We start from the raw sequence: 72,089 nt of genomic DNA, 5'->3' as shown, positions 1-72,089 counted from the left end.
CATCACCAACATGGGTGACCGGTGTTCCACACTGGAGGTCAACCCCTCGCTGGTTAGATCTGACCATAAACAATTCAGTTTGGATATCCAGATTCCATTCCCACCCCCGGACAAGGAAACCACCATGAAAAACTTTTCAAAAGTAAACTTCACGTTACTTAAGACGGAGGTGGAAAGTTTTAAAGCTCGCATGTTAAAGGAAAACGCTGTCCAAGCTGCAAAATCCTTTACTGATGCATTCTACGGGCACCTACAAGAATGCATGGATGATGCTATCCCAAGCAAAACTTAGACTCACTCCTCCAAGCAAAGGAAACCAGTCTGGTGGACCCCTGCCATAAACAAGCCTTACAACAGAAAGAGGAAACTAGCACAGAAAAGAGTAAAATCCCAAGAAGGGAAGCCATTCCTCATCAGTATCAGCAAGAAACTACGATCCCGCATAAAATTGTCCAAGGTGAGCTTTGAAAGAAAACTTGCCAAGGACTCCAATGATAACCACAAGGCATTCTTTAGCTATATCAAGAATCTATGTAGCAATGCTCATATCTAATCGGAGTTAGTGCAGAATGGCACAAAATACACTGAACTGACCGATATAGCCAACATCCTGGCAGACAGGTTCAGTGCAAACTTCACCCCCGTCTCACCCCCAAAAATGGCCCATAACCATACCATAAGAATGTAGAACCCCTGAAATCACAGACCCTCAGGTTAAAACAGCCCTCTCCAAAGCCAAAAACACAGCATCAATGGGATCGGACAATGTCTCAGGCTGCATCCTACACGAGCTCAAAGATGAACTAACCCCTCACCTAAACACTCTGTTCAAACAGCCTCTCCACAGGCTATGTACCCATAGAGTGTTGCACAGCAATGGTTATTCCACTCCACAAAGGAGGAGCCACAACAGACCCTGGGAACTATTGCCCTATAAGCCTGACTAGCTTGGTCTGCAAGGCTATGGATTGCATCATCATGGAACTCATTAACAGAGACAATGGGAACCTCCAAACACTGGACTCTACCCAGTTCGGCTTTGTTAAGGGCAGATCATGCCTCCTAAACCTGGTGGACTTCTTTGAGACAGTTACCAGGGCTATAGATGAGGGAAAGGTGGTACACACAGCCTACCTAGACCTCTCAAAGGCCTTCGACACCATTCCCCATTCTGGTATTATAGACAAGCTCACCAGCCTGAACATAAACCCCTATGTCACAATATGGGTTGCCAATTGGCTCATGGCCAGAACCCACATAGTGAGAGTTGCAGGAGCTAGGTCTGACTCTAAACTGGTTACAAGTGGCATTCCCCAGGGCTCAGTCCTAGGACCCCTCCTGTTTGGCATATACTTCTCAGAGGTACAGACAAGCACAGCAGGACAATGGCTGACCAAGTTCACAGAAGACTGCAAACCAGGGGCTATAATTGACTCGCCGGCTGACACAGACATTCTCCAAAAGGGTCTCACTGAGATGGATACCTGGTGTCAAAATCATGGCCTCAAGCTAAATGCCAAAAAGTGCATAGTTATTCCCTTTGGAAATAACAAAGTACCCACAAACTACCACATAGGTGGTAGTCCCCTAAATACAGAAAATGTAATAAAGGATCTGGGGACCCAAGTAGATAGTAATCTCTCCTTTGATAATCACATTGCCAAAGTGGTTAGAAAATCTTTCTATGTGGCCCACCTAATCACAAAAGGGTTTGCATCCAGATCAAAAGAGGTCATTGTGCCCCTCTACTCATCACTCATCAGACCCATCAAAGAGTACAATGCTCCATTTGGGATGTACCTTACAAGACATCTGCAACAGCTGGAAAGACCACAGAAGTACCTCACCAAGAGGATCACAGGCCTCAAACAGATGCCCTATGCAGCTCGACTGAGAAACTCCAGCTGTACTCGGTTGCATACCGCCTGCTCAGAGGTGATCTCTGCCTGACATATAAGGCCATGTCCAACCCAGAATTAATGGACATGCTCCACCTAAAGAAAATCTTATCCCCTCAAGCCACATGCTCTAGGGATCTAAATCTCACCACAACAACAAATAGGACATGCTGGAGGGATAGATTCCTGTCACAGAGGCTTCCCATGCTTTGGAACAAGATTCCAGTCTACATTAGGCAGAGCTCCTCGCTAGCACTCTTCAAGAGAAACCTTGATGAGTGGATGGGAAACAGAAAGTTTACCCCAGGGATCACTTCAGTGGCTCTGCTGGACAGAGGCATAGGGAACTAATCTAAGGGGGCAGCGAAAGCCAGCACATTCTGGCTAGGCTTATAAATGCCTTCAGGCAGATAGCCCAGTACCTACCTATGAACCTATGAACCTATGTTCAAACAAATATCATGCTGCCTGCCTCAGATGTTTGTCATATGGCTCGTCTGTTGTCCACAATATTGTCAGATCACTTTCTCCTCATTTTACCAATGACACATTGTGTCTGCTCATATAAATTATTGAAAGCAGACAGTACAATATAGGTTTATAGGTTCATCGGTAGGTACTAGGCTATCGGCCCAAGGGCCTAAGTAAGCCTAGCCAACAAGGTTCCCTGGCTTACGCCACCCAAGAAAGTTAATTTCCTGTGCCCCTGTTGAGCAGAGCCTCAGAAGTGATCCCTGGGGTGTATTTCCTATTTCTCATCCACTCATTAAGATTTTTCTTGAAGAGTGCTAATGAGGAACTTTGCATGACATAGATGGGTAGCTTGTTCCAAAGAATAGGAAGTCTCTGGAACAGGAATCTATACCTTCAGCATGTCCTATTTTTGTGGTGACAAGGTTTAGGTCCCTGGTTTTTACCAAAGGGGATGGCAATGCACGTTTTGGCATTGAGCTTGAGGCCATGCCTCTGACATCAGGCATCTGTCTCAGTGATGTCCTACTGTGGGATGTCCACATCATTTGGGGACTCGATTATGGCTCCTAGTTTGCAGTCATCTGCAAACTTCATTAGCCAGAGGCCTTCTGTGTTAGCCTGTACTTCACAGAAGTAGCTACCAAACAGGAGAAGTCCCAGGACTGAACCCTGTGGTACTCCACTTGTCACTGGTTTTAAGTCAGATTTGGAGTCTGCAACGTCTACAGTGTGCATTCTGTAAGTGAGCTAGTTGACAACCCATCGTGTGATGTAGGGATTTATACCTAGTTAGTGAGTTTAGCTATAATTCCAGAATGGGGGATGGTGTTAAAAGCCTTAGCAATGTCAAGGTATGAACCACATTACCCTCGTCTACGGCTTTGGTGACTGCCTCAAAGAAGTTGATCAGGTTCAGAAGGCATGATCTGCCTTTCACAAACCTGAACTGGGTGAGGTCCAGAGTTTGGAGGTTACCAATGTCTTTGTTTATGAGTTCCATGATGATACGTTCCATGGCCTTGCAGACCAGGCTTGTCAGGCTAATAGGACGATAATTCCCAGGATCAATGATGGCTCCCCCTTTGTGGAGTGGGATAACTGTTGCTGTGCACTATTCAGTGGGCACAAAGCCTGTTGTTGATTTGAACATTCATGCATTTTTACGAAGCTAATGACCCATGTGTGTGTGTGTGTGTGTGTGTGTGTGTGTGCGTGTGCGTGTGCGTGTGTGTGTGTGTGTGTGTGTGTGTGTGTGTGTGTGTGTGTGTGTGTGTGTGTGTGTCTGTGTCTGTGTCTAAGCATATAGAATTGTTCAGAAAAGAATACTGTTTTTCTGTTTTGGAGTATGACATATTGTTGCCACAGGTAAATCTGTCCATAATGGATGTGTCTCAGTCCCTGTGTAAATTGTGATCATACTGATATTTTGTTGTGCTATAATATTCATGGGACTGTTCTGCACATTAGACATTTGCTTTTCTTTTCAGTTGTCTGTTTTGCAATTAATCTTTATAATTAATTAACCTTTACAGAGTATGGTACCTATGGATGTTCTCCCATCTGCAGATGATGATATGCACATGCAAGAATGTCAGTGATAATGATGATGACGATGATGCTGAGGAACCTGGACACGCCCCTACCTGACCCATCCTGCCTGCACCCCAGATGAGATGTTGACACGATTGGAATAGAGATGATTTTCAGGAGAAGATCATGGGGACCTTCTCTAAAGATACAGTATGGACTATGCAGGATTCATTCAGGGTGATAGCTTGTGAGATCTTTCCATAGTCTGATCCCCATCAGCCGGGTCCATCCAGTTAGTAAGCTTGTTTGTGTGCTATACTTGTTTTATGCTGTCAACATGGTGATTGCCATTTCATTGACTGGACTGTATATGCACTCTTGTGCATGTATACCATGCATCTGTCATGCTTACATGTTACTACTGTATGACATTTACTGTGGTTTCATTGTGTGCATGACACACATAAATACATTTGATTGTTCAAACACATTCAACTTTCCATGTATTGTGGCAGTTAACCTGTTGATAGTGCTGCAACAGGCAACCTGTAATCCTTTGTCTTACTGTGACAACTGACAGACAACTAACAGTGTCATATGCTTTGGATGTCTGTTTTGCCATAACAGGTATGTGCAACATACAGACATGTCACCCACATGGCTTTGGATAACAGATGTCATGATGTCCCACTCTCATGATGAGGTTTTGTCTCATGACATGGCCAAGCTGATGCGATGTGGGATCAGCTACAGGTATATCCCATGTATGTGTAGTCCTCCTTATCTGACTGCATCAAAGGCAAGGTAACATTAATCTGTATACATTGTTACAGATTACACATTATTTCACAGTATATTACATTATGCTTGTTGTGTGTTGCGTTTCTACAACCATGATTTAGTGACATTGTGCGTATGTGTGCACATGGACACATTCTGACAAGTGAGCACTCAGTAATCTACTACAAATGTGCTGTAATGATGCTCACAGAGGGGTCCTGTGCTCTGTAATGAGCAGTGGATTGACATTTGCATGACACTACTGTATATGTGCATGAGATTAAAATTTTTAACTTGCTTACCTATGCATGTTGGTGTGACATGACTGCACATTACTGTGTATGTGTATTTTATACATGTCCAGTTCTGTGGACATCAGTAATCCATTTTTTCTGCATTTCACCATGGCTGGTATACATCCCCACCCTGTTTGTCAATTTTCCATTCTCCATGTTGTGCAATGGGTTGTCTGTGTAACTTAACTGTCCTTACCATATTTTTAAAACCTTTGTCTGTCTTGTGCGATTTGTTCTATCAACATACCTCCTTTGACGAGCTTCACATTCTCTTTCCCTATGTTTACCTTTCCTTCTATTCTTAAAAAAAAAAAAAAATTGGAGCCTATTCCCACCAAAAACAAACAAAAAATTGCCCATGCCTCTCTGACTTTCCTTCATATTTTCCATTTCCAACATCTCTCTTGTGTGTCCCTTTTCTTCAGCTATACTCCACATCTTCTTTTCTATTTCCCACTTTCCATGGGTGTGTGCATTCCTTGTGTTCCCCACACAATACCCAAACTCACTGTTAGCAACTGTTAGCTGTGGTGATATGGTGATATGGCCATGACTGCCCTTCACCTTTAATTATTTTTATTAAAAAATGTATGGATTCTGTCAGAATCCATAAGCCCAAGCCAATATATTTTAATGGTACATGTGTTAGGTAGATATCTGTAGTTGTCTCTGAGTTTACTGTAAAGAGTGATATGTGTGTGTGTGTGTGTGTGTGTGTGTGTGTGTGTGTGTGTGTGTGTGTGTGTATGTGTATATATATATATATATATATATATATATATATATATATATATATATATATATATATTATAAATAGCATTGTAGCCTTGTCTGAGATGTTTCTGTGTCTACTGCTGAAATCTTATATTTTGAATGGTATGTGGCTTACATTGGGATAGTTGGCATTTTTAATCCTTTATTTTTTATCATAATGGAATCAGTTACATTCTGTAGTTAGTGTACATATTTAGTTATATGTGTATATAACTATCAGGATTCTTGAATTGTAATTATCTTTCCATAACTTTGGTACTGTACAACGTGATTGGACAGCCATTATTAATTATAGATTACTTGGCCATTGCTGTAGTGCACTGTTGTAGCAGCAATACTCCATTGTGTGCTGAGATATTCTGGATTTCTTGTCATACATTAATATATTACAGTGTTATCCAAAGGTTTTGTGCTGATATTAGCGTAATGCTTCAGATTCCACAACCTTTAAGGAATATGACCCATTGTTTTTTACATATACCCTGACATCCATGGAATATAATTTTATTTAATGACTTCTTGGCAATAGGGTAGATTGGCAAACCAGGTCCTTGTGGACCTTGGGTACCTCATATAAAATGGATATAGAAGGATGCTCTACATTAATATATTTAAACAACTTCTCTGAAAGTATCTCTGTGATTAAGAGATCAAACACTAGAAAAACAATCCCATCAATAATCCCTGTAACTTGCTGTTTAAAAATTTGCAAATATGTAGTTGAATCCTTCATTAGATCCTCCATTCTCTTGCAATAAAAGTATGTGTCCAACACGACCACACCTCCCCTTGATCAACTGGTCATATCTCAATAGAAGAAAGATCCTTCAGTTCTTGTAATGCATTCTGTTCTGCTACACTCAAGTTGAAAAAGGAGGAAGCATGTCCCTCCAAAAAAGCATATCTTATCTCATGGTCACATACCTCTAAAAAAGTCTGAACACAAGGATAAAGTTTCAGAATAAATGTACTCATCTTCCTGAAATCATACACATCTGTAGTCCATTACAGGAACATGGCAGCAAGGGTGATGCTCCTAGCAAACATTCTCAAATCCATTACGGCATCTATCATATCCAGTCTTTTAGCTGGTACAGAAGATAACCCCTTTTTGAGAAGACTCTTTTGTATAGGGAAGACTAATCGCTCCTTTAAGGAGCAGATACTTGAACATGTAAGGGACATCAAGAAAAGTAAAAATGAGAATGCTTTAGCATGACTCATTAAAACAGAAGGTGTTCATCATGATTTAAATTCCTTGTTTTAGAAGTTGTAGAAGTTAGTATTGGGGGGGGGGGGTGACCTCAGGAATAAAACAGGTTAGAGAACAAGCCTGGATCCTCTACTTACTAGTGGATAGGTTTTCAGGCTTAAATGAAACTATGTTTTTAAAACTGGCTTTGAAAGCTCAGCCACTCTGTCATTGATTTCTTTATTTTGTGGTTTTAATGGTGGTTGCAGCATTATATATTGTGCTGATGTGTTTTTGTAGGTGTGTTTAAGTTTATTTTCAGGATTTGTTCGTTTGGATGCATTTAGGAGAAAATGATGTCAGAGTTTAATTAATATATTATCATCGTGGTTTGTGCTGGTAAATTGTCTAATGAAGTGATCTGTGCATCACAAAAGCACTTACCATTTTATTTCTTTTCTTTAAATATCATTAAATCAGTTATTCCCACCCGTGGTGGTTGTGCACTTTTTATTTTTCTACATGTTGTTTCTGAGTGCGATACCTCTGCCATAGTAGTTCTCTCCTTTGAGTTTGGTTAGCTGTGAAATTGTCACCTAACAGGGATCACTGCCACTGTGGTGCTTGCTTGAGCGATCTTGGATGCCTATGTCACCGGACATTGAACACATATTGTGACACTGCAGCTCTGCTCTGACTCACCATCCACTCATTACCCTACTGAAATCCTAAGAACTCTGGAATACAAGGCATAGTACATGCCAAACTGAAATTATTGCTCTGATTGCTACTCAAGGTATCTACCTGGAAAAGGGTATGTCAAGCCTACACAGCCTTGCATGATGTGGGACAACTATGTGGATGAGCAAACAGGCTGTGGGGTGCTCCTCAAGTGGGGTTTGGTACTAATGTTTTGCTTTTGGTGAGAGACAAAGTGTAGGAGCATGGTATCCCAGAAGAGAGTGGTTGTGGTGAGACCAGCAGTTGTAGTAGGCAGGCACCAGCAATTCTGGGAACTCCCCTCTTGTCAGCATTCTTCAGAAGGTAATTGTGTCATTGCAGTACACGCTGCTTTTGTGGTGTGCAGCTGTAGAATAACTGTGTAAACACACCCTCCTTACCTTTACCAGGGTGTATGTATGACCCCCCCCAAACACTTCTTGCCTATGCTCTGTACAGACACAGACATGTTGGATGACTACCTTCTTGGAAACCATGAGGAAATTAACTTCAATACTTTGTTGCACACAGGGCAAGTAGCATGCAGTAACAAGCAGCGTCCCCCAGATATCTCAGTAGTGTTACATTTAAAGCCATGAAAAGACTTATCATGGGAATGATCATTAACAGTGTAGTACACCTGCAGACACTGGCCCAATGCAGTGTGTCTTATTCAAGGTCAGATCATGCCTACTCCAAGCATTGCACCTCATTGATTGTTACCGTATGTGATGGATGAGAGGAAAATGACTCTCCCCACCTACCATGGCCTAAGAAGGCATTTGACATGATTAGGCCATCAGACATTGTGGACACACTATAGAGGTTATTTACCAACTTGTATGTCAGCCGTTGGATAGCCAAGTGTCTGACACTCATTATCTGGGAAGATAGGATTGTGTGGGTCAGCTCTACAATGAGGCCTGTCACCAGTGGACTACCCACACACATCATTCCTGGGACTACCCCTCCTAGCCATTCCCTTCCCTGCAGTCATGGCCACTGTCAGTGACCTCAGACTGACTACATTTGCAGATGATTGCAAATAAGGAGCTGTAACTGTATCCTACACAGAACCAACAGTTATTCAGGATGGGCTGACACATACATTCAGGTGTTGTCAGTGCTATTGACAAATACTACATGCCAAAAAATGCACAATACTATACTTTTGACAGTCATCCATCCCTTGGAAAATATTGTATTGTCCACATACCTCCAACAGTTGACCCATTAGTCGGGGCCTTCTGGACACAGAGAGTGATTTCACTTTCACTGGTCGGTAAGATGTGAGGCTTCATGCACTGTTGCATAATCTATAGAGACAGGTATGGCATGTAAATCCCAGAATGTTATTGATACACTGTTTGTGGCACTCCTATCAGTGAGTGCAATGCCACCTTTTGTATGTAAGTACACAGGCATATCTAACACCTGTAACAGCCAGAGAGGTACCACAGTAACCCAATACACAGTGTACATAACATGGCCAATGCAGACCATGTCAAGGTCATAGCTGTATATTCTGTCTTTCTACTTACTTTGGAGGGGAGGTGTCAGATTCCACTGTGTACCACCTGCACAGCCAAGAAAGGGCTAGCACAAGAAGTACCTGTTCTACACAGCTGGACCTTGACTGTGGTATAAATAGGACATACTGGAGAGACAGGTGTGTAACCATGACACTACACACTATACATAACATGCTCCCCATCCATATGAAACACACTTTAGCTGTAACACACATCATGTGCCAGTTACTCAATGGAATGCGGAACAAGGCAATCATAACTGGTTTAGGATAAATGTCTGTAATGGACACAGGGAAATTGCAGATGGCTCATCTCCAACCCAGATGTGTCAGCTCCCAGAACCCTGGTTACACCTGTCAAGAGTAGCACACTGTGTCAAACTTTATGGATGCAGGAGTAGGCTGCCTGAAGCCATTGTCCCTGTTAGCCTGTAATACACATATGAACCTTTGGAGCCATGCACCTATACTGCTTTACCTTTGTGAAGACTTTTGCTTCTGTGCTGACATTCCATCCTGTGCTCTGACATTTATGGGTTTATTGTAGCTGTGTGCCCATAGGTGTGACCCACACAGTCCTTAACCTGAAACATAAACAGTTCTATGAGACACCATTCATTGTGTAAGTATGCAGCCATTACATCATCCAACTTAATGTACACACAACAATGTGGTTTACTCATTACATCTGGCAGCCCACAGTATCTATCAGTGACCATTACAAGTGGCATGTCAAAGGCAACAGTGGTTTAAACAAACACATAGTAATTTAGGTAGTCAGTTACATCACTCAGAGAGATTGGCGAACAGGAATTTAGAGAACAAATACAGCTTACCCAGTTATGCAATGCAGGTACAGATGGGCTACTTTGCACAGGGAAGGGGGTGAGCAGGTACTCGTGGACCCCCCAGACAATATTATATGTTGCTATCAAGGTTTGAAAATTTACAACTTTACCTTCAAGGAAATAATTAAAAACCTTTTTTTCATTATTTTCCAAGGGGTTCAAATATGTACCTACTAATTTACCTGACATAGCTGATATTCTTATTGATATCAAAATGTACGCTAGAAAGTTAAACTTCGAATTATTATTTTCTCAGAGTAATGAAGAGCTAAGCCACAACAGGCAACATAGGATAAATTAAAGACAAAACTCTTTAACCCTCTGCTTCATTCCCTAATCAGTGTCTTTGAAAGAGCGGTAACAGAAGACATTTATAAGTTCCTGGCAGAAAGAAAGAAATTTTACAGCAATCTTACCAAAGTAGAACTGCTAGTACACCAGCTTAGGGAGGATCAGAACATATGCATTATGATACCTGACAAAGGTGGGAGTATTGTTGTGTTTAATGCAGAGGTCTATTCCAGCACTATGCAAAATCTTTTGTTAAATGAGGACAATTATGCTCACGTTTCTAAGAACTAAATTAATATTGCTTACAGCCATATTGACTCCTACTTAGAAGAGTACGTCATCGAGAAACACATCAGTTTGCAAATTTTTGAATACCTTAGAAACCAACATCCCATTGTTTCCACAATTTTTGACATTCCCAAGATTTACAAGAGTATTAGGGACCCACTTTTCAGACCTATAGTTGCTGCCAGGGGTTCTAAATCCCATCCACTGCTTATACTGGTTGACAATATGGTTAAACATGTGTTAGAATCCTCACCTCATCTTGCGAAAGACTCATGGGAATTTCTAGGGCAGTTAAAGAAGGAGCTCTGGTCAGAGGACCTTATTTTCCTTACTATTGATGTTAAAGACCTTTTTAACTGTATTCCAAAATTGGAAGGGTTAGAATATTTTGAGGATATTTTACACTCTCATTCTGCTTTACCATGACCAAATCAATCTTGTTTGTGAATTAATGCCCCTGATTTTGGAAAACAATTACATTTTTTTTTGAGGGCCAATATTTCCAACAAGTTAAAGGCATAGCTATGGGGACAGCTTATTCCCCCATATATGCCAATATAGTACTTCTGGGGTGGGAATTGAAATATGTGTTTTATTTTGAGTTTTGGAATATACATTTATATATTAGGTATTTGGATGACATTTTTTATTTTATGGAAGGGTAAAATAGACATTATACCCCAATTTATTGAATATTTGAATCATACAACTAATTTTCTGGAGTTCACACATGAATTCAACACCAACAAGGTATATTATCTGGACACTGCCATAACACATCATCACGATGGTTTCAAGTCTAATATTTATTGTAAAAGTACATTCTGCAACTGATACTTACATTTTTCCACCTGCCACCCCTTAACACAAAAAAAGGAGTTTAGTCAAGGGGCAGGCAATAAGGATTGCTGGAATGACCTCCAATTTTGATGATTTTAGAGGGGAACTTTGGAAACTCAGAGAGATGTTTCTTGAGAGAGAATACCCTGAAAATATGGTGAATGACATTCTTGAGAATGTATATAGGGAATGGGGAACAAATATAAACCTTTGTTAGGTATAGGCCTATACCATGCCAGTGACTTTATACCCCCCAGTTACCAGTTTTGAAAAGGCTTGTATTGTCCAACATAGCCCCTTTTTGGAGGAAATAAGAAACATTATGCATAGAAATTGGAACATATTCAGAGTGAATAATGAGGTAAAGGTGTTAGTAGGTGACAAGCTGGTTTTTAAAAGTAAAGTTGGCAGCAACCTTAAAAAATGTTTTGAAAATAAGAGGTGTTGTAGAACGTCACCTTTGGGGGTTGGTACCCAAATCATGTGGGAGATGTAGTCAATGTTTCTATATACACCTAAGTCAGATAATTACCTTAACCAATTTTATGAATACTGAAATTAATTTCAAGAGAGGGAACTGTCTTACTAAAAGGATAGTATATTTGGCTGTGTGTGACTCCTGCAGTAGTTTTTATGTGAGCATAATGGAAAGATCTCTTAAAATTAGAATTTATGAATACCTGTATGATATTCAAAATAAAAAAGACAATGCCATTTTGAGGTGACATCAATTGTATATAGTGTATATAGTTAGTACAAGATGCAATTTAAGTTAGGTAGGCTAGAATGTCTTGATGCAACTGTTTTTTTATGTCAAGTTCTATTATGATTAATATCTCAAAGTAGTTTTTATCTTACAACTTAAATGTAAATAATGTGAATGTTAGTTAATTCTGCATATTGATAACTGAACACTGATGGTATATGTTCTGTTTATCTTATTATGTTTATTATGAACTGATATTCTATGTATCTTGTCTTTATATAGTTCAGTTTTATTTTCTTTTTGTAGTAAAAAAAGAGGAAAATGCAATAAAAATATATTTGAAAAAAGGCACAAATGCCTTGTACAAACATTCCCTAGTTTGTCAAGGGTTCATGAAATTTAGCTTTGGTATACTTGAAACTTTATACACAGATTTCAGAGGGGGAGATTGGAAAAACACACTTCGTAAAAAGGGGTTACAATGGCAACTCATATTAGCTTCTTACCTCCCTCCAAGCTTGAACAATTCTGTTTCCTTAATGCCAATTCTAAGGGAAAGAGCTGATAGACTATAGGGTATTTAAACTTGGTTGGTTGGGGTTTTAAAATTCTTTTCATGCTCTACACCTTCCCTCCCCAGTTTCTTGTTTGCCCACTTCATTCCATACTTTTAGACAGACTGGGTCATATTTTAGATTTTAGATTTATTACTGTTATGTGCATTTACTTATGTATTTATAATATATTAAAGTTTTTAGGATGGTTATGTTTTTATACTAATTAAATATGCATTACTGTATAGTTCCACTTGACCTAAACTATTTAAAGTTTTGAGAGTTGTGGAAAGAGAGAAGTCATATGACTAATTTGTAGATTTTCATTGGTTATTCTTATACCAATGACATAGCCTTGCTGGTTATTTAAACAATGTGACCATGTTTTAGTTGTTATTCTGATGAAGTCCCCTGTCAGAGGGATGAAAGTGCTCAATTTTTATAATAAACAAGTGTTGTTGCTGTCCTTCCGCTGATACATGTTTTGCTTTTGGTGTTGTGTTTGCTGGGCATGTACTGCACCTTTGTTGGTTCCTAATTTAAGTAGTCAACCTGTGCAACAGGCACATAGCTTTATTTCCCTGCACCGATGACAAGGATGAAAGGGATGTGGCACAGGTATCATCACTTGCACAGGGTGTTTTGCGGTGGTGTAGGAGGCCTAGGCTGACCCAGTAGGTTGGCAAGCATGTGCGTGAGTCAGGAAGGGAAGCAAGCAAGATGAACCATGAAATTGGTTGTGTGTGTCTGCAGGTGACCTGACTATGACAGTGGTGCATAAGTCTGCATGAACACAGTCAAACTGAGTGCTAGTCCTACGTGACTTTATTTTGAATAGCTTTGAACCATGCATGGCAGAGCTGACAGTTAACTGTCTCCACCCCCACACATGGGAACTGGCTCTGCCAGGAGTTGCACTGCCACCTCCATGCTCATGGTCAGAAGCAGAGCTACTATCTGAGGGTGAATGCTGTCTGCTGGGACCATGCCCTCCATAGGAACACCCAGGACCACGAGCCCATGGCCTGCCACATCTTGGTGTGGACAGCACACTTGTCTCTGGGACACTGGATGTGCTGTCACTATGGGAGTGTGATTGAGCACAGTCATGTGGACTCTCAGCAGATGTAGTTGCTGACCTACATCCATGAGTCTATCGCTCAACTACAACCAGAGATTTTATCATAGACAATGACAATTCCAAGACAGATATTCTGTGATCTGTCTCAGACCAACATCTTTCCACTGCATCCGTCATCCAATGTAGGGTATCAGCAATGCAGTGGAGGAAGTCATGGATGTCAGACTGTGCTGTATCCATAACCCTGAACATTCATCTGGAGTTCCTTTCAGAATGTGCCTGTGCCTCCATGACATCCCTAAACATACGCAGAGTGACACGTCATGGGACACCTGTAAACAGGTGGTGGAAGGACAGCAGGCCTCCTACGGGCACCTCTATCAATCTGCCTGTGTGGAACCTCGCCATCTCTTTGACTATGGCCAGTATCAACAGTCACTGCAGCCATAGTATCCACACTTTCCAGTTCAATGTCCCCACCCTCTGACTGTCCAATATCTGTGGCCTCACGGGACAGGATATATGTATGCATACTGACTGTGTATGATGATAATGAGGGCAGAAGAGGGATGTCAACAGCCCCTGCAACCCCCACCTGTGCCTCACTTTGGCTACCATCATCATTATCAGATTCTAAAGAGACATTGACATCAGGTTGTGAAGAGGACAGAGACCAACCCCCCCAGTCACCTGTGATAAAAAGGGAAAAGCGGTACATTAATACATGTACTACTATGCTCTGCAGTACTATCTTGCAGTATATGTTAAGTTGTATACAATGCTGTCAGTATTACAGACTTGTTTAATCCCCCAACCTCATATACCAGGACCTGAGGACACTATTTTCTAAGAAACTTCTATATTTACTTGTAAAGAATAAGCTTCTTAATCAAGAATATTATGAGCAACAATGATATAAACTGCTGGCATTTGTCAGAACTCTGCACAGTTGACACATATGGCAATCTGTAATGTCATGGAAATACTGCAGATCTATCAGTGTGGTCACAGCTACAAGGCATAAGTATGACTCTAAACCGTGTTCCACTAGAAAAAAATCTTTGAGGTTGGCAATCATGCAGACAGTATAACAATCCAGCCGGCAGGCCTGGGATGACACTTTAGTGAATACAATACACTAAATCTAAATCTGTAACACAACAGTGTTATGCTTACCAGGAGCAGGAGCATGGCCCATCCAATTCCTGACAGTCCTGTGAAAATTTTAGGGAGTTGTAATATAAACAGCAACCCATGTTGCACAATAACAGACTAAAATGTCGAAATATCTCACATTTACAGTACACACTATGTTAATTAGTATGCTGGTCACAATCTGAGCATGAGATTCAAACCATACCTTTCAAGTGTAAATATTTTCGCAGAATGTCCAGATTTTTGCATTATATTTTTGGTCCATTTTTCCTAAAATTTTGATTTACTGACAAATTAGTGCAAATCATTAAAGTCTGAAGTTAGAAAATAATGAGGCATTTGAGTTTCATACTTCCTACACTTCAACCAAATTCGAAGCAAAGTTTTAGTGCTGTACACAAAACCAGGACACAATATATGTAGATAAGCTCTTTTGATCCCTTTATTCAATCAACGGAACTTCATCAGATACTATTCATTTAAATCCTTCTTTTATATACATTTCCATTGCCAACAACCAATAAATATAATTCCATAATTAAAAATGCTAATATTGCACAAATACTATTTAAAGTCCCTATCCACTATTAATAAAATAATATAATACAACACAATTCAACATTTTCAAACATTCAAAAATAGTTAAGTCATTAATAACCATCATGAAACACATAGTACTCCATTGTTGAAACCCGAAAAATACCTACAATGTTTAAATATGCTTAAGTACATCTAAATGCAATAATGTAATATAACAAATTCATAAATAATTGCTCAGTCTAAAATATAAAATTGTTTCAAAGATGACAAAATGTGATAAACAACTTCTTGACTCAGATGTTGGTCCACCAGACATTTTAGGCCCAAACTATTTTTAAACTCTATCTGCTTTTAAAGACAACAAACTACTAATTGATATCCTATCATTAAGTCCTGGGAAGTGGGTGATGTTAAGTAAAATCTGCCATTGTGTTTCCTTATATTCTAGGAAACTAGACAAATTCTCCTCACGTGCTTGTCTAGCAACCTTTTCCAAAACACAAAAATAAATTTCTTGAAATTCAAACGTTACACTATGCGTATACAAGGCATTAGACTTATCATGCTTTTTTACTGCATTGGTGTGCTGGTATATCCTTCTTAGTTGGTTCTCCATTTTCCGTATGTAAAAAGCAGTACATGTCAGACATAAAGCAACATACCCCCTCGGTGTTACAATTGTATTTCCCTTGTACCGGTAATATACTATCAAACTCACTGATGACAATATTACTAGTTTTATAAATATATATCTACATTCTTTACAGGTTTTACATTTACTCGTCATCCCCTTTTGAACAAATATGTTGTTGGTATATCTCTCAAAAATGTTTTTCATATTCACACCCCTTCTAAAAACTATCTTTGGTGAGTCACCCAATTTTTTAGTTAAACCAAATCCTCCAAATACTCCACACCAATTCTTTTCAACAATCTTTCTAATGCTGGAGGAGTAATAATCATATATAAGAACACAGCAGGTGGCATGATCTTCCTTCTTGTTGTTGACTATATTCCTGTCAGGATTCCTCAAAAGAGGGGCATATAAGTCCAACCTCTTTTGTAATACATATGCCACGTGTCTGTCTTTTAAGGGCATCGGATAACCCCTCACCCTAAACATTTCTTTCAATCTAGCTATTTCAATTTGTAACTGTTCTTTGTCTGTTATTAACCTTGATAGACTTACCAACTGTCCTTTCACCAAATTACTTTTTTGCCAAAAGGGTGATTACTTTCAAAGTGTAGGAAACTATTCGAGTACATTGGTTTCCTATAAATGGATGACTCAAAACGGTTCTCCTTTCTATTCTTATAAATGTGGACATCTAAGTAATTACAACCTTCATCTTCCACCTTACTAGTACATGTTAAAAATTCAGTGGTATTATTAATATAGTTAACAAACTGTGGAATTTCACTAATTCCACCCTCCCATAGAATTAAAATGTCATCCAAAAATCTGTAATACCTGAAGATGTACTTCTTGAAAAAAGAATCAAAAATAAATCTAGTCTCCTAGGACCATAACATCATATTTGCAAATACTGGGGCCACTGCTGCTCCCATTGCCACCCCTTGAGTTTGTTTGAAATATTCTCGCTGGAACCAAATAATCATGTGGGATAGTCATGAATAAGTCCTTTACGTCTATGCTAAGGAAAACAATGCTTTCCCTGAAGTCACTTCTAGACAAATAATTCAGTAAATGCCATGAGTCTTTCAACACATGATCCTTTCCGTTAAAAACCCTTATAGGTAATGGTCCACCAATTTGTCTCTAGGCTCTGACTTCGAACCTCCTGCCACAACTAATATTCTCATTGGTGGATTCTCCACTGATTTGTGGATTTTCAGAATCCCGAAAAAGGAAGGAATCAGGGTTTTTTTCACATTTAAATAGTTCATTTCTGCTTCTCCGAAATTATACTCTTGAAAAAGTTATTCTAACACCAAATCTATCCTATGGTTAAATATATTAATCTCATTAAGTGAAGCTGTTGTAAAAAAATCACTGTTGTTCAAAAGCTCAAACATCCTAGCATTATAGTTGTGATATTCCATAATAATGAACCCTCCCCCCTTTATCAGGTTTCATAATCCAAATGGCATTATTATTAGTGAGTTCAAACAACACCTCTGATTCTTCTTTACTAAGATTATTACACAAGATTACCTTTATTTATTTTATTTTATTTATTATTTTATTTTAGATTTGTTGACCGGGATAGTCTAACTGGATTTATGTCCATTTTCAGTAGAGTCCCGGGGAGATAAGCTCCAGGAGATTACTAGACTACTAACATACAGGTACTAGTTGATATACAGTTAAATACTACAAATTTTAAACAGTTCAGGAATCTTCACAGTTTATATAAAAAACATGTTACAAGCATTAGATAAGATATTTTAGACTTTATGTGCAAGACTTCATTAGTAACTGGAAAGTAATTGTTAAACAAATGCATACTTCAAATTTCAACAGTTCAGCAATGCTCACAATTTAAACAATACTTGTTGCCTGCCTTAGGTAGGATGCTTTAGAATTATATGCAGAAGAATTTAACTAGGTATTTTAAATTATCTCTATTAAGACTGTGGTGGTGGTGCTGCTGTGGCGTTGTTGCCTCACCGTAAGATGCTGTCTGGTTCGATTCTCAGCTAGAGCGTCTTCTGCGTGGAGACATGCGTGAATGGGCGTACCTTCGTTGAAGGTTCTGCATCAGGGCTGGTAACTCGGCATGTAAAAATCAACTACCAATCATTAGCGGACCGGAGTTCCGCTGTGGCGACCCCTAACCGGGAAAAGCCGAAAGACACAATATTTTAAATTATCTCTATTAGGATAAGATATGTTTTTGCCAAGGATAGGCCTTGATCTAAAAAGACACAGATAGAGCAGGAATTAGGTCTTAAGAGAGGGTATTTGGGATATAGTATGAGATTAGTCTGGATTTGTACAGGGACATAACCAATGGGTTTTAAGATAAAGTTTCAGATTGTGTTAAAAAAGTGTAAATGAAGACAGTGATGTAAGTTCATGGGGGAGTTGATTCCAATACTTTCCAACTGCATTTGAGAACAGAGCATCTCCTGCCATGTTATTAATTTACATGTTGATACAAGTATTTTATTAGATGAGCATAAAGTTGAAAGGTCCTTATATTGGGTTATGAGACTAGCAAGTATTGGGGTATTGTTAGGTTGGAAATGGGTTTTGTGTGCAATGGTGAGTTGTTTAAAGTGAATCTGATTCAGAAGCTCTAGCCAGCCTAATTGTTTCAGGTTATGGCTGATAGGTCCTAAAGGAGGATTTTTTTTTATTATTATTATATAATGGCCTAATATCAAGTTCACTCAATTTTTCGAATAAGGCTACTGGAGGTAATAATGGGGGATTATAGGTACTTTTCCTATAAAGCTGCATGCAGTCTTCCCCATTGTCCTTCCCATTATCAAGCAACAACTTCAGATTAATATTTCTTGCAAAAACGTTTAAGTCAAAAATACAATTAACCATGTTAATTCTCTTACATGGTACAAAACTGAAACCTTTTGAATACAGTTTCCCATGCCTTTCATCAATAATCAGATTACTAAAATTATAAATTTTAAGTCCTTCATATTCAAATGCCACATTAGGATAGTCATTATTAGAAGAGACTCTATTATGTTGTCTTACCACTGATAGTGTGACAGTGGTCTCCCCCTTTCTCTTCATCTCACCTGTGCCCTGTCATCGGAAACCTTGTCTCTTCTGCCCATTGTTCTGGTGTGTCCATGGACTATTCTTGTTCCTCAGTCTCACTGATCATCTTGGAAGGGGAAAAATTCCTGACAGTTGTTCTCCACTGGTTCATCAAACACCGCAGACTCTTCTGTTGCTCCAGGTTCCTGTTCCACTACTATCTCATCTGTTTCCACAAAGAATACCCTCTCGTTGTTGTTACCTTTTGGTAGGGTGTAAGCCTTCATCTATTCATATTCTTCCTGATCCCATTTCAGTTTTTTTCTCGTTCCTTTTCTTAATATTGCCCACATGTTGCTGCATACGAGGGTAAATGCTCTTATAAAATCCCTCTGGGTACTAAAAAAGGTATCAGTGACAACATCTTTCTGTATCAAAATTATTTCTTCCTTTAATGTTGCCATAATTTGGTTGTTGTCCCTAATTAACAACTTCATATAATCAAGACCTGTAGGGCCAAACAGTTCTAACAACTGCTGATGTAACAAAGATCTGTTCTAGATGTTATTAGGAAATTAACAAATTCTTAGTCCTTTTGCAACACGTTCTAGCCTTATACAATCTTCAAAAAATAGATTGCCCAGCTGTAGTCCCCTATATTTTTTCAATAACTTCTCTAATTTGTACATTTTCTGCTTAAATTTAATTAATAGTTTTTCCCTAACCTCACTTGTCCCTTAGAATTGTTGTTCATTGGGGCCATTTCCTTAATTAGCCATAGTGCAAACTCTCTGTAACTAACAGGAGGTGGGACACCATCCACTGCATGTTCCACCCTTACCTCTGTTTGCAGTCCAATCAGGGGACTTCCTCTGGTCAATACCTCTGAATACGGAGCTTGGGAGAAGTTCTATTCTCCATTCAAAAAGAATTTGTGTAAACATTTAAATTCGTATCAGTAGGCTTTTTTCTTCCCATTCTCATTTCTCCAGTGTTCTCTCCAGTATTTTGAGAAAACGTTAAATCAACTTTATTGTTTATTTGGGTCAACAATGCTATTAATTGTGTCAAAATAACACTATCATCTTCTGGTTTGGTGTAAACCAGATGCCAAACCGTTATCTCCTTCACAATCCATGACCAGAAAATTACTACTACTACAACAGTTCAACACTTCAACAGTGCAAACAAAATCAAAGGTGTCTCACATCTTCTAAATGTAGCAAGAAAACACTGCTACAAAGTTCAATTAAATACAAAACCATGTCACAAAAAAAAACTCAACCACATTCAAAGCAAGGTCTTACTACTGCACACAAAACTGGGACACAATGTATGTAGACAAGCGCTTTCGTCCATTAATTTTTATAAGTGCTTTTCCAGGTTCAGCAATGAGGTACTATGTGTTCTATGACTGGTTATTAATGACTTATTAACTATTTATTTTTGCATGTGTGAAAATGTTGAATTGTGTTGTATTATATTATTTTATTAATAGTGGATAGGGAGTTTAAATAGTATTTGTGCAATATTAAATAGCATTTGTGCAATATTAGCATTTTTAATTATAGAATTATATTTGTGTGATACAGCAGCCCTCCACAGACCAGTCTACCCCTTCCCCCTTCTAATTTCTCCCCTACTTTGAAATTACTTCTAACTCTCCCTAACCTAGAACTTACTTAAACCCACTACGGGTTTGGTCTTTCCCTGCTACTTATTATGTTTTCCATCACTAGGTGGCAGTCTCTGCCTATACAACCCCCAGTTTCTCAGGACATTCACAACTGGTTTTCAGTTTTTCCACAAAGACCTGGCTGAGATCTAACATCATTAAAATGTAAATATCTTCTTTCAACTTGCACAATCCCTCTTGAAAAGCTAACCTACTCTACCTTGCCTGACAGTTGTTGTACAAATCTTTCTACTTTAGCAAGCAAACTACACTCTGCTGACTGATACTTTTTTTGCTGCACTCACCTTATTTGGCTCTTCCCGCTCCTTTCGCCCTCCGGGCTCACTCCGCTCCCCTACCCTACCCCCAAATCTCACCCACCCCCTGTACTCTTAGCTATATTGTCCCCTTACCACACCCCCTCAGCTTAATCAGCCAATCCTCATCCTCTCCTCATTACCCCTCCCTCACATAATGCTTCCACATACACTCCTACAGTTGCACCCCTCCTTCATACTTATACTTTCCCCCTCTCTTCTCTAATTCCCAATATAACTCCAAACTTTATTACACACTTCCTTAATTCCCATACTACCTCTATTCCTTTACAACACATTAGCCCCAGTCATAACAATCAGTTTCCTTTATAATCCATACTTATCTGTCTTTCTCCTCTCTGACATGTTCTGCTTACAATGTCAAATCCTCCATACCCCCTACCTCCTACTTCTGCTACTAATTCCCTTATACCAAGTCACTTCTTATACCTCCCATGCCTGTCCAATTCTTCCAACAAAAACAACCTCTAAACATACTCTCCTGTACTCTCTCTCATTCTTTCATTTCCACTTTATCTCCACTTCCCTCATTCAATCCAACCCTCTGCACCTTTTCCATCCTAAAATCTTCTCCATCAAAGCCAAAATAGTGTCACCAAGTCCAATCTATAATCCTCCCAAATCTACTCCTTGCAAGCCAAAATGGCTAAAGGATGTCTCCTTTAACAAACTATTCCTACCAGGTGACATCCACCTCAACCCTGGTCCTTTAACCTGTAACAACAACTCCAACCCCATAACTATTTCCACCTCTGATAATACCTTAAAGATCTTCACAATAAACGCTCAGAGTCTTAGCAATAAATCTCACTAATACCACACCTGTCCAAGCCTTAACCAACCTGACATCTTAGCCATCCCTGGAACCTGGCTCAAACCCTCCATCTCTGATTCAGAAATTCTGCCCCCTGGATTTCATATTCTCAAACATGACCATGTAAGTAAAAAAACCCTCCAAATTCCTATCCACCAATTCAAGAATACTGAACTATCCACTGGACTACTAAAACTAAACAAGCACAAAAACATTTGCTTCATTGCCCTCTATTTCCCTCCTGGTAATAATATATCAATATTTGAAGAAATTCTCCTATGGGCTTCCACAATCTTAACTATGAGACTTACATCTTAGAGATGTAAATATTGATTGGAACAAACTCAATATCCCCTCTCCTTCCCTATCTATCAACCTCTATAATTTCACTCAGACTATCCTCTCTATTACCTGACCTAACAAAATTAATCCCCCTGGATCCATCTTATACTGGATCCTAGTCTCTAACCCTAATAAAATAACCAAACCCGGCACAATTCCTGATACAATTAGTGACCATCTACCAGCCTTCATTCATCACTCCACTAGCTCTTCTCCACAACAACATCAATATATCCTTACTCGCAATCTTTGTAATTTCAACCCTACTACTTTCTCAAATATATTCAAACAAGTAAACTGGCATATTCTTAACACCCTTCCCCTTGATAAATTATAGACCACTTCAACTCTGTCTTCCTTGAAACTTTAAATTCCATAGCACCCCTTAGAAATAAAAGAATCAAAACTAAAACAGTTCCCTGGCTCTCCAAAGAGACCAAACAAATAATGCACCAAAGGGGCAAACTGTGGAAACTTCACCAAAAAACAATTTACCCAGTACCTTGCTTCAATATAAACAGCTCCGTAACCTCTCAAAAAAGCTAATCAACAAGGACAAAAAAACTACTACACTAAGTTCCAGTCTAATAACTATAATAATCCAAAACAATTCTGGAAGACAATAAACTCACTTCTCCATCCAGGCTCAAAAACTAATCCATGTCCCAACCCAAGTAAAACTGACCATCAACTAGGTTTTGAAATCAATTCCTTTTTCATCGAAACAATTTCTTCCCTCACAAAATCTTTTCCCAACAATAACCCGGCTACCCTTTACACTCCCCCCCTCAAACCCTCCAACTACCCTTCCTCCTCTATTCGAGCTTAAATCCATCTCCACAACTCATATAAAAAAACTCCTATCCAAACTTAAGCCCTGCTCTAACGCACCTGACAACATTTCCTCATCCTACCTAAAATATGCCACAGATGACATTGCTCTCCCAATCAGTATCATTATGAACAAATTGATAAAAGAATCCTATGTCCCCAAGCTCTAGTGCTCGGCCTGCATTCTCCCACTCAATAAAGGAGGAAAAAATACCAACATCTCAAATTTCCACCCTATTGCCTTACTCTCCCCTATTTTTAAAATCCTTGAAAAGTGCATCCACCTCCAATTTATGCCATTCCTGACCCAAAACAATCTCCTCACACCTACTCAGCATGGCTTCCATCCTGGCCACAGCACCATAACCACCTTAATTTCTTTCTTAGATACTGTCAACCAAGCCCGCGATTCAGGACAGCTAATGTCTACTGTTCTTCTTCATCTGTCCAAGGCCTTTGACACTATCTCCCATAACCATCTGCTTTGTCATCTCTCATACCTTCACATCTCCCATAAAACTCTATCCTGGTTCTCCAGCTATCTATCAGACAGATCACAAGTTGTCAAATGGAAAAACTCCATCTCTTCCTTCTTACCCACCCCCACTGGTGTCCCACAGGGATCCATCCTCGGACCTATGCTATTCAACATCTTCATCAATAACTTTCACACTGCTATTCCTGACACCAAAATCATTCAATACGCTGATGACTCAACCCTAGTCTGCTCTGCCTCTAACCTCTCTGAATTGCTGCCTAAAACCCAAACTGCCTTCTCAAAAATTGAAAACTGGATGCACCAAAACCACCTCTCTCTTAATGCAAGCAAATCCAAAATTCTACTATTTCCACCCACTAAGAACTGTTCCTTCAATAAAAATGACTTCAAAATCCTTAGCCAAACCAACACACCTATAGAAGTCATCCCCTTCACTAAACTACTCGGCATAATTGTTGATGAACACCTAAAGTTCGATATAAATGTACAGCAAAACATTAAAAAGACCCACCAAAAGCTAGGTATGTTATATAGGAACAATCACTTTCTCTCCAACATAACTAGGCACACCCTGGCCTCTACTTTTCTTCTTCCTTCCTTACTATATGGTGCTCCTCTCCTAACCAACCTGTCTTCCTCTACTACCTCAAATCCTTCTTTACTATATGGTGCTCCTCTCCTAACCAACCTGTCTTTCTCTACTACCTCAAATCCTTCCTTACTATATGGTGCTCCTCTCCTAACCAACCTGTCTTCCTCTACTACCTCAAATCCTTCCTTACTATATGGTGCTCCTCTCCTAACCAACCTGTCTTCCTCTACTACCTCAAATCCTTCTTTCCTATATGGTGCTCCTCTCCTAACCAACCTGTCTTTCTCTACTACCTCAAATCCTTCCTTACCATATGGTGCTCCTCTCCTAACCAACCTGTCTTCCTCTACTACCTCAAATCCTTCCTTACTATATGGTGCTCCTCTCCTAACCAACCTGTCTTCCTCTACTACCTCAAATCCTTCCTTACTATATGGTGCTCCTCTCCTAACCAACCTGTCTTCCTCTACTACCTCAAATCCTTCCTTACCATATGGTGCTCCTCTCCTAACCAACCTGTCTTCCTCTACTACCTCAAATCCTTCCTTACTATATGGTGCTCCTCTCCTAACCAACCTGTCTTCCTCTACTACCTCAAATCCTTCCTTACTATGTGGTGCTCCTCTCCTAAACAACCTGTCTTCCTCTACTACTTCAAATCCTTCCTTATGATATGGCGCTCCTCTCTTAACCAACCTGTCTTCCGCTACTACCTCAAATCATTCCATACTATATGGTGCTCCGCTCCTAACCAACCTGTCTTCCTCTACTACCTCAAATCCTTCTTTACTATATGGTGTTCCTCTCCTAACCAACCTGTCTTCCTCTACTACCTCAAATCCTTCCTTACTATATGGTGCTCTTCTCCTAAGCAACATGTCTTCCTTTACTACCTTAAATCCTTCTTTACTATATGGTGCTCCTCTCCTAACCAACCTGCCCTCCTCTACTACCTCAAATCCTTAGTTACTATATGGTGCTCCTCTCCTAACCAACCTGTCTTCCTCTACTACCTCAAATACTTCCTTACTATATGGTGCTCCTCTCCTAACCAACCTGTCCTCCTCTACTACCTCAAATCCTTCCTTATTATATAGTGCTCCTCTCTTAACCAACCTGTCCTCCTCCATTACCTCCAAACTAAAAAGCTGCTACAGTAAAATCTCTAAATTTGCCTCCAAATCCAAAAATTCCACTCACCACTGCCTCTCCCTGCAATCTCTGAACTGGCTAGAACTACCAAACCACCTAGATTACCTACAACCCTCTATAGCACATGCACTCGTATTTCAGCCTACAAAATGTCCTCCACTAAATAATATCCTCCCCCCCTATATTTCCAACAGAACCCTTAGATCTGAACATCAGAACTTAATAGCTATCCATAAACCCAAACATTTTGCTAGCCAACTGCTCCTCTCCTATGCTCTAGGCAAAAAATGTAATTCCCTTCCTCAATCACTAAGAAGCACCCCAAACTATGAAAAATTTAAAGCCCAGCTTTTCATACACCTGTCTACTAAAGGGAAATGCCCCTGCCTCCTCCCTAGTTAAGCTCTGATTACCTTAAGCCTTAAGAGTCTCCCCCTTCCCGCACATAATCCCTCCTTACTTAAGCTTCAATCACTTCAAGCCATAAGAGTCTCCCCTACTGGCACATAATACCTATATAGCTCCCTCATACATATTCTTTCATCTCTATCAAATCTCCCTGCACTCTCCTGTGGCTTTATTCCTCTCCTTACTTCTTCCACTCCTACAGCTATATTTGCTCAACAAAACTTGTAAATATTGTAAATATAGAGTACTCCTTTCTAATCTAATATATGCATGTAAAGCATATCCACAATTTCTCAAATTCCTGTAATTTCTCAATACATATCAAATATTTATACAACCTTAACACTCATTTTCAATATACAACCTTAACACTCAGTTTCAATAAATTTCTACTAATGTATACGCAATGAAAAAGCTTAATTTAATCAGTTAGACAGAATTGTTTCTAGTACTAGGTTGTACCGCTTGTAATCATATTTGTAAACTGCTAATGCATTCTCAGACCTTGCTTGTATTTCTTGTAAATCCTGTATGTAAACTATTTTTTTTTAATGCATTCTCGGAGCTTTTCTCCCCGGGCCTCCACTGAAAATGGGCCATGTTGACCCAGTGGACTTCCCCGGTAATCAAACTGGAAATAAAATAAAATAAATAAATACATATTTATTGATTGTTGGCAATGGAATTGGATATAAAAGAATGATGTACATAATGAATAGTATCTGATGAAATTCCTTTGACTGAATAAAGTGAACAAAGGTGCTTATCTACACATATTGTGTCCCAGTCTTGTGTGTAGCAATAAGCCTTTGCATCGAATTTGGTTGAGTTTTTTTTTTTGTGATATGGTTTTTGAAATCCTACCCTCCAAAAAATTCATACTAATGCAAAACTTGCTATTCTATCAATTTTCTAAGTTTGTAACAGCAATATTTAAAAATTGTTCCTATTTTTGAGCCTTTGTCCCACTTTTTTTATGGTTTTGTCCAGATTTCTTGATCTAGGAGATTGAGAGGTATGAAAACTGCAACCAACCTCCTCCTCCCCATAAAAATACCTGACACCCACATAAAACTATGTATTCCTTGACACACTGAATTCTACAGTATTACAATGCTAATCCAACTAAGCATACCTGGATACTCTTCTTGCATAGAAACGGTTGCACCCACATCCACAACATACAGTGTGATGGATGCCTGGGACCTTTCCTGTGTTCCTAGGTTAACCAGAAATTCCTCAGTGGCTGACAGTGGTTGTTCTGCTGTAGGCCCTCCACTGGTGACACCATGATCAACGGTTACATCTGCTGCTCTTCTGCATGCAGTGTTGATCATATCAGTGGCACAGTGTCACACCTGCCCATATGTCCTGCTCAAGTGACTGATAGCATTGACACTGCAAACCTGGTCAGCCCACAATGCTGTCTGCTCTTCCCTGTTTGTCCTCCCCCTGGACAGCAGGAGTTGGTGGTGTTGATGCAAGGCATCCAGGATAGTGTCATTCTCTGCCTCTGTAAAAGGACCCCATAGTCAGGGATACATATTTCCTGAAAGACAAAAAAATGGGAACACATATCAGGATCACATATGTGGGAGTATAGTATGTAGAGATACAGTGATAACAAATTGTAGCAGCAGTCACTGCTTGGTTACACATCTCATATTCATCACCATGTAAACATAGTAAGGGTGTGGATGTGAATACAATAGTAGCAGTTCATAGGTTCATAGGTGTGTACTAAGCTAATGGCCCTGGGGCCTTTACAAGCATAGCCCATAGGATTACCCTGGCATCATGCCACCTGACCTCAATTCCCAGTGCCTCTGTCAAGTAAAGCTACTGGAGTGATTCCTGGGGTGAATTTTCTATTTCCCACCACTCATCAAGATTTCTCTTGAAGAGGGCCAGTAAGGTACTCGGCTTGACATGCATGTGAAGTCTATTCCATAGTATGGGCAGTCTCTGGGTTATGAAACTGTCCCTCCAGCATGTTCTGTTGATTGTGGTAATGAGGTTGAGGTCTCTGTAGCATGTTGTGTAGTGGGATTGGGATTTCTTTAGATGTAGCATTTCTAACAGAGCTGGGTCACACATGGCTTTGTAGGTGATATGAGACAAAGAATAGGTGGAGTTTTTCTAGTCTGTCCATATAGGACAAAAGTTTAAGGTCTAGGATCCTCTTTGTGAGGTACATTCGCAGCCTCTCCAGTTGTTGCAGGTGTTTAGTGAGGTACATGCCAAATGGGGCATTGTATTCAATGATTGACCTAATGAGGGAAGAGTAGAGGACGACAATGACCTCATTCTTCCTGGATGCAAAACCCTTAGTAATGAAATGCGCCACATAGAAGGACTTTCTGACCACAGTGGCAATGTGGTGGTCAAAAGAGAGGTTGCTGTCAACCTGTGTTCCCAGATCTCTTATAATGCCTTCTGTGTTCAGTGGACTACCATCGATGTGGTACTTCATGGGAACTGGGTTTTTCCCAAAGAGGATGACGACACATTATTTGGCATAGAGCTTAAGGCCATGGTTCTGACACCAGTCATTGGTCTCAGTGAGGCCTTTCTGTAGGATGTCAACATCACTCAGGGAGTTAATAATAGCTTCCAACTTGCAATCATCCCCGAACTTTGTCAGCCAGAGTCCCTTCATGTTAGCTTGGACTTCAGAGAAGTAGATACCAAACAGGAGAGGACCCAGGACCGAACCCTGTGGGACTCCACTCATGATTGGTCAGCAGTCTTACTTGGAGTCAGCTACTTTCACACTATGGGTTCTACCTGTGAGCCAGTTTGCAACCCACCTAGTGATATAGGGGTTAATGCCTAGCTTAGTGAGTTTTTCGGTTTACTATTAAAATGTCGAACGGCACTACGTCGACTGTACTATAGTCGAACACGGAAGTTCGAAAATAGTAATGTCGATGTCAAAAAAACAATCTAGGAATGGTTTTAACATGGGTCGAGGTAGGTTTTCAGTATTATTCAGAACTACAAACATCTCCCCTACCTCGACCCAAGTTAAAACACAGTCCTAGATTGTTTTTTTGTCATCGACATTACTATTTTTGAACTTCCGTGTTCGACTATAGTACAGTCGATGTAGTGCTGTTCGACATTTCAATAGTAAACTGAATTTTTCTATGATTTCTGAGTGGGAAATGGTATCAAAGACCTTGGCCAGATCAAGATAACCATCTATTCCTGCTTGTGCCATGACAGATATTATTGTATGATTACACAACCAACACAGCAGTCCATTAACTTGTGGCCCCTAGGTGTAAACCCCCCTTATAAAATTTAAAACCAGCAGTGCCACACAAATGTCAGTGCAGTATTACCACTGCTATTAATGGGAAATTTCCAGGAGAGGGGTATACCTAATTAACAACAAGGATTCTACCCCTGCTGTACTCTAGTTCCTCTGTTGGTGTAACACATGCACAGATCACTGGCATGTCATCAGTACAGCTCCTAGAAAGGCTTACTGCTATAACCCTCATTCCCTCTAAGTATATTGAAACATATGTATCATGTTGTAAACAAAATGGTTGCATACCTAATGGAGTACAGTACTCCTCTGTTGAATGGTTCACCTTGCAAAGCAACTCTCATACACAATGTTTCCCCTAGCTAGCTGTTTGCCTTTTAGCATGGTTCTCTGTTAGCAAGTGATTGCCTCTGAACCAATCTATGTTTCTGAAATGCTAACTGTAGCCAACTCAGTTGATTTGCAGTATAATCAACCAATCTCATGAAACCACTGAACAAGATATAAGGCCTCAATGTAGATTACAACCGCTTCCTCATATATTGGGTTGAAAAATAGTGGAGACCAGATACTACATCATGGCAGAGAGAATGTCTGTAGCAGCTACTATTTCCATACAAATGCGTGTGCTACAGGCTAGATCTGAAGGCAATGCTGCAGGCAATAGGCAGAGGCAGAAGGTGTGAACACTTTACCGGACAACAAGCTTTAATAGTAAGTGTGGGATCTGTGGCAGCCTTGTTGTATAGGCAGAGCCAGACTTGAGAGTACCCAACCCACTGGGAAGTAAGGTATGTGTGTCAGGTAAGTCTGTCAGGCAATGGTATGAGTAACACAATGCAAGGCAAAATGCTTGGTGTGTCCTAGAAAAAAGGTAGGTATACATTAACCATGATGTCACACAGCTGGACAACTGCCAAGTCACATGTTATGTCAGGGTAGTACCCTCTTGAGTGTGTGTGCTGGCACCCCTTGTATCTAGCTGAACCTCCATATATGTATGTTACTTGTGCAGTTGTGGTTCTTTGTGATATCACCAGCAAAACATCATGGGCTGCAGTGTGATATTACTGGGCCACTATTACAGTTCTGACTTCAACAGCCTCTGGAAATTCAAGCTACTGCATTACCTGACATTTTCTACACTTTATAGTGTTGTACTAGGAGTAGGTGAGAGTAGTCCTACCTGTAGGCCTTTGCCCTCTATTTTATAGATGAAGACATTCCAACTGTACTGCTTTGGGTGGCTAAATAGTTGATAAGAGAGATGTCCAATCACACTTTAATATTGATGGCCACATACATGTATTCTCATTGGTAGACAGAGCTGTACTTGAACCCAGGACCATGTGTACAAAAAAGTAATGTTTTCAATGAATTTTACAGACTGAGCTACAGAGTCACTATTACAGTGGGTGAATTTTTACATGTTGTAGTTATCATTCCACAGTTATCTGCTGTTAAATAATGCACTCACTTCTATTATTATGTGTATGGCTTTAGAGTGTTGTATTTGTATATCAGGGTCTGAGTTAAAATCATATTTTCCATTAATGTTTTATCAAGTGTGTTCTGACATGTTGTAGACATAAGCGCAGGGTTACCTGTGTGTGCCTTTGTAGTAATATATGTGTGTACTAGAGTGCCAGTTGCAGTGCTACTTCTCTAGTAATCTCTTAGCTGATTTGCATGCTGCGGCATGATGTGCAGCACTATTTAAACACACTCAATGATGTTTTGCTCAAAACACCTGTGTTCATTAACAGCTGTGTGGCTTGGCGGGATGACTCATTGTGTGGCAGGTGTGATGGTCATGGGTTTGAAATAGTGTGCAGGTGTACTTTCTGAATGAGATTAATATTGTTCCAAAACCATATATAAATACAGTGCTATTTAGCTTTGCTAAGTGTTGCAGCACCTTGTACCGTGTCATGCAAAAATAAATGCTTAAAGAAAAGAAAAATGGGGAGAAAGGGTAATGGTGAAAAGGGGTGCAAGCAGGGGGAAAACATAATGACAGGCACGTAGGGATGTGCAGGACAAGTGTAGGAAGGAACCATAGCTATCCATTTCTTCAACAGCAACAACTGTGCACTTTGACAGATTTTTAAGCTGAGTTTGGACTGTCATCCCAGAAAGGGGTGATAACAACATACTTGTTTTGTCAAGCCAATTGGACCAAATTATGTGTGTCAGTGGACACATGCGAAACAGAGAGTTATGTATGGGACAATATATATATATATATATATATTTCTTTTTTGGCACAGGTGTCCATTTTTTTTAAGGTGAGAGTGGAATTTTGTAGAAAGGACATAGGTACATGTGAGGGAGGAAGTTGGGAAGGTGAGGAAGCTTTTGCAGACAGAGAAAAACAGACAAGACAGCAGACAGGACTAGTGTGTGACACAAGAGGGGGTGAACACCTTGCACGGGAGGGTTTTCTGGAATCCCAGTTCCATGAGCATCCACACAGTAGTACTGCGACTCAAGTCTTCACCCACAGGACTGTCAGCACTGCTCCTTTACTGCAGCTGTGGTGGCAGTGGTGGAGGCTGGCATCCGGGGTGAGGCTGCTCCACCAGGATGGTGAGCATGCTCTCCATCTGGTGCAGGCATGCACAGACAGTTTGGTGGAGCACCCTGGGCAACATACCTGGCAATTCTTGATGGGTGACAAAATCACTCCCTCCATCTCTGCATAGGGGGGCCTAGCCCAAGCCTGTGGGGCAGAACTACCTGATGCCACAGGTGGTGCAGGGGCAGCAGAGGGGGCACCACCAGGCTGCAGCCCAGAGGTGCTGAGTACTGGTGCCACAGCTAAGGGAGCCAGGGTATGTGGATAGCCTGGAACCAGTATACCTTATCACACTATAGTAAATTAAATATAACCATAAGGTAAGATAAGTAATAACCAAACAAGTGTTAGTATTAACATAATGGAAGATAATATTGATTAATCAAAGTACATATTAAGGAATATTATGAGGAACACAATAAATATCATAGCAGTAAGTATTTTAATAACAGTCCAGTATGAAATAACCCATAAGGCCAACATAACAGTTAGTTTAAAATAATATTTTAATATCAAATCATAACAACAAATAACATTAATATATTAAAGAAGATAAGGGGTGGGGAGAGAGAGTAAAACATACCATTAGTGACCTTGCAGGTGATATTACTACACAGACTAATAATACATACTTCTGTAGCTGTGTAGTGTCAGTTGTGAGTACAGTGACTCCAATTCTTGTACAGATGATATTGCACGTACATACCTCTCAACCTGTTAGCATGGAACAGCATGGACCAAGCACTAATAAATGCAGGCACACAACTACAGGGAACTGTTTTACAAACTGTACTCATACATTACTACCAAGGTGTTCTGTAAATGAATTTGCCAATAAATTGCATTCCAAGTAATATCATTTATCTGCTAATCAAGGACCAGACATATGGGGCATTAGTCATTAGATTCTGAAAAACTGTGACAGTTGAGAGGTATTTTCATGTACATTGAGTAATCACTCTGCAGCAGGCAAGATTCAGAGTTTTTCACCGGGAGTCCAACAAACACTCTAGATTCATACACACCCCACCTTTACACCCAAAAGCCTGCTCTCTCTCCAACACCACCAGGCATACTGACAGCCAAGTGAGACTCCAATGAATCATGTGAAATTTCCACCTATTGGCCTTAATATAAGCTGCATTCCTGCCCTTACATGTCATACTTTAACTTTCAAAAAAAGTGCCACATTGCTTAGCATCATGCAAACCAATTTAGTAGAGCTGAGCATTAACCAAACTTGCAAAATCATGTTTAAGCAGAGCTTAGCAATGCACAAACATTGTAGACCATTGACCATGTTTAAGCAGTGATTAGCATCGCCAGCTTTTGTAAATGTAACAATTTTTTTTATTTTGAATTACACCACCATTTCAGTCACCTGACACATTTTCACAGCAAGAAATGTAAAAGGTATGACTGCTCAGGACTAAGAAAGACAGTATATATTCACATGTATAACTAAGGTTCCTGTTAGGTTTGTTAAGCACCGCGTGGCACTGTGTAATCAGGCAGAATAGAGAAAAAAATAAAACAAACAAAAATTATTGTACAATTGATTATATCTGCTTTCTATTTTTAGATATATGCTAAGTGTCTACTATGTACGTATAAGTGCAACTCAGCAACACTAAGTACCACACCACAGCATACAAACAGGCACAATAAAAAATACTGTACAATTAATTACATCCAGTTTCTATTTTTTGATATATGGTAGGTGTTTGCTAAGTATGTATAAGCACATCTCAGCATTGCTAAGCACCATGCCATGCCACGCTTTGCCGTGCAAACAGGCAGATTAAAAAAAAAAAAAACAAAACAAAAAAAATATTTATACAATAGCAGAGTACATTACAATTATTATTGTCCTGTGCTTAGCATCTGTCCAGGATTTTCTTGGACAGACCACAAGTATGGGACAGCCTCTACTCTGCTGCTTGCATTATTCAATATCCATGCTACTGTGATCATCATTGGCAGTGTGCCATGATTAATAAGCATGATGTGCTGCTGAGGGGGAGCAGTGGCCATGTACATGGGTACATTCTGTGTAGGCTCTACATAGATCCGACATGGATTTTATTGAATCCTGAGGTAAATCTAGTATATATTTTCATTCAATTAATAAGTGTAGAACACTTACATAATAATATTAATAATCATACATAATAATAATCCCACCTCTGTAAAATCTTAAACTGTATATGTATAAATGTAAATAGAAATGTAACTGCTGTGTTTTATCAGAACATAGTATAATGCAATATAAGTAAATGGAGTTTTTCTCCACGGACCTCCACTGAAAATGGGTATTACCCCATCAGTACACAAAGACAAATAAATAAATTAGCAATGGATATTAATTTTAATGAAAGACAAAATGATCTATTTCCTATTTATTCAAAAAGAGACTGATGTCAACAGAAAGTAAAGGTTTCTCTATCGTTACTGAGTAATACTTGATGCAATTCTGGGAACACCTTGGGAGCCTTTTGTTCTACATGTGAATACTGGTTTCATGCAAAGATGAAAATAAGCAAATGACAAAAACTCGACAAAAAATTATACTTCCGTTGATGACAGCTGTCAAGAACAGGAAAGAACCATGAGAATGAGCCAAAGTCCTCACATGAGTTGTGATGATTTTTTGATGCAGCCATCACATTGTCCCTGCTGAATATATTAGATTCATCCCACTAGGAATGGAAAACTCTGTGCCTTGTTGACCTACATGTTAACTCTTATGACCATTACCTGTTGGGATAGAGAGAATACTCATATAGTCTACAGTCTCAGAGTGAGTATACATTTCCCTATCTGTGATGGATTCTGTAGCTCCAAGGATGTTTGTGTGTGTGTGTGTGTGTGTGTGTGTGTGTGTGTGTGTGTGTGTGTGTGTGTGTGTGTGTGTGTGTGTGTGTGTGTGTGTGTGTGTGTGTGTGTGTGTGTGTGTGTATGTGTGAACTTATTTATATTGACTACTTGAACTATTTCTGTACATATGTAGGTTATCATAAATGTATATTTGACATTCACTATTACTCCAATTCTGATTATTGTTCAGCTAATAATATTTTGGTTGCTCTTCAGAAAATATCATACATTATTAGCATAGCTTTCAGCTATCCCTAATTTGCAGGGGAACCTCTAATGTGCCTCAAGTATTTGTCTCACGTCTATAATATCTGTAGTCATGAGGTAGTAATACAAGGATTGCTGTCACTGCCTAATGCCAGACTGACAGACATTAGAGTTGTAGACTTACTATGGTTTAAAAATGCATGTTAATTCAAATCCTGTTACTCTAAATGTTATGGAGACAGCAGTCTGGGTTTTTAAAACCTACATGATCTGAGCTTTTGTACCTGATTATTTTTGGATTTTTTCCTGATTTATGATTAGAGAGGTTGAGAACAATGCTTTTATTTTCAACTGCCACTTATCGTGTCTACAGAACTCATAATGCATGTGGGAACAAAATTAGAGTTCTGTAATAACTGGTTGATTATTCCTAAGGTTACAACATGTTGCTTAGGGATTGACTCACTCATATGTAGTACCAGACGTGTTATGTCAAAACATTTGTTTATACATGTATATTTATATACATATGATTAAGCACTACATTTTTACTTTACATACTGTTCAAATATGTAGAAAATGCCAGAAAAATAAATATTTTTAGAATAATTCCACAGCTGGAGAGTTACTCCATGCATAGCAACTGCAGCATTTTTTTTCAAATGCAAAAGAATAAAGAGATTATTTCACATCTTCATGACCTTCTAGAATCTTTCCTACTGAACATAGAGTAAAGTGAGAAAAAGCCAAATATAATAGAATTAATTTAAGTATATCTGCACATTCAAACCAATTTTAATCTTTTGAAGGATAACTCAGCATTATCTATGCTGCTCGGTACTTCAGACATTGAAAAGAATTTATGTTTCTCAGTATGGTAGTATAAAACTAAGTATGGATCTACCCCAATTAACTTGTTCTCTTTTATTGTTTCATTTTCCATTCAGAAGGAGTCAAAGCTGCTTCAGTGCTGTCATCTTACTCACTGGTGGACATTTTACTGACACACACTTTCTTGCTATGTTAGACACTGGCTTTACTTTATTACCCTTAGCACTGTGTTGCAGTCATTTCTTCTGAGAAGTGCTTCAGAGCGTAAAACACAGATAACAAAACAATAGTTGAGACGTTAAAGCTTCCTATACCATACATCATACCTTTATTTATTTTGACATTGTTATACTACTGTGTTATATATACTATGATTTAATCAAAGACATGCAGGATACTCGATCCAGCACTGAACGTACAGAGCACAAACGCAATTCATCTTCCTCTGCATCTACCAGCAGTTTTTTGTTTTTTTGTTTTTTTGTAGCAGAAGCTGCAAATGTGCAAATATTCAACATTACTAGTGGTATATATATTTTAAAGAATTCAATACTGAAATAAAAATGAAAGAATAGATAATTTGTGCTTAGAGAAAGCTAAAAAATTATAAGCAGTGTGACTGGGCATTAAATGACTGTCTTTATGTTTCTGACAGGCAGCTATGTCTTAAGCAGGGATTGAGCTAACTGTAATCAATAGACATCCTACATGGGGTACTGAGAAATCGGCTCACTGCACAACTGCAAATTAAGACATTCCTAACAGTTGACGGATGGTGTACAAGACGAAACCTTTGGCAGCATGACTTTTCATGCTGAAAGGAAGAACTTGAATGTATTGCCAAATTATCTCATGGCTATGTGAAGAAATTCACAGCTGAAAGGATGCATTTTCACTGCTTTTTGAGTTAAGATGCTCTGCTGTTTCTACATCACCAAAATGGCAAGGAAAGATAAGTTAATAAACATATAGGTGTTTTATCTGGAATAATGAATAGATCAGTTTTGCATATTTTGAGAGGTAATTTATATCTATGGAATAAAATGGCTAAGATATTAATAAGTTGTACTATATTTAGATTTCCTGTGGGTTACGCATATTAGTTGGAGACATCCGCATTTCCACAAGTAGAATTCAAGTTAACCTTATTAAATATATCAAAGATGATATTCGTTTAATAAGCATTAGAAGTTTGAAAAGTAAAGTTACATTTGGATTTATTTGACTACAGTTATTTTACTGAAATTGATGGGTTAACAACATTTGTAATATATATATATATATATATATATATATATATATATATATAGTAAGTATGGGCTTTATGTACATATGTGCACATGTTTACATATATGAAAACACACAGATACAAGCATACACATACACACATATATACATATGTTTATATATGGGTACACTTACTGTGATTAAAATTACTGAATGTTGACCTGTTTTGTCGATCCACTGTGGTTGACAAAACAGATGGTGAACAAGCTTGTGAAGCTGACAGTTCCCAAGGTTGGCCCAGTGACTGTGTAATCTCAGAGTTAGATTAAATAATTAGCAAGTGGCATGGAAGGTACAGGAGGGGCTTGCCCCCTGAAAAACAAAAGGCATTTTAATAGTTGCACGCTCTGAAGTTTTTTCCTGGAGCATGTGGAAAAGAGCACCAGCATTATGTTGTCAAGCATACAACGCTTTCTGGGACATTTGATATTTACAAATAAAAAAAAAAAAAAAATATATATATATATATATATATATATATATATATATATATATACACATTCACACAGACACACACACACACACACACACACACACACACACACACACACACACACACACACACTCACACACACATTCAGATATTAGAATCTCAAATAAAATGAGGAATCTGCCTTTAGTACTGTTGCCTCAGAAATGTTGGGGGTTGAACTTTTCAAATCTAGAAATATTTCAGCCTTTAACTCTTGGCATCTTTCAAAAACTGATAGTATATAGTAGGGGGAATGCTTTGGAGAAAAGTGGCTCTGCATATGTAGTAATAGTTAAGTTATATTGGACACATTTCAATTGTCATATAGTAGCTAATGATTTAACTTTCATATTTTTTTCTGTAGTACAGTACTGAGTTTAGGTAACAAAAATATTGGTAGGTAGCCCTTTTAGGTCACAGAAATGTGAGTAGCAGAGCAAGGTATTTCTGCATATCTTCCTTAAACACTAAAGCTGAAGTCACCTCCATGGTGAGGATATACTGGGTTTTAGTTCAAGGTTGATGCCTGGAAGGTTGTGGCCAATTTTGTCACTCTTGCTACTGGCATCCTGCACATGGGGGAACAGAGACATCATCACTATAGTGACATGAATCACAGAATCCCCAAACTCCTTGGCCAATAGCTGCAACAAGTTCAAGACCAGTCACCACTTCCATAATATAAGCATTACATAATGTACCCATACTTATACTCTGACAGTACATGGCACCATACACTTCTTTTTATTCTCTATCTCTTTATTCATTCAACAGAACAAAAGGAATCTGGAAATGCATAGAGAATGAATGGACATGTAAGGGAGCCCAGGCATGTACAGGTTTATTTGCAAAACATGTGCATGTTTCAGTAGTAACAGATAATAATCGAAGTACAAGTAAAGTACATTTATACAGCACTGCAGCATCTGCCATTACTGACTGTCCATACTGGAATTAGTATGAGCATGTAAAAGGAGAATGTTGATATTCTATCTTACCGTCATCTTAACTGGAAAACTGGCTCATCATGTTAAGTGTAGGTGTACCAAAATTGTTATGATGCTTGTGGGTTCAATCCCCACCTCCACTTAAAAAAGTTTTCATGGGCTAGTTTTAAATATAATAATACTGGAACTGATAGAAGTGCATATTTAAATAAACAGGTATGCCCCATGATAAAAATGTTTTCCCTTCACTGAATTTTATGATTAAGATATAAATAATAAGAATGCCATGACAACATTTTTGTATGTCTATTCCCTCACACTACTTGTGTACAATTTCATATCATTTGTACTTTTCAAAATATTATACATTAAAATACTGTTAATTACAGTGAAACAGCAAAATGGAATCAGCCATTGTTGACATTTGATACAGTAAATTGTTCAACATTGCAAAAAAGATACACAATATGGATTCTGCATGCCATCAACTGCATAGCGTGAGGAGTATCTCATCTAATTAAGTGTTATGTGTACTGATAATTGTTATGATGGATGCTGCATAAAACTGATGCTTTCTGTCCTAAATGTATTATTTCTATTTAAAGTAATGCAATTATAAACAGCATAAAAACTTAATATGTTATAATAAATTTGTGATTATATAATAACTACTTAGGAACACCAAGGTCTCTAATTTTGTAAGTCACCTTCCCATCCTCTTTTGTCATTTTTTAAATTTTTTTCTCCAATTGTGCTCTATTACATGTAGCAACACAGAGACATGTGCCAACCACTTCAGCATGGCCTACTGCCTCAATGGGTGGCATCAGCAATAGCAGCTGTGCCATCACCACCACAAGAGGCACTCAGTACTTCAGGGTCATAACTCCACACCTCCTGCCCTACCTGCACCACCTGTTGCACGTAGCACTGCCCAGGTGATTGTGCATTAGTATCCACTGAGGACTGTGCCAGTGGAGATGGCAATTTTGTCAGCCATCAGATAGAGCTGGGAGTAGATTATAAACAGGAGGTTTGATGCCCACGTCGGTTCTGTTTGAGAATATGCTCCAATGACTCATTGAGGTGCTTCACTTCCCAGACCTGTCTGCATTTACTGAGGCAGGACCCAGTGGTAACAACTGCCAGTTGAGGAGTGATTTTCTACTATCTTGAATCTGACAGCGTATGCATTCTGATCTCCCCAGCCTATCCACATATCAAATGTACCCCTTCCCCTTGTATCTATAACCAATAATGTCATGTTATGCAAGCCACACATTATTATTGTCTGCCCTCTGTTTGTCTTTTCTCTTTCACCAATGGGTTTCCCTTTCCTAATTGTGTTGCCCCATACTATCTCAGTCATGTCTCTCATTTCCTGCTACCTAACCTTCCAGTCTTACCCACCCTTGAAATCCCTGATTTCCTTCTCCAGTTTTCACTCTCAAAGATAAAAAATAAGGGCTCCTGTCCCACAAAATATGTCATCCCATGCATAACTCTCAACTTTACCTGTGCAGGTGAGTTACTCAATTGATTATCTGCAGTTGGTCAGCCACCACCGTGGGTTAGTTTGGCACAGAATATTTACAATGTCATTATCAAAAATATTTAAAATTATAAAGATAATTACTTTATGAAGAAATTGAGTGATATTTCCCTGTTCCACATTTATCCTCATCATTCCCAAATGAATCACCTAGTGTTCTTACTTCTGCTTGCTTCCCAGTTTCATTTCTGTCCTTTAATCTGGTACAGAAATAGATAAACACATTCATGGTCATTAATGGCTTATCTCATTAGAACTGAGTGATGCCTCCAGGTGCATCTGCAGTTACATCCTAGTGACACGTCTAGGCATCAAATATTGCTAGTTCAGATTTGCATCAACAGTTTCAAAACATGCTGCATTTAAAGTATTTAAAGATTTCATATTAAAGCTTACACAATGGTAAACTCAGCTGTATCAATATTTTTTTCTCTTTGTAGTGCACATAAAAAATATTAATTGTTGTCCTTATAATATTTATTTATAGTGTAATAAGTTTTATGCATTTCTAAATATCTCAACCACCAAGTAACACAGACAGAACTACTTAGCCTCATATGAAATTTCTTAGCTGGATGAACCTAATGCTGCTGATAGTATGTGTGTAACTTGAGTAGTTGCTGAGATAATGTAAGTTATTTACAAAATATTACAAATGTAGTAGTTACTGTGTTTACTGTGACTTATGAAATTCAGTTTAAGGCCTAGAACCTAAAGAATACTACCACTGTAAAAATAGTTTGTGCTGAAGAGTTTGCCATTTACGCTTCCTTAGTAACCCTTATGGTCCCAGAGATATGAACATATGTTTGAAATGTGGGGGCATAATTTGATTCTATCAAAAACCTTAGGCTTTGCCCATTGGAAGTTACAGTGCAAATTTCCTCAGCTCTGTTGGGGTTTTAAGTATGTTACGGACAAATTCAGACACATTTGTCTATAACAGACTTAAAAAGAAAAAAGTCGTAGGCATTCAGAACTGCCATAGAGCTGAAATGCATGATGTCCTTAAAGGGTTCATTTGCATATATCCCATGTGCCTCTAACAAAAGAGGTTTAAGAAATCACACAGTGGAAACTCTAGCTTGGCTAGATTTTCCTTGTTGTTTTTACTGATTGGTTTGTCTGTGTGACCTTTTTACTCATTGTTTGAGCTCCATTGTGGGGAATGACTTATAAACCGAAACAATTATTTCTGTACTAACCCCTTGTGTGACAGTTGGCAGCAAGCATCATCACTGTTCATCAATGAGCAAATGGTAATGCTAGATCTCATGTTATGGCAAAAAAAGAAGAAAAGTGCTATGCATGTCCTAAGACTTTGCCATCAAGCATGCACTTGGGCTGAGGTCAATACGCTTCAGTAAGCAATGTTGGTATAATTAAAATAAGGTAATCTGATTCTTTTTCAGCAACTGCTTTCAGGCTATACATGTGAGTGATATGACAACTCCATTCCAGTGCACTTGGTACAGGGTACTAATCCACCGAGGGTAAGATGTTGTTTTGCATTTTTCTCCTCAAGTCTATAACTGTCTTCATTGCTACAGGTATACTTACAACATTTGCAGACTGATATCAAGACATGTCATATTGAAATGTTTGGCATGTTTTGCTTGATATGATTTACAGTTGTCTGATATGTCTCACTGATGACTCCATATAGATAAACATGCCTACAACAATGGATAATGCACTGATATGGAGAATATAACTATAAGAGGCATGAGTTACAATCCCTTATGTTATAGTCCTCATCAACCACCTCACTCCTGCCCATTCCCCATTTCACTACATTTGCACTTTTCCCTTTTTAACATTCCCTTCATCTGTCAGTTGTTAGACACATGCAACATAATTCCATTTGAGGCTTTGCATAATTCTGCATCAATCTGGAGCATATGACATACTCATGAATGGTTTCCATTCCACTGCTATATAAATTACATCTCTGTTAGGCACATATGTGTGTGTGTGTGTGTGTATATATATATATATATATATATATATATATATATATATATATATATATATAAAATTCCTGGATCTGTGGTTAACTGTTGAACAGCATGTTCATCGAACTACTGTTTGCCAAATACTAATTGTTAAAACCTCTATTAATTGAACGGTCATATCATCGTAACGATTTTCATTGAATGGTGATAGTTGGCCACCATAAAGGAATCATTATCAAATACTTATGGTAACGTACCTATAAGGAAACCTGCCCATTCCCCACAGAAGTATGACCTCAGAGTTGGTATATATAATTAGCAGGAGGTATGGGGGCTGCAGCCCATTGCACATGCATGGTACTGTATGGATTCACAACTATCACCTCTGCTGTTGCATGGTATGATGTGGGTTGTTACTTCCCATTACTGCATCATTTTATTTTTCACAAAACATCAGCATGCAAGGGGACATAAAAGGACATGACAGTGAATTGTATCACATGTGCACATGTGAAGGGGGATTGCAAAAAAAAAGAACAAATGATGGTTCTCAGGGGAACCAAGCCCAGCTCTCTCCTACTACAATGTTTCACTTTCTTAAAACAGCTGTATTGTCAAAAACATTATGGTCTACACTTCCATGCAATCTTATATTATGCAACTCACTTTGCACTTTAATGTTCACCTTATCCATGATGTCTGTTAGTGACCTCATCTCCAGCTACAGTGGTGTATGCATTTGCTGCTATCATGTCAACATTAAATATCTGTGTGCACACTCACATCAGCTGTTTGGGTTTCTCATCAATAGTCATTGTTTACTTCTTGAATTAAATGTGTCACTAAGGTAGCTTACCCTGACCTAGCAGTGAGCCTATGCCATGGCCATGAGGGAAGGCCCATCATCATGCAAACTGTCTTGGTCACGTGCATATCTGATTAACAATGCTGTGCATAGAGCTAAGAAGGTAGGTAGTATTGACCTGGCTGTGATATGGCCATGCTGTTAATGAATCGTTGAGATTCTATTCATCACACTTTTAAAGCTCAGTTTATTTTATTATCTAAAATTTGCTAATAATGTGCCATAGAAGTCTAAAATGCAGTTAACATGATAATGGTCAATGAATTTTGCATCTGTAAATATATTTAGTATGCTAATTTGTTGGTGAAACACTTTTCCATAATTTCTAATGCTAAGTTCTATCTTTGTTTTAACTGGACATTAATAGTGAATTCAAAAATATAAGTACAATACATTAATAATATCACTTAGTTTCTAAGTAAATATTACTTGCTTATGTGGCATGATTTATAGACTGTGCATAGTTTGACATTTTTGCTTCAGTTTTTGTTTATTAGTAGTACTTTAATAAGACAGTTTTTGTCATAGGAGGATATGGACATGACTGGTAAGGTTCGGGGAATGAACTCAGCTGTAGGAGATGAGACAGTACTCAAGTAATGAAAATGATTTTAATTATTTGAAGCAACATACAATCTCTTTAAGTGCATAGGTTGGTCGTTAGTGCATACTGTCTGCAACCTGGCATGGTTTCTATCCTGCACAGATGGGCAATGATAAACCTTAACATAGACATCTATTGTGTAAATGATGTAAATCATGCTAACAGCTTTTTATGAATGTGAAGGTGTCCTTCTTTAAGGGATATAAACTGAAATTATCAGTTCTTTTCCTGTCACCCCCAAACTCTGTGTAGATTTGTTTTAGTGTTTTGCTTTGCTAGTACCGGAATGTAGTGCTAACAAAGTACTACTTACAGCGTGCTTTTAACAGCAAAAGTAAACTGTAGTGCCTTTGCAGACTTAAGTATTCTCTGGGGTCTAAAAAGAGAAGCTGCTAGGAAAAATATTTCTTTGCCAGTGCATTTTGTAAATGGTTTCCAGTAGTGCCTATTACACAGGTTTGGGCTTTAGCTTACTCTTTTGTGAACTTCTAAGATGACGTAAAACATCTCATACCTAACAAAGCATTTAAGCCAATAAACACTGATGGCAATAGGCTAGCCATAGCAATTTCATTTATGGGCATGTGCACTCATAGCATCACTTCTTATTTATCTTACCCTTATTAAGTTGCTAAGTCATGGACTTATGGATCCCCCTCTCCCCCTAAAAATAGACATTACAATTTCAGAAAACTTTTGTTAAAACAAGCCAAACCAATGGAAATTACCAGTCAGATAAGATTAATCTTTAATGCAAAAAGTAAAACTCTGTTCACTTGTATGGATTTACTGTGCAGAAAATCTGTAAAGCAAACTGAAAAGAAATATTAATGTGTGAACACGTTTAGTCTATGAGCTAGTAAATTAATCAAAAGATTACCAACAAATGAGGCCATATAATTTCTTTGCAAAATGCAGGAGATGTGTGCCACCTAATTTAGATGGAAATGCTGTATAAAACACTTCACTGGTAAAATTATTGCATTGTATAATATAGAAACAAAAGAATAATCCCGTTAACCAGGTTTCCATAACAGTATGTTTTATTTTAATGCATTTCCTAAAACAATTAATGACAGATCACACCCTAATGCGGCTTCACTTCTTGATTATGCTACATTTGTAACAATTAGGTTGCTATATCTTACCCCACAGAAACTGCTCATATACTGAACTCTCTTTCTGTACTGCATTCAGAAATGCCAGTACAGAAAGAATTATGCAGTAACTGCTCTTTACAATCATGCCCCCTAACACCTTGCATCTGGGGCAGCTGCCCCCTTCACCCCCATGCTGTACTCCTGCTGTTATATTAGGTTTTACTTACACAACTGTGTTACCTAGGTTAACTGGATTTAAATGTTACTGCTCCTTTCATTTAATCAGAATGAAACTTACTGCCACTTAATCTGTGAATAGCTTTGTTTTTATATGTGCATGCCAGTTATACTGAACTGCCATTTCAGGTAATGTATTTCTGCAATTGCTTTTCAGGGCTTTGCATAAGAAAGAAGGCCATATTTTCAGACCATTATATTGTGAAAGATATTTTAGAAGGGATTTAGCTCTGCTGTTTTCTTTTTGTGCTAAAGGTGAAACTTTTTTTCTATTTTGTTTGTTGTTCAAACAGAGTATTGTGTCATTATAACATCTCCTCTGTTAGAATGAGTTTACTTTGTTTCATTGAAAGCTCATTTCACTGAATTTGAATTCACCCTGACCAAATCTCTGAAAGCTCAAATTACTGAAAAACTCATTTCACCGAATCTCATTTCTCTGAAGTGAAATTCTGGCACTCTGTAGAGCACTGTAAGGCAAGTAAAAAGGTATATGCCTTTTTCCCAACTGTAGGGTGATCTTGGAGTTAGTATAAATAGTTAGGGGGAGTGTGGGGCGTAGCCACCCACCTAGTTTGGTTTTATGTTATATTTCACCAAAAGCTTCAAAACAATACATTTTAAACCATGGACATACATACTTACAACACCAATGACTAACTCTATACAGAAGACAATATATACCCAGACTAAATGGGGGGCTATTCCCCCCACACCCCAATGAGGGGGAGGGGGCTGTGCCTCCCATGCCCCCCTAACTTTATCTACTAACTCCAGGATCTCACTACTGTGGGGAAAAGGGCATATACCTTTTACTTGCCTTACAGTAGTCTATACAGTGCCATTACTTCACTTCAGTGAAATGAGATTCGGTGAAATGAGCTTTCAGTAATTTGAGCTTTCAGCGATTTGGTCATGGTGAATTGAAATTCAATTAAATGAGCTTTCAGTGAAACAAAGTAGACCTGTTAGAATATATATTTCATGCATAAAAAATGCTTTTTCTTCTGTTTTCGGATGTGCAGTGTAGTAGACGTAACTTATTCAGGAAATGTTGATTTGTAACACTGCTTTTAAGAAAACATATGCCTTGTTTCTCTTATCTTGTGAAGACTATTTATTATTTAATTAACAGTACGGGTACTGATTAACAATAATATAATAAATTATTTCTAGTCTCCTTCAAAATGTCAAGCATTCAATCATTCCTTTAGCTTCTGCTTCTGCAGTCATATGTTTTTGGAGTACTCTTTCATATTATTGCAGTTTAATATGGTCAGTTCATTATTTTTATCCAGTGAAGGTTATCTAAAGCAATTATGTTTTCTGTTTATTTTTTGAACATTGCAGGTGGAAGTTTGTTCAGCATCAGTTATTGGTTCTGGAAAATTTTAATTTCTCTGACCACATTTGTCACTGTGTAGGCTTCCTTATATGAGCAACACTGCACTGGTCTAGGAAGCCAGTATGTTACATAAGGTTGCTTAAGGTAAAAAAAAGAAGCACTCCTTTCAAATTATGTGGCATATTTAGCAATCTCTTTACTGCGGTGGTGGTGCTGCGGTAGTGTTGTCGACTCACAGCAAAACGTTGTCCGTTCGATTCTCAGCTAAAGTGTCTTCTGTGTGGAGACATGCGTGAAGGGGCATACCTTCTTTGAAGGTTCTGTGTCAGAGCTGGTAACTTGGCATGTAAAAATCTTCTGCCAATCATTAACGGACTGGAGTTCCGCTGTGGCGACCCCTAACCAGGAAAAAGCCGAAAGACACAAACAAACAAATTATGCAATCTCTTTTTCAAATCAGCTGACTTTTCTTAGGTTGTCATTATTTTCAAGGAACAGCTGAATATTTTCCTTAGAAGATTTTTTTTTCATTGTACAACTACTTTTCTTGTCCTGGTGCATCTCACAATCCAATGGAAATTCCCTTGGCATCTGTTTTAACAGAGATAATAAGACTGAGAGATATCAGAATGAACAATATCAATAAAGAAGTGGCTTGGAAATATCACTGATAAGATGATTAATGATAAAGATATATCCAGGGGACTCATGTTCTCAGTGTAATCTCTTCTTCATCTATGGGTAATTGGGTATCTCTGTAATTTAATCCTGTAAACAGGCATTACCAAATAAAAGATCTGAGCTATTTTGGGACAAGCACATAAAATGGAGTAAAAGACTATAGTCAGTTTTGGAAATATGAACTCCATTACCTGAGTTTCTCTCGTTTTAGTTTCATAAATCTAGAAATTATAAAACACTGGGCAATGACTTTGTCTCTAAGTTTCTTCATACAGTAAATTTGTATGATCACATTATTTTTCTGTATCAGAGATTAAGATGTATAAAAATGTTTAAAGTTAGCTGTTTCATCAGAGTGGATATAGCCCTTCATATTTAACCATTGCAAATGAAGTTAAATGTAGATTGTCTTAGTTTAGTTTTGTTTAAGGTTGAGTTAAAGACTTTTTCTGATGTTGTTATATAAACCTAATTGGTTAATATTCATAAAAGAAAATAGAGTGCAGAATTACTCCAAGAAGAATGATTTTACCAGATTTATGAAATATTTCCTATTAATGTTTACTTCTAAGAGAGGCATGTAGGTTGAGAGGGTCTATATTACCAAATCGAAAAACCCTTTACATGAATACCTAAACGTCAACACCTATAATGTGAACCGTGAAAATCCCGAACGCACTAAACAGCGAAAAATAAAATAACAAACTGTCATAGTCGGCCAACCCCACCACCCGCTACATATTACCTACCCAGACAAAATAAATAAACTACATACATACACTAACTAAACCCTACTTCTAGCCTAAAGTAAAGCACCAAAACCCTACTTCTAATCCTACACTAAACTGCACATACACAACTAACTATGCACTATCCTTAACCCCTCCCTAACCCTAAGGTCCGTAACTACCGCACACGTCCCCTACAGGCATACACCCAAAAAAATAAATAATACACATACATACATTTAACAAAACCCTACTTCCAACACTACACTAAACCCCACATACACAACTATCTATGCACTATCCTTAACTCCTCCCTAACCCTAAGGTCCGTAACTACCGCGCACTTCCCCTACAGACATACACCCAGAAAAAATAAATAATACACATACATACATTAAATAAATCCCTACTTCCAACACTACACTATATCTTAATACATTACCTATCTATTCACTTACCTTAACCCACATTCTAACCCTAAAGTCCTATCTATCGCACACTTACCTTACGGAGCTATACCGCAGACGGGCCAACCATTACACTTCGACATTTCAATTTGCGTTATTTTGGTCATTTGGCATTTCCGTCTTTCCCGCAATCCGTGTCGCTCTTTTCATATTCACGTTTACGGTCTTTCGATCTGGTAATAGGAACCCAGGTTGAGATTACTGGAAGTTTAAGAATATTTTTAATATTTTTGTTTAAGCATATTTTTAGTATTTTTGTTTAAATTTAATATGAGCAAATTGCATATTTCACATTTAAGAACATCACCACAAGGGAATTACAAGGTGAAGTGGTTAGAAACCATAATGTTGTGGTAATGCAGTTCTGTCATTGTATTGCTCAATGCTTCTCAACAGGTTCTGCTGCTGTCATTGCTCAGTTATTCCTCATTATAAACAGAAGCTGTGCTACCCAGCACCATCCACCATGGGGATGCTAGTCAGGCAGAAACCTTAAAACTTTCTCATTGAATAGAGGTCAAGTCTCTGAATGCACAATCTTCTCTTCTGTTTGAAAAATTGGCATCAGGGTGTGTGCTCAAAACAGAAAACGCTCTGTATTTTTAGTGATGAAGGGATATTTCACATCATTTTGAAATTGTACAATAGTTATTTGTAGAATGGCAGTCTGCAAATGTGAAAACTATTTTGTGACATGTAGGACTGCAATAAATGAATATTTTTCCAGTGCTACTAAAGTTACGATGAACATATGGGATACTGTGTACAATGTTATTACTCAGTTTTATAAGTATTAAATGTATTTATTAATCAACGTAAACTGTATAGCTGGTGGTATATTTGCCCTACATATATGTATTTTATATGAATGCATTTTTCTGGGTCGGGGGGTTCCATCAATGTTGTTATGTCTGTAACTATATCAGTATCTTCCAATTCTCCAGAACTTTGCAGCTTGTCCAGATTTTTGCCTTATATCTTTAGTCTGAAGTCACTAAATAATGACACACATTTTAGTTTCAGACTTCATATCCTTCAGAAAGCACATGTTAATGCAAGGCATGTTATTCTAGCAACTACTTAAGTTCATAAGAAAAATATTTAAAAACTTCCCTAGATTTTGGAGCCCCCCCCCCAATTATTCTGCATCTTGCACAGAATTATTGCACTAAAATGTTGAGAATTTAGTGCTTACGTCTTTCAGAGTTGAGAAATTTTCCATACAAGGCCAAATATAAATGATTTTACTTGACTAATGAAATTTTTCTATTCATTTTTGCTTCTGATAGGGAGCCAGACATGGATGGTGAGATTATTGGAAGTTTAAACATATATTAAATATTTTCCTTATATTTAATGTAATCAAATATATATTTCACATAGGGCAACAGTGACACAAAGAAATTATAAGATGTAGTGGTGAGATTTGATAAATAGAAATTTCCTAGAACAAATCATTAGCAAACCAAATACAGTCTAAAATATTCTGGATCTCTTCCTCGCTAATATTGCTTTTATCTGTTCTACTCAACTAGTCTCTTCTCTCCTTTTCCAGTTATGATGCACCATACACTTGTGATATTTACTTTCAACTCCCCACCCATAAATTGCATCTCCTTATTTAAGAACTTCAGAAGGTTGAACCATGCACAAGTGTATGTTGAAATATCTAAATTTACCCATGACATGACTATCATTAACACTGAGACAGCAGTCGATTTCACTAGGGAGTTGTACGCCCACTTAGACAAATGCATAGGTCTGGCAGCCCCAACTAGAAACAGATACAATGGAACATTTAAAAACAATCCACCACTGTGGTAAACTGACATAAACCAAGTTTATAATGAGAAAAAAAACACGCAAACCTTAAACTCTACAGTAAGGCAAAAACTCCTCAGAACGAGGTTAGTAGAAAAATATTCCAAAAAAAAAATGAAAAGCCCTGTAAGGACCAATAAAACAATCCATGAATGGAGAGTCACTTCTGAAGTGAAGGGTAACTAACTCCTTCTTTAGCTATGCTACAAATCTAAGGAATAATATTCAACATTGCTTTGATGTTCTCCTTAATTGGACACCGGATCCAAATGGCATTGGAAATATACTAGTAAGCTCTCTGAAACTTCACCCAAAATCACCTATCTCGGCACCACTTAGCCCAGGTCCCATTAACCCCCCCCCCCAGCCTTCACTACTTTTTAAGGTGTTATCTAAAACCAAAATCACTTCTCCAGTTAGTCCTAATAACATATCTGGTTGCTTATTAAACAGTACCCAATATTTTCTCCCTGACCTCTCCATAAATTGTTTAATCTAAGCCTTGCCACAGGCTGTTTACCTGAATCATGACAAACTGCTGCAGTTATGTCCCTCTACAAGGATGGCCATATCACTTACCCTGGAATTATAGGCCAGTAAGCCTTATGTGTTTGATTGGTAAAGCACAGAAATATATCATAACCAATCTCATTAATTATTATTTTAAAAATCTCATTAAGCTTGACCCTCAACAACTTATCTTACTCAATGGGAGATTATGCCTGATAAACCTTCATAAAGAAATTATCAGCTATGATTATGCTGTTTATCCAGCTTAGCATGAGCTGGATAAAGCCATAAGGCTAGCCAACACTATAGTCATGGGAGACTCCATTATGAGACATTTGTATACCCCACTCACTAGGCTGAGTAAGGAGAAAATCACAGTTACTTGCCTATCAGAATCCATGATCCACCAAGTCACTCATGCACTCAGGTCACTGAACCACAAGTACCAGTATGACAGTCATAATCCATGTAGTTGTAAATGACCTGTGACATATCTCTCTGGAATATATGAAGAGAGACATTATGTAGGTCTTAGACTATGTGTCCCTGGCTGGTAAAAGCCTATCATTGTGCAGCAGACTACCATCACCAGGGATGATGCCACAATAGGAACATAAGATGATAGACTTTAAAAATTGGCTTAGCTTCTGTTGCCATTCAAAGGATACATAATATTGTCAGCATGGGAGGAAATGATCAACAGACCATTTGCTTTGCCAAGGATGGTCTGTACCTGTCACTGCTAGGTTTTGAAAGTAGGCTTTTGAATATTGCCTGAAATATTGTTCTCCCCCACAGTGGCTTTTTTAGGCAATGACAAACTCACAACCCTTCCAACTTAGCAAAAACATTCCAAAGGAATCTAAAAAGGTGTCACTACTCAATGCCAGGAACATAAACAAGAAATGCCATTCTTCTCTCCTCACCTTGGAAAATGCTAACATCTGTGCAGTTACTGAGACATAGTTTAAAGTCATGAAGAGCAACCCAGCAGTGCAGGAAAATAATGCCTTCCACACATTTAGACTAGCCCCTGCACAGCAGAGGCTGACGGTGGAGGTATTTTGACCTACATCAGAAACAAACTTACTTCAAGACTGGTGAAACAGGATGACATGCTTCACCTTCTCCATGTCCAAATTCCCACAGATAGAGTCCCATGTCCAATTTTGAGGTACATATAGTCTCCCAGGGAAAGACAACAACAACACTTTGTTTAGCTATGTCCAGAACCTCAAAGGTTGTGCACAACAGTGCATAGAACAGATTGTTAATAGAGATACTTACACAGAGTTGAAAGATATAGGGCAGGATTCACGAAGCCTCCGTGTAAGAGATACATGGCTTACACGGAGGCTTCAGTTAAATGGTGTGATGTCAGCATGTCATGCATATGCATGAGGGCATGCTGAATCACACCGAAGGCTAACATGGTCCATGGAAGACAGTAGGGGCGTGTCCGTAGGCCGAGCCCTGCAAGCGGACATGCCCCCAGAAGAGTAAAATTGCCCAAAGTAAACACCCAGGACAGAGGCCATGGAAATGTGAATAAACACAACACAACACATGCCCCCACAGACTAGGAACATAAAATATATAAATTAACTTCTTATATATATTTTTTTAAATCGTAAAGATGTTTGCCCGTGAGTGCGCTCATTTGCGCAGGCGTGCCCGTAGCTTAGCCACAGTTAGCAGTCAGTGGAAAAGGATATAAGAACTAAATAAGCAAAGTAAGCCAAGCAGCAATAGTGTAGCGGTAGAGACGTCAGCTGAAGAGCAGGCATTCATGGTTCGAGCCCCCACAACACCAATTTTTATTTTAGTAAAATAAGCACGAAACAAGTCCCTGACAAACATGTACACATATAAAATCATAGTTCATGTAAAATGAAATGAAATAGTCCATTTATTTTGAAGAAATGTGAGATAAAATAATAACAAATGCCAGATGTGCCTATAGCTGAGCTACAGTTTAACAAGGTGAGTGCATCTGCCCGTAGGTGAGCAGTGGTTTAACGGGTGCAAAATGAGTGCCCGTAGGTGAGCAGTAGTTTAACACGCTGAAACTGTGTGCCACTAGCTGAGCTGAGTGTAATATGCGTGCTAACAGCCAAATGAAGTGTAAACCAGCGTACCCCATTTGCGCGGAGCTGCGCACCGCGCCAACAAGCTAACCGATGGGCAACGTTGAGCAAGCCGTATCAAAACTGCCTTTACACAGTCACACACCTCAGCCTGTCTAGACAGTCATAAAAAATAAAAAGCAGTGGCCAGGTTCGAACCCAGGATACTATGCACCACAGTCAAGGTACTGAACCACTAAGCCATGACAGCAGTACCTATAAATGCAGTAATAGCAAATATATAGGAATGAATACAAAGTGGAGCATGACAAAGCAGGTTTTGTGAAGTTGATACAATTCCAAAATGGCCAATCACAGATATGTGCGGGAAAAATGGCCTATATAAGCCCCATAGGTGGGAATACACAGCATAAACGATTGTAGAACTGACTTGCAGCCAGAATGACAGGAGTAGGTGAGGGTAGTTGCTTTCAAGCACAGAGGTGGGGCATTGAGGAGTCCAGATACATGGTCTGGCTCCTAGTCCACAATCATGAGGCCGAACTCATGCAGGGCCAGGTCCTGTGGGGAGCATATAGGGCTGAGGCGTGGGACCGGTTGGCTCATGATCTCACCAGTGCCACAGGGATTCCAAGGACTGGTGAGCAGGTTCGTCACCACCATGCGGACCTGAAGAGATGCAAGCAGGACCATTGAACCTTTGGATCCAGGAGGCCCGGCAAATGCCCAATGCCCCACTACTGAGTAAGTTACATGTAATTATGTATGTAAGAAATTAAACTAGCTGATATTATGGCGATGTGTATTCCAATATTACTTCATTTATATTACAGCTGCAGGTGTCCGTTCTGCGAACCGCAGAGCCTATGGCGATAGGCTGGTGCGGTTGCGCCACCAGGCAGGACAGTAATCCTCTCACAGTAACTGTAAAGAAATATAAAAGTATGACAGTTAGCAAAAGAGTGCAGTGTAGTCACTAAGTAATAGAATGTGCAAGTAACAAGTGTAAGAGTGTTTGCAAGTATTGCTGGATTACAAAAGTGTGTTGCAGTCTGTAATCCAAACAGAAAAATGAAAATGTATGAAATAAAGTCTGAAATAAAGATGCCCCACCTGTAATATAATAGTACACAACCTGCAGCAGGCTGAAAAGTACAGCTGCAGAAGATGAGCAAATCACATGTTTGAAATATACCCCTGATGAAATACTGAAACATGACATAAGTGAGACTTCTGGAAAGGATTCTAATAACTACAGGTAAAACATGTCAATAAAGCCTAGAAGTAAGTACCATCCTGAATAGTAAAATGAAAACAAGTGAGAGAGTGTGTGAAAGTGTTTTGAATCCACCAATAAAGTAGTAATAACCCCTGAATAATGTATACTGCAGTCAGTACAGAATGAAATGCATGTGAGAAGCAAAACCAAACAGTGAAATCTGTTCAAAGTGTTGCTGCAGCTGGAATGTGTATCCCAAAATCTGGATATGTTGCTCTCAGTCTGCAATATGCAGATAGTATGATTGTCTGACATACCAAACATCCACAGTTGTCTATAACTATATAAAGCAAATGTAGCAGGATGATGTAGCTGAACAAAGCCAGATATGAATGTGTATGAAGAACAATAAAATGTATATTGATGTAGCAGTAACAGTCCTATCACCAAATTGAAGTAGTTATCATATAGGAAACTGTAGTTAGAACAGTTAGTGTGTATATATGTGCAGCTATTAGAAATGTACAGCATATGTATTGGTATTCAAAGGTGTTAATATTATTTTCTTCACCCCACCCTATAACCACATATAACCCATTCCACGTGAAAATGGTATGTGCAATCACAATTAACACCCCTGGACATTTGTCCTGTTGGGTCATAAATATTTGCATGTCCGTTGATGCATCTGCGTTGTTCATACATCCAAACCTGATGGCCTGTTGCCATCAATCAACCCTGCATGTTGTTGGACTGTGTATTGCTGTTCAAATTATGCATGTGTTATGCTCGCTGTTCAATGGTGTGAATATCTGGGTGTTTGGTTAATGGGAATACTAATGCATGCTGTTACAACTAATTGTGAATGGTATTATATGTTACTAACCCAAACTGTCATGACATAAAGCAAAACATAGGACGACAGGGAAGGCGGGTTCCAGTGGACCCACCTCTCCCACCTCAGCTGGTGAATGCACCTGGCACTAGTGCCCAGTCTGGACCCTCCTCCAGTGGCCCTGTGCCACCTGCGGGTGGAAGCGCTGCAGGGGTTGGGGCTCATCCCCCCTCTGCAAGTGTGGCCGGAGGAGAACCACCACTCACCCTCCGTAGTGTCCGGACTGTGGTGCGTAGGGAGATCCAGGACTCTGTTCTTGGGCCCCTACGCCAGCTTGAGACACAGGTGGCACAACTTACGGGCATGCATGTTGCCCAGCCTATACAGCCCCCAGCACAGCCCTGTCCTGGGCAGTAAAGGAACAGTGGCAACTGCCCATGGGTGGGGATATCAGTTCCACTGTTGCCATCTGTGGGCTCATGGGCTCTGGATATCCAAACCTCCATCCCCGTCAATTGTGTAACCCCCCCACACGTGTCATACACCGCCCCTGTATGCGTCTTGTTTGTCTTGTCTGTTGACCTACCCAACCTACCTCCCCAGCTATACCGACTTCCTTCACCTGACATACCACTCTCACCTGAAAAAAAAAAAGGGCACTCTGTACCCACAAAAAAATTATGCCCCATACATAGCTGCCCATTCCGCACACATGTCTGCTGGACATGGAAACTATCAATTACAATTGGCTGTACAACAAGTATTATTGTTGTCCTGACACCTCTCTCAGGGGTGGAAGGTTTCAAATGTCACACCAAATTAGATACATATGCACAGCTGTTGCTGATGAAGAAATGGGCAGCTATGGGCCTTACCTACATCCCTCCTGCAAATCCCAAGCTTGTTTCCCTACTGTCTTACTCTCTTTGTGACCCCTTTTTCACCACTTTCCTGTCTCCCCATTTTCATTTCTTTCAAAGAAAATACCGCAGGTGTGCGCCAGAGTAAGCACTGTTAAGCGGTTGTAAGCGAGTGTGCGCATGTGTGCGCGGAGCTGAACACCAGTGCGCATGCATGAGCTCCGCGCAAACCACCGCTAACCAGGTTTAAACTGCTTAAAAGTGCCTTAGTCACTCTGATTGACAGGTCCTGTAGTCAGTTCAAAAGGAAAATAAAGTCCCACTGTCAGTCCTGAACCCAGGACCTTGAAACAGTAGTCTGCATGACCTACCACTAAGCCATGACTCTTATACAAGAACATTGTGCTAAAATAAATATATCATGTAATAGTAGGAATGAATGTAAAGGGAATATAGGATGTGTAGTACACAAAGCATGTCATTTAGAATTACTGTCAAAACTAGTGGATTTCCATAATAGCAGTGTGTGAACAGAAACAGCCATGCTAGTTGGTAGCTAGTAGGTAATAATGTCAGTTAATGTACATATATAAATGTATGTATATTTACATATATATATATATATATATATATATATATATATATATATATATATATATATATATAGTTGTAGGTGTCATTGTGCATACACACTTACTACAGGGAACAGGAGAGAGGAATGGAGAAATGTGAATCTACAACACAGCCTGAATCATGAGAGAGATACTAACCTTTACACTCACAGAACAGTGTCCACAGCATACCAGCATGGTCGCCGCCCTTACAATCTGAAAGGGCAACGCCTATCTCACATACCCTTTTATAGCACTGTCCTGAAATCACAGTGAGAACTGCAATCAGTACACAACTGGCTGCATGCAATTAGGAAATGCTGGCTTACAATTGGTGCAGAGGCCATCACATGGACCTATGCAGATACCTAGAAAAGCATCCTGTACTAACACTCCACACATACAATACGTTCATTGCACTGTCTGGAAGCAGACAGAGGGAGAGAGACAGAGAGAGACAGAGACAAAGAGTAAGAGAAAAAAAAAAAAAACACACGCTACACACTGAGTCTAAGCTTTCAGCAGTGACAGTAGCAAGCCGTGCCAGCAGCAGCAGCAGCAGGAAGCAGAAGTAGTGGTAACGCAACCAGCTGCGACAAACACAGGTAATGTAAAGTAGCAGGTTAATAGTCTGCATACTGTGAACCCTCCAAATGTGTCATAGGTCTGTATCTATAGGTATGTCCATGTGATATGTTGTGTGTACGTAGTTCCACGAAAAGGGGATGACTATACATTACATGTCATTCAGTGTTAGGCCATGATCCTGGCAGCAGTTGTCTGTGCGTTGCCCTCATCAATGGCTGTAGTGACTGTTTGGAAAGGTCAACCAGGTTCAAAAGGCAGGATCAGCCCATCACAAAGGCAAACTGGCTGGTAACAAGTGTCTGCAGGTACCCAATATCACTGTATATGCCTCCCATACTGAATAATTCCATAGCTTAGCAGACCAGGCCGGTTATGCTTATGATGCGGTAGTTCCCAGGGTCAGTAGAGGTGCCTCGTTAGTGTGGGACCACTGTTGCTGTATGCCAGTGTTCAGGTACATATCCTGTAGTACGGCCAAGGTTAAATATCAGTCTTATATGTGGTTGTATGTCCTCTTGGAGTGCACGTAGCACACATCCAGGGATACCATCAGGTCACAGTGATGCTGTGTGTTCTGCTTTGCTGAGGGCGGCCCTCACCTGGACATGTGAGATGATAGGGAGGTTACATTCAGCTGTGATAAGTATTTCTACTTGTGGGGGAGAAGGAGGGGGGACACGTGCACCAAACCTGTCTGCAAGAATGTTGCCAATATCTGTGTGTTCAGTGAATGTTAAGTAGATGTGTATTAACTCAGAGCATATCTGAGGCGTTTGGTCCATATGTGTAACATAACTGAAGAAGGCCTTGTGGTTATCTATAGTGTTTGTGGCCATTTCCCTCCCAGAGAAGGGTTGTGGACATTGTTATGAGAGACCGTAGTGTATTACCAGTGCTGACCACAGATGCCTTCCCTTAATGTGAATCTGCTCTGTCCTGCAGTAGCCTCCTACTATTGTTATACAATCTGCCTCTGGCTGGGGTCCACCGGACAGGATGCCTAACCTTTGTGCATAGGGTCTGGGTTAGAAATGTGTGTGCAAGTTCCATGCAATCTGTGGGATGTCCATGGTAAGCATTCGCAAAGGGGTCAGCAGTGTGGGTTATTGCTTCCACTGGCCCAGTGGGCTGCATGGATACCATCTCAGTCCTAACAAGTGAATAACTGTCTAATCACATACATATCAAAGTAGTCTACTGTGCTGGTGGTGGTGGTGGGATATGTATATCCAGGCCGAGTAACTTGTGTCAAGATCACACTAGTGGATGGCATTCCACATACAGTACCTTGTTATGAACCCGCAGAGTGAGGTTGTGCATTGGACCTGTCGCAGTGTGCTGACCGATGGGGCATGCTACTATGTTGTATGGAATGTGGCAGGTATTGTTGCACAGGTGTTGGCTGAGCACTGATATCTGGCCATGTACTTGTGTATCCACCACGAGACACACACATGCAACATATGGGAGTAGTAGTATATCACTACACTTGAGTATCATGTATAGTATGTGTGCCATATATTGCTGACATAGACTGCTGATATCCTGTTTGTCTTCTCTTCCAGGGAGATGGCGCAGCAGCGTAATCCTGACTACTCTGCAGCGGACGATGAGGAGATACACCAGAGCCTGGTGCGGGATTATGACATACTGTTTTCCTGCACCAGCCAGAATCAGCAGGAGAGGGCTGCACTGTGGCAAGACATTGTCCGTAGGGTAAATGACACTGGAACGCATAATAGGACATATGAGCAGGTACGACATCACTGCAGTGATTTAATCAGAAATGTCCGTCAGCATGTGTCAGATATCCACAGGCAACATGTTGCCACAGGAGATGGGGTTGTCACACATCCCCCCTCACCAGACTGGAGGGGCTACTCCTATGTGTTGTGGCTCCAGCCCTGGAACAGCAACAGCAATACACCTCCATCATGATGGAGGCTGGATCCACACAGCAGCACGACATGGAGCGTGCAGGTAATATGCCATATGTACACTTGACTGTTCTGTACACTGTTAGGTTATGCATGTGTAAGGTGTGCCCATGGTATATAGCTGTCAACATAGTATGTAATTGTGCATGTGTGATATTGGCAATATCAGCAGCTGACGTGTGAAAGGCAACTGGTGTACTACTGCACTGTATCATATGCAGTATCAATGGCACAGTTGTGCCCACTGACATTAATCTCCTCATTTCTGCAGGTCCCTCCGGGGTTACAGCAAGGCAGGCCATCCATGCTGGTGAGTGTGTTTAACAATACCTATAATAGTCCTGATAGTGCTGGTAATAATACTGTAACTCAGTAGTGCTCTGTGTATATACTGTGGGGTGTGCATGTGTGCAGGTGTGCCTGTGTCCACGTGTGCATGTGTGCATGTGTGCCTGTGTCCACGCGTGCATGTGTGCATGCATGCATGTGTGCCTGTGTCCACGTGTGCATGTGCGCATGTGTCCACGTGTGCATGTGTGCATGTATGCATGTGTACACGTGTGCACTTGTGCATGTGTGCATGTGTGCCTGTGTGCATGTGTGCATGTGTGCATGTGTGCCTGTGTCCATGTGTGCATGTGTGTATGTGTGCATGTGTCCACATGTGTATGTGTGCATGTATGCATAAGTGCATCACTGGTAACATTGTGTGGACACTGTAAACTGTGTTTCCTGTCTTCCTCCCACAGGTTCTGGTGCTGCTCTGGTGTCCTGCAGCAGGGAACCTGAATCTGGTGCCACAGGTACTGGTAATGATGATATCTGTGTAATGGCACAGGAAGGTGTGTCAGGGTCCGCCATTGGTCAGCCAATTGACAGTACACAGCTGTCAACCCCATCATTGCGCACAGTCATCCTGCCAGTACATCCTTTGTCACCATTGTCCCTAGGTGATGGACAGGATACAGTGGGCACTGACCAGGGTAATGTGGTATCTGTGGCATATGCTTCCCCACACAGCAGCCATGGGCAGGGTCCTGCGATAGTACCACACAGACAGTTGCCCATGGGTTCTCGTGGGAGCATCCGTGGGCGTACTGCCTCTGGCAGACATGCCCAAAGAGGTCTGTCAACCTCAGCTATGTTTTGGGCTGTCATGCAGGCACAGTCGTGTATGGAAAGATACACCAGACAGGCTCTGAGGGAGCTGAGAGCATGTCGCACAGCCATGACTGACAGTATGCGTGACATCGCGGATGCTATCCATAATTTCACCAATGTCATAGACAGACATTGTGGGGACATATTACAGCAGTTCCACAACCAAATGTCCATGAGCCAGGGCAATGGTGGGTGGTTGCGGCGTCGACGAGGCCGTATGCCAGCAACAGCAGCAGCTGACAGTCGGCGTGGATGACAGCAGGCCCGTGCACACCCCCATAGTGCCAGCAGCAGCCCCAGCAATGCTGGGTCTGTGCTGTCATCGTAACACCCCCAGGAGACCACATGCACATGGCTCTGGACAGTCCCAACAGGGACCTGTGTCCAGTCAACACACTCCCGCTTCTGATGACAGTACCCGGTCTGGCTTAGTACCGGATACAGTCCATAGCACCCCTGCCAGGCACAGGTACTGTGTCCATGCCCACAGACACTGATCTGTATGACCTGCAAGGTGCAGTCTGTGGCTGTCCACAAACCCCTGTATATGGCAGCCATGAGGTGGAACTGTGTGCGTGCATACACACATGCAAAATGTTAACACCTAGGGCTACCACATACACGCACACACTACACCAACAGTGCCCCACCTTGTACTGCTGTACCTCACTAACACACATACACACACATGTCAATTGGTGGTATCAGTGGCAGACTCAGGCATACCTAATTCACACCCTGTGCATATGATGAAACTGTGCCACGTCCTGCAATCTCCAACATCAGTGCAGGAACACGTAAATACGTTGCTGATGCACAGGGTGACTACATAGAAGTGTATTAGTAGTATCATGTTGGTAGCAGTACAGTGTGCTGATATGACTGTGTGTATATCCCAGCATGCCTGATGCAGTAACCGTATGACTGTCCTGGATTGTTATCTGCACCCATAGTACGTACCAAAGTGTAACAGCTGCACATTATTGCATACCGGTGGTAAGGATGTCAACAGATAGCCACATACATGGGTAGCACAGGGGGGAAGCTAATGCAAGTAGTGATATGCAATGGTGGACATTTACAGTAATGGTGGCAAGTTGCCCACAACGACTATGCAATGTGGATGTTTGCGCATGTTGATATGTGTGCAGTACCAGTGTAATCCATATCACAATAAACTATGACATAATATCAGTTCTACCATGGGCATCTGCGCTGTGCATTCCTGGGTACATGTTGATAGTGCCTACATATTTGCACTGTTACCTACTGTTAGTATTACCCCTTCTTTGTTGTACAATGGACTACTTCCAGCCCTGCTTACTGTAGCTTTGTTTGCATGCATGTTCGCTTGGGGTTCCCTGGAACACTGCTTCCACCTGCAATGCAGAGTTTCAGTGCTTCTGTGGACTCCTAGTGACATCTGCATAGCGTACGATACGTATGTCAAGTTTACACATGATAGAACGTCACTGTCTGTCCTGTTCGCATGTACATTGCCTGTGACACATTGCACATGTCTTACCTGGCATTTACCCACGTGTGCAGTCATATATGCCAGTGCTATGAAACAGTAGCAGTACACCCACACATACACACCTTCAGTATGTTGTTCCCCATTGGCCCTATGTGTTGTTACTCACCATGGCAATCACACTACTAGGGTAGCATGTGCAAAGGTAATCTGTGAATCACCTCTATGGTCCAGTTGTGGTTTGCGTGAGCCATGTGGCAATGTCACAGCTGCCACATGTATGCAGTCAACCATCACCCTTGGCCAGGAATGTACAACACATGTGTGGGATGCCACCACATAGCCAATCTGGGGACTGAGCACTCTGAACCCAGTAATGCCATACCCTGTCAGGTGGCATGTCATACTACAGTGACTACAATACCAGTCAGACATAGACACGCACTGACAGCAAGCTGAACACACTGGGGCATACGTGGGGACTCAGAATAGCATCCTGCCTGAGCATCACACACCTCCGCAGCTGGCACACAGGCATATGTTACATCGGAACAGAGCACATGCCACACATGGCACACACATCCTGTGTGCCACACACTCACAGCCTGTAGAGCTACACAACACACCAGCTACAGATGTGTCAGGTACCTCTCTTGGCCACTGCAGTGGGGTCCCGCTCAACAGACTGTACATGGTGAAGGTCACAGTGATATGCCTCTGGGGCACTATGGTCCACCACAAAACACATGCATACAGGTCAGTCAGAGGCATGGACACATATGACTCAGTCATTGACCATGCCACTATGGATGACCTGAGATATACCTCCCTGGACTACATGATAGGGAACATAGAAGGGATCTCTCAGCATGTGGCACGGGCCAGTATGAGCCTGATCTTGGTTGCCATCATACCCTCACCAGGTATGCTACCACTATATGTAGGAAGGGTGTTCTATGTCTACATTCTGCTCAGTCTCCAATGTCATTCATAGGGTATCCACTGGCTGTCAATGTGTGCTTACATGCTAGGGAAGCCACAATGATGTGTGAGGGGCAGCGTGCACGTGACACCCATGGCCCAAAGTATATTGGCGAAGCCCCTTGATACACACATACTGCCTTATGCTGCAGGACACGGATTACATAGCCACCTCTGCGGGTATCACACAGGATAGGACACTAACAGTGATGCTACACAACAACAGCAGTGTACACCGCAAGATGCATGCACTGGACACTGTCCTCAGCACGGTGAACTGCAATGTCTGTGCAGTACCAGAGTCCTGATTCATGGCTCACAGGTGCAACCCATCACTGCCAGGTTATACCTCATACCATGCCTGTCGTCCCCTACACATGTAACACACACGGACAGGGGGTGGTATCCCAAGGCACCACAGATACACACACCTCCAGGTTGTTGGCACAGTACAAAGCATCAGGGCCTATTCATGTGCAACTAACAGTGTGTCAGACTGCCGTCTGGTTCATAGCCTGGCACACACAACCTTCCCATACACAAGAAACCCACCTATCCTCCATAACAACACTGGCAATATGACAGTCTCAAGAACTGTCTTTATATGGCTGGACTGCATCCAGCCAAACATTGTGCATGAGCATTACTGTAGCTACAACACACTAGTTGAAGGGTTCCCAGCATGTGGTCACTGAATTGCAGTGGAATGACATGTTACCACTCCCACAACAGGTGGGAACATGCAGCACCTGTACATCGACTACATGTAGACTATATGGCCCAGACCAGATGTGTATCCCCTGCTGTAGGTATTTTACCATATACACCCACACTATATAGACACATACTGCGTGCGGCCCCTGCACAGTAAGACACAGTCATATTGTTATGCATTGCAAATACCATTTATCCACTCGAGGCATGTGCCAGACATGATAACTACTGCAGGTCACAGGTATTTATGTGCATGTGTCACACACATACATCATGTGTGCATTGCCATTGCTGGTTTAGGCAATGGCATGCATTGTTATGCACAAAGACCCACACAAGGTCATAATGTGTCACACAACCACACGTGGCAGTTGTGGGTTACCAAAACATACCTATCTGTACTCTGACAATGGTAATAGACCCAGTAGCAGAGCGCACTATTGGCATTACTGGCCAACTAGCCCTGTTTGGCTGTGCTGATAGTGTGTTGACATCCCCTGTGTTTACTGGGGGAATATGCAGCATCTGGTGTATTGTAGTATTTTCCAAAAGGATCTGTTCTTTCACACTTGCATTTACACACACCCTACTACCCCCATACACACTTGCCATTTGCAGGATTCATACCCTTACCTAACTAGGTCACGACACGTGAGAGAGACGCATTAGCAAAGCGCATTATTTGGATTACTAGGAGGTTCCTTTTCTCTGGCTATACTTATAGGGTGCTGACATCATCAGTGTTTTGAAAGGGTAATGTGCATCAGGTAGTGTGATCTCCTGATTTCCAAAACTAACATGTTTTTCATACAGAATTGCACACACACAAACTCCCCACATCCAAACACACACACTTGCCATTTGCAGGTTTCAAATTCCTACCTAACTATATTATGACACTCAAGAGAGATGCATTAGCAGAGTGTGCTATTCGAATTACTGGGAGGTTTTCCTTCTCCTGCTGTACTTATAGGGTGCTGACATCATCCGTGCTGAGATAGGGGAATGTGCATCCTGTAGAGTGCTTTCACAGTTGCCAAAAGGGACATTTCCCTCACACAGACTTGTACACACACTAACCCCCCTCCACACACACTGGGCAGTTGCAGGATTCAAACTCCTACCTAACTATGCTATGACACTCGTGACAGACGCAATAGCAGAGCGCGCTATTTGAATTACTGGGAGGTTTCTCTTCTCCTGCTGTACCTATAGGGTGCTGACATCATCCGTGCTGAGATAGGGGAATGTACATCTGTAGAGTGCTTTCACAGTTGCCAAAAGGGACATCTCCCTCACACAGACTTGCACACACACTAACCCCCCGCCACACACACTGGGCAGATACAGGATTCAAACCCCTACCTAACTATGTTATGACACTCGAGATAGATGCATTAGCAGAGCACGCTATTCAAATTACTGGGAGGTTTCCCTTCTCCTGCTGTACTTATAGGGTGCTGACATCATCCGTGCTGAGATAGGGGAATGTGCACCCTCTAGAGTGCTTTCATAGTTGCCAAAAGGGACATCTCCCTCACACAGACTTGCACACATGCTAATCCCCCTCCACACACACTGGGCAGTTGCAGGATTCAAACCCCTACCTAACTATGTTATGACACTCATGACAGAAGCATTAGCGGAGTGCACTATTTAAATTACTGGGAGGTTTCCCTTCTCCTGCTATACTTATAGGTTCATAGGTTCATACTAGGCTATCTGCCCTAGGGCATTTATAAGCCTAGCCAGATTGTGTTTGGCTTTCACCACCCATTTTAAATTTATTTTGCTATGCCCTTTTTCGAGGTTAGTATACTGTGCCTCTGTCTAACAGTGACACAGAAGTGATACCCGGGGTAAACCTACGATCTCCCATCCACTCATCAAGATTCCTCTTGAAGAGAGTCAATGAGGGACTCTGCCTAACCTGGACTGGGATTTTATTCCAGAGTGAAGGGAGCCTCTGGGTTATGAATCTGTCCCTCCAGCATGTCCTATTTATTTCAGTGCTGAGGTTCAAGTCTCGGCGTGGCTCGATGGGATTGGATTTTCTGAGGTGCAGCATGTCCATTCATTCCAGGTTGGACATGGCTTTATACGTCAGGCACAGATCGCCTCTGAACAGGCGGTACGCCACTGAGTAGAGCTGGAGTTTCTTTAACCGGGCAGCATATGGCATCTGTTTGAGCCCTTTGATCCTCTTGGTGAGGTACTTTTGGGGTCTTTCCAGTTGCTGCAGGTGTCTGGTAAGGTACATCCCAAAATGGGCATTGTACTCAATTATGGGCCTGATGAGGGATGAGTAAAGAGGGACAATGATATCCCCTGATCTAGATGTGAATCCCTTCATGATTAGGTGAGCTATATAACATGTTTTTCTAACCACTTTTGCCACGTGGTTGTCAAATGAGAGATTGCTATCAACTTGGGTCCCCAGGTCCCTAATTACTTCTTCTGTACTTAATGGATTACCACCTATGTGGTAATTTGTGGGCACTTTGTTTTTGCCAAAGGGGATGACTATACACTTTTTGGCATTTAGCTTGAGGCCATGGCTCTGGCACCAGTTGTCTGTTTCTATGAGGCCCTTTTGGAGGATGCTTGTGCCGACTGAAGAGTCGATTATGGCGAATTACTGGAATTACGGGTGCTGACATCATCCGTGCTGAGATAGGGGAATGTGCATCCTGTAGAGTGCTTTCACAGTTGCCAAAAGGGACATCTTCCTAACACAGACTTGCACACACATCAACCCCGCTCACCCACACACACACACACACACACACACACACACACACACACACACACACACACACACACACACACTGAGCAATTGCATGGTTCGAACTCCTACCTACCTATATTATGACACTTGAGGGAGACGCATTAGCAGAGTGCTCTATCCAAATTACTGGGCATCTGGTCTGCACCTGCAGTATTTATAGGGTGCTGACATCTTTATTTCTACAGAGGTATGTACATCTAGTACTACCTGTCAGGTGGGGGATAGCATATATATGCATTTGCAGCCACCTACGTCAGGGTCAGATATGCACATCGCACTGGCAGGTTATGTTCTATACCATGCTTCGTGACTACAGGACCTGTAACACACAACACAACCAGTCCAGAACACCACACCCACATCCAGGACACACACTTAGCTTCCCTGGGAACAGTGCTGGGATATGCATGTGTTCACATACACCATTCCAGTTGTTAACATCAGGTACAGGCATATTGTGTGTGAGAACTTATCAGGCCTCTACCACTTTACCCTACAGCCACTACAGTTTGTGGGTCCATGTGCTATGGCAGAACCACACACCACAGCCACATGGGGGAATACATATTGCACCTGTCCATCTGCAACATGGGCACTCACTGTTCCACATCAGAGGTAGACCACCATTGTTGATATCTGACCATACACACCTTTCCCTGGACATCCATATCCCATCCCCACCCCCAGGCAAGGTTGTCACTGCACACAAACTGTATTTAGCACAAGCAGACTCTACACTTGTGAAGACTGGGGTGGATGACTTCAAAGGACCCATGCTGGGGGCTATACTGGCCACTCAGCATAATCCTTGACAATTGCATTCTATAAGCATGTGTACGGTTTGCATTGATCATGCTATCCCACCTATACCCATGACTGCTCCACAACAAGACATCTGTCAGGTGTACACCAGCCATATATGAGCCGTCCAACAGACAGAGTGAGCTAATACATTGAAGAGCTGTAGCCCACAGAGGGAGGACATCTGTGAACAGTTCCGGCACGGCACTTCATTCACACATAATCATCACAACACAGTGTTGACAGTGGAATTGTCCAGACAATGCAGATAGGCCTCCCCTCAGTCTGTTATTGATGGCCACTTACTGTTAGAGATCCTCAGCAACCCTCTTCCAGCACACACCAACAACATGGCTGTGGCTTAGCACATTCAAATCCTGGGATCTCCACTGTGCCCCTGCTTGACAGAGGCACAGCTCACTAACCTCACACATTGCCTTATGTGACCTACTTTACAGTGGCACAGTAGCCTACTGTACTGGGGATGCAGATGCCAAGCACACTCTGGCTGAGCTGTCATTCCCTAGGGCAACAAGCCTAGTATTGACCTCTACACCCATATGTTCAATTGTCAGATGCACAATATTTGCTGTGCTGTTCTACTGTTTGCAGGTCTTTATTGCCATAGCATTCCCTGTTCCTATGACCCTCTTGTGTATCTGTGGAAGATGTTTGCATATGACGGCGATCCACTATATCACTTATGTCTCTGTATTCATTTACTGTGTGCATTGGGCAGATTGCTGTGTTGTGGTTGGTTCCTGGAATGACACGTACAAATACCAGATATATGTGGCCAACTGCTAAACGGAGATATGGCCTGAGTGTGTGAGCATGCCCAGTTCAACCTTTCCATGGCATGTTGTCTGACATATGCCTCATTTATCAAAGTGTGTGAGCATGCCCACTGTGAGCTTTCCATATGTTGCACTCTGAAGTCCACCACATATTTGGGTGTGTGTGAACTTCAACAATATCTCACGTTTATGGTTGTGTGTTGGGTGTCATGTTGTGTACTAACTGGCCAACTGCTTTGTGTCTGCCACAACAGGGATTATACTGTGCCTGCAGGGATTGCATGGGATACTTTGCAGACAGTTGTCAACATACTTTCATAATGACCCAACATTGTAGTACCATATAGTGTACTGGTTCACTACTTTCACTGTTGTGGACAGTATCCTGGGCTTTAGTCCTATCACTGCTTGTCATCTTCATAGTGAGCACAACAGACTGTGTAGGGGCCAGTTGTGCACATATGACCATGTTGCATTATGTTCAGATATGGACTACCTACACCAGGCTCGTCCAACATTGGTAGTGTATTCCACAACATAGGTGGACATTGGCAAACACTAGCAATGTTCCCTAGGCCATTTCTGATGCTAGTCACAGGGTGTGTTTGTCCTTCGACACACATTGTAACTGGAGTTTGCCATGACATATGTCATGGTTAGTATACTGTGCCTCCGTCTACCTCTGACATAACAGTGATACCCAGGGTTAACCTACCATCTCCCATCCGCTCATCGGGATTCCTCGTGAGGGGTGTCGATAGGTGACTCTCTGGCTAACCTGTACCGGGAGTTTACTCAAGAGTGGGGGTGCCTTCTGTGTTATGGATCATTCTGTACAGCTTGTCCTATGTATGTCAGTGCTGGGGTTCAGGTCTCTCATGTGCATAGCTCACTGCCATTCAGATTGTACAAGGTGCAGCATGTTCACTGATTCCAGGTTGGACATGGCTTCATACATCAGGCACAGCTTGCCTGTAGCTGGGCAGTATGGCAGTGTGTGGGGCTGCAGTTTTACTCAGGCAACACATGGCATCTGTTCATGCTCTTTGCTACTCCTGGTGGGGTACTGTTGTGGACTTTACAGTTGATGGAGGTGTCTGCTGAGGTATATCCCACAGGGGCTATTGTAGTCAATTGTAATGCTGATGAAGGATGACTGCAGAGCCCCAGTGATCTCCCCTTATCTACATCTGACAACCTTCATGATTGGATGGGTATATGGTATGTTTCTGAGAACACTACAGCCACATGTTTGTCCAGTGCAGGATATCTATCACCTTTTGTCCCCAGGTCTCTCATTACATGTTAGGTATGTAATGGGTTAACACCTGTGTGGTAATTTGTGGGCACTTACTGTATATCCACGGTGGTTGTCTATACACAGTTCTGCAATTAGCTTGTTGACATGGCTATGGCTCCAGCTGTCTGTTTGTAGGTGGCCCTTTTGTGGGTTGCTTGTGTCAGCTGGGGGTCGGATATGGTGGGTTGTTTGTGCTACTCTGCATACATGTTCAGTCACAGTCCTTCCATGTTGGCCTATACCTATGGGACATATATACAGAATGGGTGGGGGGGCCCAGGACCAAGCCTTGTGGGATGCCACTCATATCTGCTTTGTAGTCTGACATGGATGCAGCATGTCTGACCATGTCAGTTCTGTCCTTGGTCTGGTCTACAACCCCTCTACTGACATAGGGGTATATATTTAAGCTGGTGAACATATCCATACTGAACTCGTAGGGTATTGTCTAGAAGCATATGCACGGTGCAGCTACGCTGCGTGGACCACATTGCCCTCATCAATGACCTTAATGACTGCTTCAAATGGGTCAAACATGTTTAGGGGCAGGATCTGCAGTTATGGCAGCCACACTGTGTATGGTCCAGTATCAGTAGGTCCACAATAGCTTTATGTCTGCGGTACATACTGATCCTTTCCATAGCTGTGCAGACCAAGCTTGTCAGCATCCTGGGGTGGTAGTTTGCAGTATCCATTCAGGCAACACCTTTGTTGTGAAGGACCACTGTTGTTGTACACTGCTCTTTGGGTACATATCCTGTGATAAGGCTGACATTGGGCAGAAGTGTGATTTGGCATTCCATTATTCTTGGAGTCCATGTTGGCTTCAGCCCAGGGCACCATCACATACCTTTGCTGCTGTGTGTTTTGCTTTGCAGATGATGGCTGTTACCTCAGCATCTGCAATGTCAGGGGACCAGCAGTCTGCTGAGATAGATATTTTGCATTCTGGGGGGGGGGGGGTTTGCACTGCACCTGTCAGGTTGTATGTTAGCAATATGTGTTTGTGTTTGGTATGTTGTTTGTAATATCTGTGTGATTCAGAGCATATCTGTGGATTCCCAACATGGTTCCTACCATCAGTTAAGTAAGCCTTGTAATTATCCTTAGTGTCCTGTACAATTTGTATCTTCATAGGTTCATGGGTTCATACTAGGCTATCCACCCTAGGGCATTAGTAAGCCAAGCCAGAGTGTGTGTGTCTTTCGCCACCCCTTGCTATGTGACTATTATGGCCATTTATGATTTTCTTTACTGTGCCTCTGTCTGGTCGTGACACAGTGAAGACCCCCAGTATACATGTACGATCATCCATCCACTTGGCAATGTTCCTGTTGAGGGGTGTCAGTGAGGGGCTCTGCCTAACATGGATTGGGATCCTGTTTCTGGGTGTGGGGAGCCTCTGGGTTATGTATCTGTCCCTCCAGCACATCCTATTTCATTATGTGTTGAGGCTGACATCTGTCACTATCACAGCTCCAATGGCTTTGATTTCCTGTTGTGGAGCATGTCCATTACTCCTGTGTTGGACATGGCCTTGTACAACATACATACAATGCCTCTGTGTAGGCAGTCTGTGACTGCATTCAGCTGGGGTGTCTACAGCCAGGCAGCATATGACATATATTTCACACCCTTTATCCTCTTGGTGGGGTAACTTTGAGGTCTTCTGAACCACTGCAGGTGTCACGTACAGTACATCCCATATGAGTCATTGTACTAGATTATGGGTCTGATAAGTGAACAGTACAGTGGCACAGTGACCTCTGTTGATGTAGATGTGAATCCTTTCATGATACGGTGTCCAATATCGACAATCTTCCTAGCCACATTGGCATTGTGAGTGTCACATGACAGATTACTGTCGACTTGTGTCCCTAGGTCTCTGATTACTCCTTGCATACATAATGGTTTACCACCTATGTGGTAATTTGTGAGTACCTTGTCTGGTATTTGGTGGGACATTCATACTGCCCAGTGTCTTCAGGATGTCTGGGTGGAGTTCTTGTGTGTGAGAGTGTGGTCTGTCGCATGCTACAGACTGTACAGCAGTTTTGACTACACTTAGGTGCACATGGGTGGTCTCCGCTGCTTTGTGCATTGTCAGTTACCTGGCCGCATGGGTGTCTGTGCTGCATATGGATACTCCCCCTCCTTTGATGTTTTGGTCCAGGTGTTGGGGCCATAACGCATGATATGTTGTATAACCTGGTAGTGCTGGTGTGCTATCACTAGGCTTGCAGCAGGCTTCTGTCACTGCACAGACATCGATGTTTTCCATACTGGGAAGTGCCTCAGGGGCATGCATATTGCAGTTTACACATCTGGCATTGGTCAGCATTACCCTTATGTTTCTTACCACTTATGTTTTCTAGGGTGGTGGGTAGTCTTTTTGGCCTTGCCTACATATGGCTCTATCGAGGTGGCAAAGGCCTTATCCAGTATCTAGACGCACAGGGGTAAAAGGTGCAAGCCATCCCTGGAACAGCAGCATGGCTTGTCATGCTTGACATCTCAAGCAGTCAGACATTAGACCCTCTTGGACTGACAGCTGTAACTGTGCCACCTTTTAAAGATGATCATTCTGTGTTTGTACTGTGGCATCATTCTTGGTGAGGGTTGGATGCTGCACACGACCAGTGTCATACCGGCCTGGGGTACATACTCAGAGAGCTCATCCATGTCTCTGTTCATGTAGTCCAGGGAGGTACATCTCAGTTCATTCACACCAGCATGGACATTGAGTGCATCATATTTTTGCTTGCATTGGGGTGACCTGCGTACTTGTGTTATGTGGCATATTGTGGCAGCCTAGATGCAGCTTACTGTACCCTTTCCCTTGTTCAGTCTGGTGAGTGTGACAGCAATGTGTCTGCCTATACAGACACCTATTGCAACTGTATCAGGCATGTTGTTTCTCCTTCTGGTCTGTGACTGTTTGGCACACAAGCTTTGTGTACTATGTGTTGCATGTGCTATGTTTGGAGGTTGTGGTTGCTTGTGATCTGCTTTGGAGGCTTCTGTTGGTGTGGTGTGTTTGTAATTAGGGCCTCTGGGAATGTTTTTCTGTGTTTATGTGTTTGGTTTACAGTTGTGGCAGGTCTATGTGGAACTGGGTTTGTGATGTATGTGGTTACCTTCTCCTCCTGACTACTTTTGACTGTACTGAGTTGGGGGAGCTCAGTCTCCGGTTTGGATACATGGTTGCATCTATCACATATATTTGTATTTATTGGGGGGAGTTATGGTTGTCTGTGTACTTGGGACAGGTGTTACATTGCCTCTGGATTCACAGATTCTACTTGTTGTGGCTGGCCGTAGTGGATTGTATGTGAGGACATATGTTATTGCCATACTACTGATCAGTGATTACTTCCCTTTTTATGTTTGCTATATCATGTGGTAGTTTCCTCATTCTCTTGCATGGTTTGGTAATGGCTGGAGTCCAACATGCCAGATGCCTGCGTGTATGGCATTGTGTCTTGTTGTTATTTGTGATTGCATACTCCAAGCATTCCTGGCTGTGTTCATGGAATGCCTGTATAACATGTTCTGCGGTGTGTCCCATATTCTGCACTTGCACAGGGCCTTTCGTGGATTCCACATCAGTTTGGAGGGGTGCAACCTATGCTTTACACATGTTTTTCACTGTGGTATTCTGGCCAGGGACTGGGGTCAGGATGTGTATATCCAGTGTGATTACTCTATGGTCTGGTCTTACCAGTGAGGGATACACTTTCATCTTGCCATCCAGTACA

Source organism: Protopterus annectens, chromosome 2.part0 (genome assembly GCF_019279795.1).
Source record: "Protopterus annectens isolate FY-2018-M chromosome 2.part0, PAN1.0, whole genome shotgun sequence".
Lineage (NCBI taxonomy): Eukaryota > Metazoa > Chordata > Ceratodontiformes > Protopteridae > Protopterus > Protopterus annectens.
This window is presented reverse-complemented; position numbering follows the sequence as displayed.